Source organism: Phodopus roborovskii, unplaced genomic scaffold, assembly GCF_943737965.1.
Source record: "Phodopus roborovskii unplaced genomic scaffold, PHOROB, whole genome shotgun sequence".
Taxonomy (NCBI): domain Eukaryota; kingdom Metazoa; phylum Chordata; class Mammalia; order Rodentia; family Cricetidae; genus Phodopus; species Phodopus roborovskii.
The window spans coordinates 5180856-5252944 of NW_026126461.1; positions in this window are offsets into that span (position 1 = coordinate 5180856).

The window sequence follows — 72089 nt, forward strand, 5'->3', positions numbered from 1 at the left end:
GGGAGCCCTTGGCAGAACAGTGGTTCCTCAGAACTCAGAGAGCACTATGAAGGCCATATCCTGGTTTGTGAGTGGACCCAGGGTTGGGGTGGGTTCTACATGATGAGTTACTGTAGCATGAATAAAAAAAACCCAGAGACAGATGTTGGGGTTCAAGCTGAAGATCAGAAAAGCAAAGCAGCCAACCCCTAGAGAGGTCTTATCTCTACCAAGACTTGGGTGATGCTGTCCTCAGCGTGACTACAGACTGAATACTGCTGTCTCTGCCTGCCTCGTATTCCTCTCTAATGCTGGGACTAGAGGCATGTACCATCACTGTCCAGCTTCTGTGGCTGATTAGTGTGGCTGCTTGGGATTAAAGGTGTATGCCACCACTGCCTGGCCTGTATGGGCTAACTGGCATGGCTAGCTTTGTACTCTGATTTTCAGACAAGCTTTATTTGTTAGACCATAAACAAATATCACCACAGCTTACTGTGAAGCTGGACAGGAGCTCTCTGTTCTCAAGGGCCCTGTGTCTGGTCCAGGTCCAGCTGTCATCTACACCTTCATTCACATATGTTTCTAAAGCTGTTTTTCAGTGCTAGCTTGGATGGTGACTGGAGAGGCTCAGAATAAGTGGGTGCAGGAGGGTGTGAGATCAAGAAAAACTACTCCTGGGACACCAGCAGGAGGAAGACTTGGGCTGTCTGAAACCTCCAGGCACTCTGATTAAAGACTGCAGGTTCAACTCAGGTTCTGGGACCCCTGATCAGAAGCTGCCAGCACAGGTAGCTGGGGCCTCTCCCAAGTGTGGCACACTGTGGGGCATCCCACGTGTCTGGGGGCTCATCTAGCTCTTCCTGGTCAGTCCTGAGTTGAAATTGGAACAAAGCGGGGACAGCTGCCCACCGGCGAACCCACCTGACATGGCTACAGCACTTACTAGCTGTTGTCCTTTTGTTGGTGAATGCCCATGATCTGTTTGACCATGGGAAAGGCAACGTCTTCATAAAGTGAACAGGTTTGCCCATAGGAAGCGTGATGGCAGAGAGGATATACCCATGCCTCTGACTTGCCCTGCCTCCCTTCTGCCCTGCAATCCTGTGCGTGAAGCAGGGAAATGTTCCTGCCCATTCGTGGAGAGGGGCATCGAGGGACAGAGCATACCAAATGAACTGAAATGACCCAGGATTGGAGAGGCTCACAACAGGCTGCGTTTATGCTTTTCCTAGGCCCCACAAGCAGGAATTCCTGATGTTGTGGAATATTTGGGTACAGTGTAAAGATGTGTCTCTGCCTAAGGCACCTTCGATTAGTTTAATAAAGAGCTGAATGACCAATTGCTAGGCAGGAATTCCATGGAGAGAAAGGAAGAGGAGAGGAAATCTAGGTGCGCATGAGACACTGAGGAGATGTTGACCAGGTAGAATATATGTTGCAGAGTAGAGATAATGGAGCTACATGGCAGAACATAGATTAACAAATGCAGGTTAATTGAAGTTATAAGAGCTAATGAGATAGGCCTAAGCTAATGGCCAAGCTTTCATAATTAATAATAAGTCTCTGTGTTGTTATTTGCGGGCTGCTGGTCCCCATGAGAAAGTACTACACCTCCTGCTCATGTGCTTTCCAGGGAGCAGAATAATAAATCCTGCTTGGGGACAGATGGTCTGAGAGGACAGCCTGGACTGGAGTGCAGGGAAGGTTCCTTCAGAAAGTTTGAGCAGATCTTCTCAAGCATTTTTCTTGCTCCAGATGCCTGGCCTTAAGCTGTGCTTTTGTATCGGTATGATTGGCCTATGCCTCCGGAAAAGTCAGAGCAGAGCTTTCTAGTGAACCCCAGGCATGTTCTCCATGTTGAAAAGATGTTTATTTCATGGAGCAATAGTGAAAGAGAGAAAAAAGGGTTTCAAGCACATTTCCAGAAAGCTTCTTTGCCTTACTGAAGGTCTGCCCAGCTCACTCGTTTCTTAGTGTCAGCATCTGCACTGTGGTCCCAGTAGGCTCACTGGAATACTTCCTCAAATGCAAGGAAGACCATGACGACACACAGAGCATGCTCCCATACCAAACATATAGCTCTCATGGAAATGGGAAGATGTAAGGAGGCGGTGGTGGCGCAGCCTTTAATCCCAGCGCTCGGGAGGCAGGGCAGACAGGTCTCTGTCAGTTTGAGGGCAGCCACAGATACCTTGCCTCAAAAAACCCAAAAATGAATAAGAAATATGAAGATACATGTGGTTGTAGAGTCCCCAGCTCTACCCACAGATATGAGAGCAACTCACTGGGTAGGTGCATTCGCGTCACGTGCCCACACTGGCCAGATGTAACTCGCTGGGCAAGCCTAGCCCATGGTCGATGTCTATAAATTAACCTTTTTCTTTTGTCTGTGTATGTATGTGCATGGCTTATGTATGCGCGTATGTGGTGTGTGTGTACATAGGTGTCTGTGCCTATAGAGGCAGAAATGGACATACCTCATCATTTATCTCCTCTTTTTTGTCTTCATATCTTTTAAGTTTATTTTTACATATTTTCATTAATTCTTTGAGAATTTCATATTTATTTTAATCATATTCATTCTTCTCCCCCAACTCCTTCTATACCCACTCAACTTTGTGTCTTCGTTAAAACAAACAAAACCCATTGAGCCCAACTTGTGTGTCGATAAACCCTTCGCTGTGTGGCCCTGTTGCTATCAGTTATTACTCGCTCCTCAGTTAGGGGTGGGACTTTGTGTACACGGAGTTCATAATTGGTCTAAATAATAAAAACCCAGAGTCGGATACAGAGGAAAATGCTGAGAGATCAGAGAGAAGGAGCAAACCACAGCCACACCTCACCCCCTTAGTGTCTCGGCAGACAAGAGAGCCAGCCAGTTCCTGTTTCTGCTGACTTATATCTTTTCTCTGCCCAGCCACCTCACTTCCTGTCTGTCTGTACAGACCTCCAGACCTCTGTGGTTAGCTAGTGGCACGCTCCATTCTCTGATCTTCAGACAGGCTTTATTTGTACAAGCAAGGTATCACCACAGCCTTGTGCTTACCTTCCAATCTATGCCAGCATGTGCCTGGCTTCACTTTGTTCCTTTGTTCAGACCATCACAATGGCAATGAATTTCGATGTCCAGCTGCCCTTCCGTGTCTGGAAAACTCAGTTTTGATGTTGTGTGATATTTTGATTGTGTTTTGACAAATGAAGCTTGCTTGAAGTCAGAGGGCAGAACCAGCTACTAGCTGACCAAAATTAACCATAGAGGTTTGGAGGACTGTAGACAGATAGGAGACAGGAAGTAGCGGGGCGGGGCTGAGAGAAGATCTTAGCCATTTTGGAGGAAGGAAGGGAAGAAGTAGGAGGAGACTGGTGGCTGACCCCCTGCTTCTCTGATCATTCAGGTTCTTACCCTGATATTAACTCTCGATTATACAGTGTTCTGTCTGGCTGTTTGCCTGCATGCCAGAAGAGGGCACCAGATCTCATTACAGATGGTTGTGAGCCACCATGTGGTTGCTGGGAATTGAACTCAGGACCCCTGGAAGAGCAGTCAGTGCTCTTAACCACTGAGCCATCACTCCAGCCCTGACTCTTGATTTTTTATTGATAAAGAAAAATTAGATTAATGCTTCATTCAGTTATCGCCTCCTCTGGCTCATATGGTCTCTCTCTTCCTGAGCCTTGGGAGGGGGTGGTGATGTGGCTGACCTATTTTATGGCTGAACACCCCACAGTCTCTCCATCTTATTTTATGTGTCAGGCTCTTCCACTGACTCAGGAGCCTAGCTTTTTGGAGTGCTGGGGATCTGAACTCAGGTGCTCACCCTAATTCAGAAAACACTCTAATAACCAAACTGCCCCCTAGCCCATGTAAAATAGGTGTCATTAGTTCAGAGCCCCATGCATGCATTTACATACCATCTTCAGCTGATTTCTCACCAATGCAGCAGTAGTCACGAGCCACATATGAAGGTTAATTTGACATATCAGATGGACTGGGCCACAGGGTGCCCACATGGCTAGCTAGACCTTCTTTCCTATTGTCTGTGGGTGTTTCTGGAAAGCTAAGCATTTCAGTTGGCAGACATGATGGGGCATCACACCATTCTGAAAGGCTTGGAGTGAACAAAAAGCTATGGCAAGGCTGGGTGTTGTCTAACTGAACACACAGTCAGCCCAGCATTTGTGGCTCCTAGATCATCAGTCTTGGTCTGGAATTTACACTGGATCTCTGATCCTTAGGTTTATTCAACCCCACCATAGGCCTACAGATGGGGGATCATGGGACTTCTCGTCATCCATGATGGTGAGGACCAAGTCTGCCGTAGGCACACACATCCTATAACGTGCGAAGCGCTTCACAGAAATCTCTTCACTCCACACCCAGCATGCCATTGTAGTTGCTGTCAGCCAAGGAAATACAGCTGGTGATGATGAGGGTGGCAGGAACAAACTCACAGTGCAGTAGAAAACGAACACCAAGTACCAAATGGAGCTGAGCTACCTCGGAGACACTGTGCTGGGGTTTGTCCAGTTAGGTTCTGACACATGCACGTGCTGGTGATTAGAGAAGGAAGCGTTTGAAGAGGAGGCGGTTTCCATAAACAGTTGCCTTGATGAGCTGAAGTAAGCACAAACCGGGGACATCGCCCTGGAACCCTCTTTCATCTGTCTTGTGATCTCATTCCCACATGGACTGGAGACCGTGTTCATGTGACCTTAGAGAGAACTGGGCTTGGAGCCTGAAGATATCAGTTTCCATGCAGGAAACGGAAGAGCCTCGAGGCTGTAGATGAGGTCTGCTGTCCGTTCTGTACTGTAGACTCTTCCGAGAGTAGAACGCTGATGCCTTCCTGCTTCTAGAAGTGGGCACTGTGGTTCCTGGGGATAACAACTTCTGACTGCCCCATCAGAACATGGTGAAATTACAATAAGGAATCTCCAAACACAAAATTCCCCTGCCTTGACGTCATGCAGAGCTCTTGAAGAAGCAGAGCTATTTCCTATTGTCTGCCCAGTGAGTGAGTGGCTGTGGCTAACATTTGGGACTCACAGATGAAGACTTTTCTGGAAACAGCCCCCCCCCACTCCAGGGGGTAGAGGAGAGATTGACCTACAGACGGGTTGCTTGTGTTGGTGACACACAATGTCTTAGGGTCTGCTCGTGTTTAGCACAGCATCCACAGTGAATAGACTTATTTGTGAATCACTGTGGCAGATGCCTTCAGCCTGCGCAGCTTGTAAACACCATCAATTCCCACCACTGCTCTGGCCTCCAGGGCAGCTGTACTCTGGGTGGTGTGGCCATCAGTGTTGCTAATCTCATAGTCCAGAGGCCCTGGGTAACTGGAATGCAGAGGGCTCGAAAGAGACCTGTATCTTTGCTCCCATTCTGGCTTGGTGGAGATGGTAACTCCCACTCTTCAGCGTTATCTCAAGAATGAACTCCTGGCATGCTGTGGCTGCTGTGGTGGTGGGAAAATTGGCTCACACAGCCAGTCCATAAGGCATGCATACAGGACCCTGGCTGTCTCCTGAATCCTTGGCTAGCTGCTCAGTTTCCTTCAGATACAGAATCCTTGAGCCCAGGAAAGGCAACCGCTTATCATAGGCCACATTCTCTTCTTTGGCGATGTGGGCTGGGGGGGGCAGGTGATGAGCATAGTTGAGAGACTGTGGGAGGAATAATGTAGACCCCCAGAGGTATTGGATACTCATGTTGTTTCCACATGGGCTATGCCAGGCTGGATGACTGGTTAAGACCCTCCAGGGCCTGAACATATTCCCCAGTCTTTGAATTCTCTTGTGAGCTGCTGTCTAATGGTTTGGAGGTCACTCCCCTTTGGGGAACTCTTAGTGGCGTTTGTAGACATGGCTTGCATCACTGCTAGGATGCTGGTTGGTTTTTAGGCAGTAGGGGCCCTGGGACCCAACCTCAGAAGATGTCCTCAGCACTGGCCACACTGTGGACACCATGCCTTTCCATGGGGAGTGGTGGTGCCCAGGTACTGTGATGTTGATGGAGAGGCTGAGCTGACCCTCAGAGTATAGGCATGAGAGTTTGACAGGCTCCTCCAAGCCCAGCACCAATAATGGCGAGAGAGCCCTATGTGCTCAGTCAGAGAAGAGTCCCAAATGGCCAGGGCAGTGCTCCTTGATGAAGAGTGGGAATCGAGTTTCCTTAATACTTGTCATTCCAGGACCCTTTCAAACAAGGCCAGATGGAGAAGTCCTTCTTCTCACTTGTAGTGGAGACAGTGTCCCATGTGCCAGAGATTCCCAACTTCCCTGTGGGTGTACAGGGGCAAGAGTAGGGAGGGCATTGATTGTCTAGTACGTGTACTGTGTATGATGTGGTATGGTGTGTAGGGCATGTGTGGTATATGGCCACATACATGTGTGTACATGGTGTGTTTTGTGTGTATAGCCTGAGGTGTGAATGTGTAGGTTTGCAGTGTGGGTGTTGTATGCACACATGTGTGGTTTATTTGTGTCATATATAACTTGTGTGTGGTGTGTAGTATTTGTGTGGGTTTGTGGTTGACTGTGTGTAGAGTGTGCATGATTCATATGTGGTGTTGGTAGACCTTGTGTGGTGTGTAGCTTGTGCTGTGAGTGTGTGAGCTTGTGCTATGCTGTCCTGTGTATGGTATGTATGTAGGGACTGCGAGCCAATGGAACCCTGCAGCCCGGCAATAGCTGTCACTGATGTGCTTTGCTCCCAACTACTGCATTGTTTTATTCTACATAGAGGGCTTTTTCCCTGGTGTAATGCAAAGATAAGCTGCAATCTGCTTGTCCAGGGAAAAGTCTGATGTTCTAGGTCCCACCTCATGTGATGCTGACATTCTTGGCCTTTCCCAGATCACCCATTTCACCCCCTCTTAGCTTCTGTCAACACAAACTCTCCTTGTTTTTGTAAACATTTACATATATGATGGGAGATGTCATTCTGTAAATATGTTTCTCATACTGGCTAATGAATAAAGTACTGTTGGCCAATAGGAAAGGAAGATAGGAGCGACTAGGAGACAAGGAGGAAAGAGGAAGGAAGGAGGAGTCAAGATGGAAGATGGAGAGGGTAGAACGCCGGCGGCCTCTCTCTCCGGTAAGATAAGATCACGTGGTGATTAATAGAAATGGGTTAATACTTAAGACAGAGCTAGCCAATAAGAAACCAATACCTGGCCAACAGCATTATATCAAATACAGAGTCTCAGTGTGTTATTTGGGGCTGGCGCGGCGGCGGGACAAGACCAGCAGTGGGCGGAAAACCCAACTCCTTACACATATACACTATTCAAACAGTATTTCAGATATTGGCAAAGCTTACTTTCTCTCATTGTTCAGGTCTGATACTTCCCAATACTCCTGTTACCTGGTACCCTAGGGGAGTCTGTTCGTGCTCGTTTGACCCAGGGGGGGTCTCCTGGTTCCACCAGCTCTCTAATTACTCTGCCTCAGATTCCTGTGCTCCGAATTTTCACCTCTGTCCACAGAAATCACAGTGTAAAACGTAGCTACATCTTGGCCTAGGCTGCCCAGGGAAGGGTGAGCCACACCAGACTCTGCTCCAACCTTTGGCTCTGACCTGCCACTGCCCTTGGCGTCCAGGACTCCAGTGAAGTCACCACCACCGCCTCTGACCTCAGCAGATCCTGGGCTCCTCCTCTCCTTTCTCCTGTCAGTCTCCAGGCCTCGGGAGCCCACTGCCTCAGTACTGAGGCCAGTCCATCCTTTCAGATCAGCAGCCGTCGCCAGGGCTCATATCCCTTCTTGTGTGTTTTGTGGACTGGCTGACAAAGAACTCCCAAGGGCAGGCCTGAATGCCCTTGACAGGGAGACAGTTTGTAATCGTTTAACATTCACAGAGGCTCCTTAGACATCTCCTTCTGTGCAGACCTGTAACTGAAGCATCAGGGCTTGTGTCTCAGTGAAGCAGGAAAGAAACTTCGAGGGAGCAGTGGCTGTGACTACAGGTGAGGTAGCCCAGGTCAGCTCTGTGCTTAGGGTCATCTAGAGGTGAAATAGCCCAGGCTGGCTCTGTGCTGAGGGTCATCTAGAGGTGAGGTAGCCCAGGTCGGCTCTGTGCTGAGGGTCATCTAGAGGTGAGGTAGCCCTGGTTGGCTCTGTGTTGAGGGTCATCTAGAGGTGAAATAGCCCAGGCTGGCTCTGTGCTGAGGGTCATCTAGAGGTGAGGCAGCCCTGGTCGGCTCTGTGCTGAGGGTCATGTTTCTTGACATGTGCCATTTCCTTGCACCAGGGACTGTTCTGAGTGCTTTGTATCTGTTCATGCAATATAGACAGGGCATATTATAAAGATCTAACCCTACAGCAGAGATGAGTCACACAGCTGCCTTTTCATGTTGATTAATTTGGTGTGGATAGAAAACACATGCATGGAGATGGCGTGTGCTGAGAGTAAGTATGGTTGGAAGGTCTTGGGATGGGTGACTGGCCATGTACCCAGAGTCACATGGAATGGGGGTCCTGATGGGGCTAGAATCTTGGGTAATACACAGACCTGGTTCCTCCTCATGTGTAGCACTCAGGGGAACACACCTCTCGTTGGCTGCCTTCTATCCTGGGCATGCAGCTCTGTTCTTATCCTGCTGCACAGATGGTTGGGATTTTGGTCAAAGCCCCTCCCCCAGTGCTTGAACAGTGGGGTTCGCAGAATGGGATCTTTTGGAAGTGGGGCTGCTGGGGGATGCCGTTATTTACAAAACACGTCTTGTGAACTGGATGTGGGCTTGGTAGAAATTACTCTTTTTTTCTTCCACCCTCCTGGATTCCCCCAGTCATAGTTCCGACCTGGAAATCATCAGTGTAGTTCTTGGGTGTGTGTGTTGGGGGGAGGTTGTCACAAACAGAAAGCTCTGATGTAGAAATTGAAATTTCACACTCCAGAGGACCAGCCTGGCTGCAGAGGTCAGCAGGCAGCCTGCTCCTCCACCCCCTGGTGAGTCAGAGGCAACATGGCTCCTGTGTGCGTCAGAGGCCTGTATGCTAGGAAGGCGTGTTTGACATCTGTGTCTCCTGCACGCCCTGAACACACTCAAGTCTTTCAGCTGGGGGGGGGGGCATGTCCCATTCATCTGGTGAATGCATCAGCCCAATGCAATTTGCTTTCTAAACAGATGTCCTGGGGCAGGGGTGAGGGAAGCACAGCTAACAGGGCCTAGAAGTTACTGGAAGACTCTTTACGAGGCTTTTGACTGGGGGTTGGGGATGGGGGTTCACACAATTTACTTTAATTGAAACACACCTAATTTGGGTATCCAAAACGAGTTTAGTCCTCATCCAGAAAGAGGGTTTCTGTTTGCCATCTGCTTGTGGAGGTTTCTCAGTCTGCTTTTCTGAAATGACCAAGCAGAAAAGAATTGTGGCCGATGCCCACAGGCCCACAGACTCTCAGGCCCCTCTGTGGAGACAGAGCTCCACCTACACATGTGGGCCTGCCGCTGATCCTGACATGGGGGGTTTGTGTCTTGCTTGGAAGCCCACAGGTATAAATGCAGCCACAGTGTGTAGGTGGCCAAAGGTCAGCAGAAGCCTGGACATCAGTAGAGGTTGCCAATGACTCGCTTTTTAGGTCATTCATGCTCTGTGTGTGTGAATGACCTTCTGCCCCTCAGGCAAGCCACAAGGATCTCGGAGGAATGTTCAAGTTGCTATAGACTGTTCTTTCCTTCAGGAATTTCCCCCACTTGCCTTGTTCCCCGGTAAAGCAGGGCTGTGAGTCACCCCCCTCAGAGCTCTGTTACTGTTATTGTCAATATGGATGTAGCCAAAGAAGGGGCGACCTGAATGTTGCCCTTAGTAAGAGCTGTCCCTGTTTAGATCTTTCTGAATGTTGCCCTTAGTAAGAGCTGTCCCTGTTTAGATCCTTCTAGAAGAGTCACCATGTTGTGACGTGCTCCCTTGACGGTTGGGTTTGCAGACCTATGGAAGCCCAGAGACTTCATGAGGAATTCATGAGGATTACACAAAACTCAAGTCCAGATTGTACTGATGTCACATGGGGCTAAGGGGATGTATTGGGGTAAAGGGTTGTGATAGCTTATTACTCAGTGCAGGTGCTGATTTGGGAAAGGATAACCTCACTGCATGACAGTCTTTCTTGGGCCTGTAACCCCCCACCCCCAACAGAGACTGTCTCTGTGCAGGAGGACCACTCTCTTCCATTCACTGTCATATGACTCATGCCATTCATATTTCAAAGGATGTTGCCCAAGTTCCTGCCACTATGGAGATAAGGCATGGACACAAGACTCCAACCATGATGGCAGCCCAGGCCACCTCTATCAAGAGACTGAGACTGGCTATCCCAGGGTCAAGGAGTTTGGACCAAAATAGGAAGCTCACAGGGCAGTGAAGACAGCTAGTTCATTACATGGGATCTGGATGCAGAGGGCAGTCACAGGGGACCCAGGGTGCTGAAGGGCTACAATGCAGTCTGAGAGCCACATATTAACTACCAGTGGCCCAGAGGCAAACAAAGGACACTGGAAGGCTACATTCAGGGACTGTCAGAAGGTCCCTGGACAGCAAGAACCAGAATTAGGGTAAGGGGGTGGCATTACCTAGAGTGAGTGGCATTGGTAGTCAGGCCTGGCAACTGGTCAACAGAGGTTCTTTCTACCCAGTTTGGCTGGGTTGTGAAGAGGGGGGTGTTCACGTCTTACCATCTTACTGGTGACCATTGAAGAATAGAGATGTCCTTGAGGCAGGGGCCAAGGTGGGTAAGGATGACTCTGTGAAGGGCCTGTGAATGCTTGGCCACAGAAGAATCGAAGGAGACTAGGACGGAAACATGTTCCTGTTGGCATCCCTCTGGAGGCTGAGTTGCCAGAGAGCAACTTACTCTCTGCTCAGGGTCTGGAGGTGCTTGCAGGGTGGGGAAGAGAGGGGACACACTGCCCACAAACTGTGCTTTCGCTTTTATGCCCAGAGTGTTCTAGATGGACCAACACATGAATGCAGAAAGGGCCCCGTCTCAGAACTCAGCTTGACACCTCAGTCCCATGGGTCCCTGTGGGTTCCCGAGTGTCTTCTGTAGTTTTCACTCTGTGTGGCACATTATTTCTAGAGACTCTTTGATGTCCAGCCTCACCCTGCCTCACAGGTGCCCTAATAAGAGCAGGCCACCAGGCTCATTGGCTACCAGGCCAATGTTTTACTTATCTCTCGCAAAGCTTCCAAATGTGTGTAAGATGACTAACAGAAAATAAATGAAAAACTGCCCCACAGGACCTTGTGCGCAGTTTGAAACTCTCAACATCTTTTTTTTTCCCATGAGTAAACCCCCACATAGGTGATCTGTGACCGGCGAGGCAATGGGCCTGGTATCCCAGGCACAGGAATGACGAGGCTCTAGCAGGATTGGCCAGGGTGTGAGTGGTGCGAGAGGGCAGGCTGGCTCAGAACCAAGTCGGTGCTGGGGTTACGTTCTGGTGATGGTACAAGTCTGTCTGGCTGTGGGGAAATGGGTACAGAGGCCCCACGGTCTTCCAGCAAAGGCTTTGGGAACTGCTCCAAGCCATTTGTCCTGACAATTGTCATTTGCACATCCAACGGTTGCGTGTGGATGTAAATGGATATGACTCCGGCTGGCCAGCGCTTGACTGAGAGGCTGAATGGTCTGCAGCTGGTGCTGGCACAGCTGTCTTTGAAAGCTCTCCGCCTTCAGAGGGCTGACCTCCCACAGAAGAGGAGCAGCCGTGAAACTTGGGGTGACAGCACTGCCCTAGGGGCGATGGGGATGGTGCTTTTTTCCTGGAGTGGCTTGTGTGTGGTAGGCACTGCCGTGCGTCACGTCTGCTGAGCCAAGGCTGGCTCGTTAGGAATTCCCAGATCTACCAGGTGACACTTGACATATGTGGGGTCCAAGTCTTGGCAGAACGCTCTTCTTCTGGGAGTGGGGAGTGCTGTCTGGTAGGTGCAAGGCTGGAGTCAGGAGTACCTGTCCTCTGTTTTGCCTCCACTTTGGGTGGACACATAAGTATCTGAGAAACGGAGACTCCCATTAAAAGACCCAGGAGTCATCTATCAGGAGAAACTGAGGCACGGATCCATCCGTACCCGCCTCTGCAGGCTGTCCCTGGGTGGCAAAGCATGCCACCCAGCAGTGCAAGTGGACTGATTGCCACATCTGGTTTGTATCCATGTGAGGCACAGGGTCCTGTGTTTCGGAGCTGAGGAAAACATCCAACCATGCACATCACAAACAGCCCACAGACAGTTGGCTTTGGTGGCATGAGGAGCTCGGTAGACCAAGTGCCGTCTTACAGAGGGGCAAAGACAACCCCAGGAAGAGGACAAACTGCATGGCTTAGCTGTACGAGCAAGGAAAGCTACGTTCTTGGCCCCAGCAGCTGGAAGGTCTTGGGCTCTTGGGAGAGAAACCATGAGTGTGCCAGGAGTCCCGCAGCTCTCTCTCCCCTCTGAGGTTCGGATTCTCACAGTTGATCTCACTTGAAGTAGACTTTTGTTTTTTAGTCTGATGAGATGCTGTGGGCCAGAGGCCACTGAGAATGAAAATGGCCAGAAGACTCGCCCCAGCGACACCTTCCAGCTCACTATTACTCACGTTCACAGAATTCCAGCACTTGTTTTTATTGGGTTGTATGTTTTTGAGACAGAGTCTTGCTGTGCAGCGTAGGCCATTCTTGAAGTCACTATGTAGCCTAAGGTGGGCTCAAACTCTGGGCAAATCCTTCTGTCTCAGCCTACAGACTGCTCGAATTGTAGGCATGAGCTGTGACCCACAACTCTGTTCTTTTTAGAGAGAGATTTCTTGGTACACCTCCACCTCAAGGCACCTATCTGTGAAGGGTCATCTTAGCCAACAGTTTTACAAGGGACCAGAAAGCTTTTCCTATTAGATACTGAAAACCTTTGTAAAATGGGAGAGAACAGTCAGCATATTTTAATTTTTTAAATTTTTTTTTTTTGGTCGGGGATTAGTGGGGAGAAGAAAAGCATGAAGAACTAAGATTCTGGGGTTTTCATGGGAGAAATGGAAACTTTGGTGCCTGTTTTCCCCAGCTACTGTGTAGCACCTTGGAAATGTTCCTCCTCTGTTCCAGCACCCTCAGGACTCCTGACTGTCAAACCTTCAGTGAGTTTCTTTGAAAATTATAGCAGAGACGTAAACTAAAAATCTAGAATTTTAAGTGCCGTGGCAGTGGGGGAATCAGTTTCTCCTCTCACCGTGGGGGTGTAATGACTCTTTCTGTCCCACCCACCGGTTATCAAATAATGACACTGAGACTTATTAATTACGAAAGCTCGGCCTTCGCTTAGGCTCATCCCACTGGCTTTTATAACGTAAGTTAACCTGCTTTTACTAACCTTTTACACATGCCGGTTTTCTTTTAACCTTTCTTTCATCTTGCACCTCCTGTTTCACTCTGTGTCTCCTGGCATCTCTTCTGCACTTTGATTATCTCCTCCTACTTCCTCTCTCTGCCTGGAAGTCCCACCTATACCTCTTGCCTAGCTGTTGGCCGTTTAGTTCTTTATTAACCCAACCACAGCAATATACGTTCACACAGTGTACAAATGTTCCACAACACGTGGGATCTGGACTGAAACTCATATTTCCAGGCCCCTTTACCCACTAAGCTATCTTGCCATGCTTACCCTTAAATATTTAAAAAAATATTTTATGTGTGTGAGTGTTTTGCCTGCATGTATGTTTGTATGCCACATGCACGCATCGCCTGTGAAGGCCAGAGGAGGCCCTTGAAACAGGAATTACAGACATTTGCGAGCCACCGTGGATGTGCTGAAATCTACATCCAGCGCTCTTTAACTGCTGAGCCATCTCGCCAAGCCAAACTTAAATGTTTTAAATGAGAGCTAAATGAAAGCTTTATTGAGTGACTCCATATTTTCAGAAATTTCTATCAACCCATCATGCACATGCTCCCAGACATTTACTTTCTTGCATGTTTAGGTCTGGGCTATTTCTGTCTACTCATGGTCAGAGTCCACCTGTGAGACCAAGAAAGGAAGGAAAAGGGTGTGTATTGTCCTCTGTAGTCTCCAGTTATCTCAGGAAGCTTTCTCATCTCTGTTGAGCTTTACCAAACAGGTCTACCCCTGGAGAGCACTGGGATGGGTATGGAGGAAGACGACAGCTGGGCCCATGGGATCATCTTCTAGATGACCAAAATTTCCAAAGAGCCAAGAAGCAGGGCTTCTTCTAATGTCCTCTCAATGTCAACATGCCTAATCATGCTAAGCACCAAGCAGAAAGGAGAATAGTTTCCTATACATGCAACCATGCAAGGAAGTTGTGGTAATTGGACCCCATACTCTCTCATAGAGAGTGGCACTCTTAGGAGGTGTAGCTTTGTTGGAGTGGATGTGGCCTTATTAGAGGAAGTGTGTCACTGTGGGGATGGGCTTTGAGGTTTCCTATGCTCAGGACACCCCCAATGCCTCAGTCAACTTCCTGTTGCCTGCAAGATGTAGGACTCTCATCTACTTCTCCAGCACCACGTCTGCCTGCACACTGCCATGTTCCCTGCCATGATGATAAGGGACTGAACCTCTGCCTGCGTGTCACAATGCTCCCTGTCGTGATAATGAACTGAACCTTTGAAAGTGTAAGTGAAATGTTTCCCTTGTAAGCGTTGTCATGGTCATGTCCCTTCACAGCAATAGAAGCCCTAACTGAGACAGAAGTTCTCAGGAAACAAAGACACATGGGATACCTCAGTATTAATGAATTCACCTCAAATCCTTCTCCTTCAATTCCTACGCAATACTGAGGTTCACTTGGGAAAAAAGTCCAACAGGCATGTTGAAGATATCAACCAGTAGGAGACAAGTTTGGGGGAAGCTCTCAAGTAAATATCTTCAGATGTTCATGAGTTATGCGCTTGCATGAACTCAGACTTTCCAGGGTTGCAGCCTCGACTGTCTCTGCCTGTGCACATGTGATTAAGGTTTTGTTTTGTCATCTTTATTTATCCTATGAAGCTAAGATTTATACATGTCACTTGTACTTTTAGAAAAGAAAATGGGATTTAAAGATTTATAAAAAAAAGCCAGTTTCACAAAAATATGAACGCTTTGCTTTTTACTTCATAATTCTCATTATAGAAAAAAGAGCTCATAGTTATTACATTTATAGTCATCTGGAATGTTTCAAATAATTATTTATTGAGGAAAAAGAGTAAAATACAACTCTGGCATTAAAATCTGGGCCTTCTGTGAACTCACTGTAGACGTTAGGGGTTGCCAGTTTCTTCATTAGGTCTCCGGAGCCCCTGTGTATAGCTCATGCTTTGATCCAATTTGATTTTTATTATTTTCAGTAATTACTGCTATACTTGCTTAGTGGGAGAGCTAGGATAATTAATCTAAAATTGAGGCTCTCTCCTCAACTGCTGGGGCCTGGTGCCTTAAAAGGAACAGTTCATGCTGGGGGTGTGTGTGCATGGCTTGGGGGGTAGGTAATGGCACACACCTTTAATCCCAGCACTCATGAAGCAGAGGCAGGTGGGTCTCTGAGTTTGAGGCCGGCTTGGTCTACAAAGTGAGTCAGGACATCCAGGGCTACACAAAATTAATACTGCCTGGGGTGGGGTGGGGGCAACAAACCAAAAACCAAAACCCACAACAAACAAAAAACAGTACTTTACATCTTCTATTTCTTTTTCTTTTTTGCTTGAGCAGGTCTTTTGGTTCTGACTGGTCATTTTCACATATTGTACTTTTCTAGAAGAGTGCTAATTGATTTAGGCTTTTAAATGTATAAATATACACGCACATATAAGTATTCAGTACATGATACTTCTGTATTTTGCTTCTCAACAAGAACACACTTAAGCCACTTGAAGGAAAATGGAAACTACTCTGTGAGCCAGACCTAGAGAAACAAATATAATGTCACATGTGCTCCCATATGTGGAACATGTATGTGTCTGTATAGGCACTGTGGTGGTTTGAGTGGAAATGCCCTCCCATAGGTTCATATACTTGAATAATTGGTCTTCAGTTGGCAGTTGATGGGCAGGATTAGGAATGTCACTGGGGGTGGGCTTTGAGGTTTCAACTCCTGGCCTCCAGCTTGTAGATCAAGATTCGAGCCCCCAGCTGCTGTTCTAGCTGCCTCCACGATGCCTACACTCCGTCATCGTACACTCTAACCCTCTGAAACCGTAAGCTCAACTAAAACTAAACACTTTCCTCTATCAGTTGATATATATATGTCCCAGCAACAGAGAAACAACACACACACCCGTGAGTGCACATGCCCTGGATATGCACACACATTCCTGCACATCACTCCCTGAGCAGGAGAGCGTAACATCTGCCTACATACTTGCCTGGTTATAGGGGTTATGAGTCATTTAGAGATGGGCCAAATAATGCACGAAGATGTGCATAGGTCATATGAAAATATTGTGCCATGAGCATCTCAGATTTATATGCACAGAGGGCCTGCAGCCAACAGCCCATTAACAACTCACAAGCCTACTGCACAGTCTCTCTCTTCTCTCTCTCCTCTCCCCCTCTCTCTGTTTCACTCACACACACACACACACACACACACACACACACACACACACACACACGCACGCACACACATACACACACGCACTCAGCATATGAGGCTACCAGAGCCCTTCTTTCTGTAGTTGTCATGAGGCCACGGCTGACATCTGCTTTCTTTTTCACCTCTCTGTGCTCTTCATCCTGTACTAAGACCCCATCAGATGCCTCTCAATAGCAGAGAGGTATGGACCCACTTGTGGAATGTTCAAGTCTTTTCTTTAGTGACTATACTTTTTCTCTTGGCTTTTACAGCCAGGGCGGAAATACTTGGAAACACATGGTGAGTCTTGGTATTCAGACATGGTTCCTCACCCAGCAGGAGGATCTGGCTGCTCCTCCACTGACTTTGGGCCAGCACCCATGGTGAACACACAGATGTACAAGGATAGAGTCTCCAGACTTTAAATTATCCTATGCTGGGAAGCCTGGGTTCTATGCTTACATGGGGCATTGGGGTTAGGTACCAGGTGTTAAAGCCCCCCCCCAGCTGTTTCTTCCTCCTTCCTTTAAAATGTCGTAGGAATATATGAGCAGGGGAGGTCAAGGTCATGAAGGGGAATCTACAGAGACAGCTGAACCATGCTCGTGGAAACTCATGAACTCTAGACTGACAGCTGTGGAGACTCCAGGGGACTGAACTAGGCCCTCCATATGTGGGAGGCAGTTGTGAAGCTTGGACTATCTGAGGAACTCCTAGTAGTAGGACCACGATACAAGCTTGGTACATGATCTGGCTTGTTGAAACCCATTCCTTATGAGGGGATGCCATGCTTAGCTTTAATGCATGGGAGAGGGGCCTGGCCCTGCCTCAACCTATTGTGTCAGATTTTGTTGACTCCTCATGGAGGCCTTACCCATGAGGAGGTCTAGTGGGAGAGGCAAGGAGGAGCAGGAGAAATGATGGGAGGGAGATCTGTGGTTCGAATGTAAAATGGAACTTAAAAGAATAAATAAATTATATAAAAATAAAATAAAATGTCATAGACACTGAGGAGACCTGGTCACTACCTTGTTCTGGCACAGCTATTCTTTCTAGCCATGCCTCAGGTCCTACCACACACTGGGGAGTTATGTGTCTTAGGAATTCTGTTGCCCATGCCAGAGACAAGTGTCCTTCAAAGGGGACTTAGTCCTGGCCTGTGGAGGAGGATCTCATCAGCTGCCCCTTGGGGGTCTAGAACTGTGAGCTTTCTTACCCTGTTTGTGAGGTGTGTGAGGAGGCCATTGGCAAGCCTGGGGAGAGATGAGTTCAAAGCCTGTTATACCTCACAGGAAGACAGCGCTCATGCCGCGTTCCAGCTGTGTAGAGTGTGGGACTGGACTGGGTTAGGCTCTGTAGGGTTAGCAGTGTGTGGAGGTCTCCAACATGCTCCTTCCTACTGAACTGTTGCCTGAGTGCTGACCAGATCACAGGTGCAGCCCAGTCTACCTCAGTCTTTGTAAACACTCCGCTTTTAGTTTGCTTCTTTGTGCACAGACGTCCATGTATGCACGTGCGCACGTGTGTACACACACACACACACACACACACACACACACACAGAGTGAGTCATGCATGCCTTAAGCATGAGAGACTATGAACAGAAATGAAAATGAACAGTCAAAGGAGAGAAAGGGAACAGATGCCTCACAGGAGGCATGGGCCTGGTATTGTTTTAATCAAAACAAAGACAAAGGAAGAAACCCAGAAACCCAGGGGTTTAAGAGAAAATCTTCATGGCAGGCGACTCCTTGACCTCCCTAATCCTCTGGCCCTACACCAGGAAATGCTTCCCCAGAGTCCTGAGGGAGGAGCCAGAAGCTCCTGCACCCTGAGAATCAGAGGCCAAGACAGGAGTGTGATTAAGTAAGGGTGTGGCAAAGTGTTGGAGGGTCATGCTCTGGATGGTGGGAGACCATCTCTGATTGGTGAAATCACAGGCCATTTCTGTTGTCTTCGTTATCTGCATACTTTACCATATTCAAGTTTCATTCATCACTTTATTGAGCAGGAAAAAAAAAAATGACAGATTGTTTTTTTTAAAATCCACTTTTGTGGCTTCAATGAACCCAGTAAGTGGATGCCTTTGCTCCTGGCCACCCGATGGCTGAAGAGCAGGACTGGGAGGGGACGAATCTGGGGGCACCACCTTCATGCTTTGTGATGTCCCAACCTGTATGAGGCCCTCACTAGTGACCTTGCATACCAGAGGGGAGGGGACTTTGAAATGATTTGAAAAGCCATTGGTTGAGATGAGAGTCAAGCGACAGCAATAGAGTATCCCGTTCACTGAGCGAGCACCTTGATCATGCTATGGGGCTGCCTTCCACCGAGTTCAGAGCATTTCCCACCGGTCTAGAGCAAACACCCCCATCGCTCCGTTTGAATCTGCAGTAGGTCCTCTGGGCTTGTATTTTGAAAGTTCGTTCCCTGGGTGGTGGTGCTGTGTTGAGAGGCTCTCTGGGATGCCAGGCCTAGCTGGTGGAGATAAGTCACTAGGGGTGGGCTTTTCATGTCACACTGGGACTGGCTGTGTTTTCCGCCTCTGGGTATCTGTGGCAATAGTGCCTCCTCACACTTGCACAGTTATGGCCCATCCACTCCCCACCCCTTCCGTTCTAGTTCTGTCCTGTGGGTGTGAGGACCACTGTGGCCAAAAGCAACAGAGGGGACAGAAAGGTTTATTCCAGTCTGCCACTGAGGGAGTCAAGGCAGGCTTGCTTGCAGTCACAGACAGCATTGTTTCCACCAGAACCTTACTCCAAGTCAAGAAAGAACGGCAGGAACCATGGAGGAGCAAAGCTTGCTGGCCCACTCAGAGGCTCACGCTTAGCTAGCTTATAGCCCAGGACCATCTAGCTCAGGCAATGGTGCCACCCGCTGTGTGCTGGGCACTCCTGTATCATTAATCGACACAGCCCCCCTACAGACATGCCCATAGGAAAAGAGTCTCATCAGGGCAATCCCTCAATCGAGACTCCTCACTCACGTGAGTCTAGGTTGTGTCAAGTTACCAGGATAGCATCTCTGAAGCGATGGATTGAAACAGCGTGAAACTGTGAACCCAAGTCAGTCTTTTATCCATAGCGAGTGGGTGGATATCTTTTTTAGAGACACATGGGAAACAGGCTGAGATGCTGCACAATTGGTAGTGTGTTTGCTTAACATTGGTGAAGCCAGGGTTCAGTCAGTCCTGAACAAACAGGGTCTTTCTGACCCCACAGCCCCTCAGCACTGAGTGCTATCTCCAGTCTTCACAGCTCTTGGCGAAATCATATTTGGAGTTTGCTATTCTGATCACCCAACTATTTCTACAGTCAAATCCCTATGCTGTACCAAAACTACATGTCTCATTTTGGTCAATGTTTTTGTTTTCTCTGAAGTTAATCATCACCCCATGGTCTATAAAATTTGTTCATTTTTCTGTTTGTCTGTGTTAAATTCAGCCTCAGACTTTGGTAAAATCTCTAAACTCCTTCTCCCCGCTTTAATATGTTAGTCCCATTATCTGCTCCAAATCCCTATGTGACTGAACTTACCCACCGGAGCAGACTGGAACTCTAAAGACTCTCCCCACCCAGGACATAACATAGTGCATATCACAAATCTTGAAGGATCCTTGATCAGTAAATAAAATGTAAAGGAAAGGCAGGGTCGTACAGGCCAGGACTCATCAGCCACCGTCAGCACAGGTATGAGTAGACTGGTCTTGAAGACACCAGATGCTAGAGCATCAATGAGGCCAGAACCAGTCTGTGCTGGAGCCCATGAGCCCAAGTCCAGAGGTACATGAAAGCCATGGGGACCAGTATTTTAGAAAACTCAAAGAAGAGGAATTGCCACTTATCTTTGCACAGGGGAGAGGAGAGAACCTTGGCTTTGCCTCCCCCCCCACCAAAGACAGAGTTTCTCTGTGAAACAGTCCTGGCTGTCCTGGAATTCTCTCTGTATATCAGGCTTGTCTCGAACTCATAGAGATCCACCTGCCTCTGCCTCCCAGGTACTGGGATTAAAGGTGTGCACCACCATGTGGCTGGACTTTCCATTACCTAACATCAGAGCAAAGAGCTACGAAAGTGGAATTAGCTATCAGTAGCTGCAGACTTGAGATGCAGCTGGCCCTGTGGGAGTCAGGTGGTGTGTGAAATTGTGGCATGTTGGGTAGGTTTGCTTTGTTTATTTGACATAAGCTAGGATCATCTGGGAGAGGGAACCTCAATGGAAAAAAAATTGCCTCCATTGGATTGATCTGTAGGCAAGTCTGTGGGGGCATTTAAAAAAATTGTGATTGGTATGGAGACCATTCACCCATAGGCACGTGTGTGTGTGTGTGTGTGTGTGTGTGTGTGTGTGTGTGTGTGTGTGTGTTCTGGGTTGTATAAGAAAGGTAGTTGAGCAAGCCACAGGGAGCAAGCAATAAGCGGCACTCCTCCATGGCCTCTGCCAGTTCCAGGGTCTGCTGGGGCTTCCCTTCATAATGGACTGTGGTTGGGATGTGTAAGCCAAAGAAACCCTTTCCTCCCCAAGTTGCTATCAGTCACGGTGTGTTATCACAACAGTAGAATCCAGACTAAGACCTCTGGTCTAGGGAAGTTAGGCCGGGAGGGGAGATCCAAGCAGCCTGGGAGGCTGTGTGTACTCTCTGTCAGGGAGCAGATGCTTCGTGATCAGAGGCCTTTAGGTCTCTCTCTCTCTCTCTCTCTCTCATACACACACACACACACACACACACACACACACACACACACACACACACACACACACGAAGAGCAGCCTGAGGAGCGCATGTTCTCAAGTGTCATTGGATTTAATACTTCATTACCAATGGCATGTCGCTGTGCGTGGCTATGTAAGCTGCTTTCCAGCATGCTCAGGAAACAAGTCAATCTTGAACTATTTGTTGATGAGTAGATTTTATTTTTAGCCGAAGCCTTGGCCCAGAAGGAGGCCACATGGAGGAGATTAAGGTTTAACGGGAGCCATCTCAGCAGACAGCTGCGGAAAATAATTATGAATGCTGACGGGAACCCCAGGGGAGCTGGGGATGGGGCTTTCCCTGGAAAGCCTTCACTGAGGGCATAGCTCTTTGGTGGTAACAATTTGAAAGGGACAAATGTGTCCTTCTGCTTCCCCGTCCTCCAGCCGCTGCCGCAGCCTCCAGAGTCTTACCAGTCACTGGCCCTCAGAAATCTGTTTTTCAGAATTTCACTTCTGAAGAGTTTTTCCTCCGGTGGCAGACGCCCATCGCATGGGCAGAGCTCTGTCTAGGAGAGGCCCCAGCGGGAGGGCTTGGACTGTCTTCAGGGCAGAACTTGCCTTTGGTGGCCTCTCTCTGCTGCTGTCACCTCAGGCACTTGGGGGTTAGAATGTTTTCCCAGCAGCTATGGTGGGGAGGGATGCCCATAAAGTCTTAAAGTCAGAGGACAGCTAGTGGGAGTTGGTTCTCTCCTCTTGTCACCGTGGTCCATGGAGTTTGGTGGTCAGGCTGGCAGCTGGCAGCCTTTCCCCAGGCTCCATCCTGTAGAGAGGCAACCACAGGTTCCATTCCAGTCTTTATACTGATACTAGCCCTCAGATCACACTCTGTAGTTCAGAGACACAGACATGTATATAGTACACACATCTGTATATGTACATACATATATGTGGGTTTAAGAGACCTCATTAGATTAAGAGGCAGAGGGTTAATGATGATTAGGTCACATGGGCAGGAAGGATATCAAGAGCTCAGTCCTGCAGCCACCGAGAGCCAGCCCCAGATGGCAGATATATGGACATTCATTAGAATTGAAGGCTTAGGTCTTGGCAGAAAGATGGATAGATGAATGGATGGGCAGGAAGACAGTTGGAGTGGACCAGGTCAAGGAGTCGGGATTCCGCTGAAGTGAAGCTCTGGCGACAACCAGGAGTCTGTTGGCTGTAGATTGCTTAACACACACACCAGCTTGTCAGATGCACACTGGTGAGGTCATCGCCACCACAGGGTTAGGTGTCCTCTCCAGGGTTCAGGCAAAGGTGTTCCATGCTCTGCTGGTCTTGTGTGCTTGATGAAATACTTTCCCACATTTACTTTGTGTGTGTCTCTCTGTGCATGTGTGTTGGTTCACGGGTGCCATGGCACACATGTCTATGGAGGCCAGAGGACAGCTTGCAGAAATGGACTGTCTCTTTCCACCATGTGGACTCTGGCACATCCTAAAAGCCAGCCGAAACAGCGGGGCCTTGTGGACCGAACAACCAGCTACTGGATACATTGACTTTCCGTTGGTAGAGAGTCATTGTTAGATTAGCTGGACCACAGTTTGGAACGAATCCCCTTTGTCTAAATATACGGCCCTTGTGGGGGAGTAAAAGACCTTTCACCGGGGTCACATGTCAGATATCTTCCACATCAGATATTTACATCACAATTCAAGCAGTAGTAAAATTACAGTTATGAAGTAGCAACGAAAACAATGTTATGGTTGGGGTCACCACAACCTGAGGAACTGTATTAAAGGGTCTCATCATTAGGAAGGTTGAGTACCACTGCTCTAGACTCTAAGGAGTCTAGAGAAGCTTGGTTTCTGGTGGGAAGGGCAGTTAATGAACTTGTGGAGAAACAATGTCTTCCTGGTTTGGTATCTTCCAGCATGCGAGCACGCTGTGCATGGTTGTGTAAGTCCTCTCTGTGCCCTGTGGGAAGGTATACTACTCTTCTTTCTGCAGACAGAGCTCCAACCCACGTTTAGACTGGTTCCTTCTGTTTCATAACTCGTTTGAACACTGGGTGGTGAGTTTCATAGCACTGGCCTGGGGACTGCTCCTGTGGAAGAAGCTATTGAGCTGTTTTGTATTTGAAAGACTGTTTTTTTTTTTTTTTAAACCTGTGTATATTGTCATGGTATAAGCAAAAATAATTTCTTTTATAGCTTTCATGTGTCGTACTTATTTTTCTGGCTTCTTTGCATTGGCTGTAATTTTAGAACTGTTGAGTCCAGGGCAAACAGAAACTTCTCCACTTCCCTTTTTATTGTTTTAGAGACAGCAGGATCAGGGCCTGCTCATGCAGGCCTATAGTCCCAGTTACCTGGGAGGCTGAGGCAGGGGGATCTTATTCCAGGGACTTCCTGGGATACAGAGTGAGTTCAAGGCTGGTCTGGACTACATAGTCAGACCCTGTCTTTAGATAAGTAAACGGAAGACGGGGGCTAAGATTCAGCAGCGCAGTATTGCCTAGCATGCTCAAGGTCCCGAGTTCAATTCCCAGTAACAGATATGTGCAAAACCAAGATAGAAAGTCATCTCCCAGCTTTTTGGTAATGATCCTTTCCAAGTCTCCGAAAAGTTACAGAATAAACGAACACCTCTGAGCGGTTTGCCTTTCATCAGCAGTTGTTAACATCTGGCCACTTTATTCTTTATTGTTATTTCTGAGCCACTGGAGAATAACCTACAGACCTCATGATATTTTATCCTAGGTATTTCAATTATTGCAGCTTCAGAATGAGGTCATCTAGTATATAACAAAACCCAGGAAAATTAGCATTGATAACACTGTCTTCAATTATGTGACAGATACTCAGATTTTACCAACTGTTCTTCCATAAGATCCTATACTATGGGGTCTATTTTTTTTCTTGATTCAGAAACCAATCAAAAACCACACCATGGAGCTGGGGAGTTGGCTCAAGGCTAGAACATTTGTTGGCCATGTGCGAAGTCCTGGGTTCCATCTCTTGCCCCACAAGAAAGATAAAAAGTCACACGTTGCATTTAGCTGTCACTCTTCAGCCCCCATCTAATTGGGAACAGCTCCTCCTCGCCCCTTTTCTTTTGTCTTTGGAGAGCTTTTAAAGAATTGAGATGTGCCTTTCCCCCCGGGGGGCAAATGGAATTTTAGGAGAACATGTACCCCATCAGAATATCTTTTGGAGGTTTCTGTTTGCTGTCTACTAATAGAGGAAGAAACTACCCTTTATTCCCAGTTTTCAAAAAATGTCCCTTCCTCAGTAAAGGACGCTTTTGTCAGGCATTCGCTTTGTATCCGCTTAGATCATCCATGGTTTTTCTTGATACAACTGTTAGTTGCATCATAGTATCAGATTCTTTAATGTGGAGCCATTGTTGAATTCCTTGGTACATTTCCACCAGGATTTATAGTGTCCAATGAATCTTAGGATTGTATGAGCTAGTATTGTGTTTGGGATTTCGTTGCAAATTCTCCTGGGCTAATTTTTATTAGTGTGTATATACATGTGCCACGGGTGCATGTGTGGAGGTCAGAGGACAATGTGAGGGACTGGGTTCTTGCTTTTCACCCTGTGGGGCCTTCGTCCTTGTTGGGGTTGTGAGCCCACCCTTCCTTTCTCCCCCTCTCCTGTATCATTCTTAGCTGCTGTAGGGAGCTTAACGTGTGCTGGGAATTGTCTTTCATCTTTTTCTAGTCCCTGGAACAGAGCAGTTGACGTAGAAGCTTCAGGAATTGAGAGTTTTTAAAGGATGGTTGCCAACCGTATATACTATTGCAAGTATATCCGTCCTGGGTCATTCATTTAGTTTTGCTTATTGATAACTAATTTCTAATATGCTCAACAAGAAGAAAGACGTTTGTTTTTAAAGACAGTCCTTTGCAAGAAATACACTTTTGTTTTGTTTCTATATTTTAATTCTTACTTATCATTTTAATAATGCTAGCTTTTTTTATTGTATACTTACTTAGCCCTGTAACTTCCTAAACTTGTAGCTCACTGGTTTTAAATACCCTCACTTCCTAAGGCCCATGTATATTTCCTGTTAAGTTCCCTGTAAGATGCCCCGTCTGCAGCCCACGGTTGTTTTGCGCAGCTCTTTCATTGTGACTCAGTTCTCAACGTTCATAATCTCCATCACAATTTCTTCCAGACCCATGAATTATTTAACGGTGTTATTTGGTTTCCAAATGTAGGGGACATTTTAGCTGGCTTTGAACTTTTATTTCTAAATTCATTGTTGACTGCATATTTTCAAATCTTGGGATTTTTTTCCCCAAGACTTCCTTTCTGACCCATTATGTATGCGGCCATTTTTTTTTTTAAAGAATAACATATTGTATGTGTGCTTGAAAGGATGTGTATTTGCGAGATGCACAATAACACACATTGTAGGGGTTCAATGTTTTCTGTTCTAATGGGCACTTTGAAAGCTTAATTCACATGTTAGCAAGAAAAACGTAACAAAGCATCTTGCACTGATGATGCTTGCTGTCTTCTTACAGCTCTGTCAGTTTTTGAGATGTGCGTGGGCCGGGGGGGCTGTCAATCTTCCTAGAACTACTGCTTTGATCTTTTCATCTCTAACCACACTTCTTGCCCTGCAATCTGTTTGATATACTATGCATAAAGCCATCCAGGAGTCTTTTGTGGAGCAACTGAGTGCATGTTTTACCCTCTTTATCTCCAGCCCCCAACTGTGTTTAGGGTGTGTCTGTCGTAAAGAACACGGGGCCCAGTATTACATAACAAAATGTGGAGTGTTCCATGTTGGGATTAAGTGGGGCGTAATGTTTTGTTCCTTGTGTCTTTAAGTGCATTCACTGGGAGAGGCCTTTCACAGCTATGGGATTAGGCAAGGCCTTGACTCACCCCTGACTTTCACGTTACCACCTGAACTCAAGCAAATCTCAACTCAGAAGTCAGCTATGTGCAACCTAAGCTTTCACTTATCATCTTTAAAAATTACCATCCTTATCCACCTGCTGAGCCCTGTGGTGGAGAGTCACAGGCTTCCAGGTCTCCCGCTTCGTGCAGCTGCAGACAGGAGATTCTGGTCCTCAGGGATGGGAGCTGTGAAGAGAGGCCAGGATGGTGCAGGCGCATCTGGTTTGAGGGCTTCGCAGCTGTTTCCACCCTGGCATCCCGTCACTCACATTCATGCTCACTCTTGTGCTGTGCCTTAGGGGTCCGTTCCTGCCTCACCCTCTGTCTCTGTCTGGACCTCAGGGTCCACTCTGTGAGTTTTCATGTTCCAGGGACCTTTGCCTTTTCTGTCAATACTTGGGAGAACTGAGCCAAATGCATCACCATTGCCCAACCCAGGCTCCACATGTAGGTGTTCCCTCTAGTCTTTCAATTCTTGAGGTGTTCTTGAGTGTGTGCAGGCTGCACAGCTGAGCCTTGATGAACCCTGTTTCCTTTGAGAATCGGGTGCTGTGTTTAGGATTTTATACTCATTTCAATGAAAGGGAAACTTCAGTTTTAGCAGACGAAGTCGTTTAAAAACTGTCTTTAGAAATGTTAATCTAATTCATTTACATTTATTGTGGTTATTGATGCAATCGGATTTTTATCCCGTGCTTTTAAAAAACATATAACAAGGATAGGTATGATGGTGCCCACCTTTAATATCAGGACTAGGTAGAGGTAGATCAATCTCCATGAGTTCAAGGCCAGTCTGGTCTACCTAGTAAGTTTCAGGACAGCCAAAGTTGTATGATAGAGAGACCCATCTCAAAGAAACATACAAACAAGAAAAATCATGTAACATAAAAAAGGGTTCATGATGACTCTTGTACATGTATGTAATACACTTTGCTCATCCTGACCTCGGCTCCCCACACTTTTCCCCAGTCTCTGCTCCTCTCATGAATTTCATCAACATTCATGCCCTGTGTTGTTTTTGGCTATTTTGTCTTAATTTATCTATTAATTTCTTTGTTTTCTTCTTTTTAAAACTTTGCTAGACTCATCTTTATTTCCATACTCACCAGTTGGGAGTTAACGTTCTTTCAAAGGTCACCTGTAGCTTTTAAACAAATGGCCTCATATTTTTTTTTCACTTTACTCTGAGTGAAGGCAAGAATCTGGAAGCATCCGACCTTCTTGTCTTCTTCCCTCCCACATCACTACGTAGAGTACTGATACCCAACATGGTTCAAGTCATCGTTTGTTTTTAATGAAGGTCTAGCACATGCTGATTCTCTCACCATCTGAAGTTCGGTGTTTAATGAGGTCATGTAATGGCTTCCTCTGCTGGATCTTACCATACCCTGTTATTGAGCTTTATGGTGGTGGGCCCATTTTTCTTTTTGCTAAAGTTCACTCTTCAACAGTTAAGCAACCTATGCCAGGAGATGCCAAAGCTATCTTCACATTGGGATGTTGTGAAACCTGGGCTCCACCCTAGCCTGGTGAGATCACATGCTCTAGGATACAAGCAATGCTTGTCTTTCGAGACCCCACATACAGGCAAGTCTGGAAACTCCTGGCAGATGCACCGAAAGTGTCCCCAGTCTTGGTGTGCCCCACTGTGTCCACAGCAGCTTAGTCCAGCACGGAATGCCCAGTCAGCTGATGTTTTTTGTTAGCCCTTCAAAACCACAAGCGCCCTTCGCATTTAGAAGTGAACTTCTTTAACTTGTAGACTGGTTCTTCAGTTATGGGTAATTTTCTGCAGTTGTGCTGAATTGTCTTTATGCCCATTTGCTTGCTTTATCTTCTGTAACTCCGTGTGTGTGTGTGTGTGTGTGTGTGTGTGTGTGTGTGTGTGTGTGTGTATCTTGAAATGATTCAGTTGCTCCCTCATGTCTCTGAGTTTTCCATTTCTGTGTGGTGATATCCTCAGGTCTGAGTTCTAATTCATAGATTCTCTCTTTAGTCCTGTCTAGCATGCATTTTAAGTTAGCTGCTTTTTTATTTTTGGTTGTTACTTTAGTGTTGTGACTTCCAGTGGTGGGGTTCCCAGGAAGATCTTCAGTTAGCCTGATGTTTCTACTCCACTTAATGGCTGCATTCCTCTGTCACCATAAAACCCAACAGTTTAATCTTAAATTGTTCCCTTCCTCTGCATTTCATCAAGTATGAGTCCTCCTGTGGTTTGGTCCCCTTAACTGCCCTAGGGTCATGGACTTTCTCAAGACTAAAATCCTTGGGCAAATTTGTGTTTAATTGTGTACCTGAGTAAAAGGAAAGTTGTGAACAAGCCTTGACAAGACACTACTATTGTTATATTACTAAAATTTTAAAAAGATTTTTATTTGTTTGTTTATTTATTTGTCATGTGCTTTGGTGTTTTGATGGAAAGTATTTCTGTATGATGTCAAAGCCCCTGAACTGGAGTTTCAGACAGTTGTGAGTTACTATATGGGTGTTGGGAAATGAACCCAGGTTCTCTGGAAGAACATCTGGTGGTCTTAACTGCTGAACCATTTCTCCAGATCCTAAAGATTTATTTTTATTTATGTGTATATGTCTATGTGAGTGGATGTGATGTGAGTGCAGTACCCACAGAGGCCAGGAGATGGTGTCATGTGTCCTGGAGCTGTTTGACTTGGATACTGGAAAACTTAGGGTCCTCTGCAATGGCAGCAAGTAGTACTCTTCTTACCCACTGAGCAATCTGTCCTGCCCTGATACAGTATATTACTAAGAGGAGGACAACATGGGCAGTAGACAGTAGGTCCAAGGAAGTTCAAACAGAGTCACAGACAATCTACTATAGAGGGTGTTTAATTAAAACCCTGATAAGGAAGTGCAAATTAAGATGGAAAATGGTAGTATTTCTGCTCATGAAGGGTGATGGTACCTAACACAGCAAAGGTTTTATGAGCAGACATTCTTGTGCTAGTGGAGTTTAGCTTTTTAGGGAACAGGTTAATACTGCCAAGACAGCACAGCAACCAGGACCAACTTAGCATTTAATGTGCAGTGACCTATGTATGTTGCAGGCATGACGACTATCTGCAAAAACCTGAAAAACACTTTGCCTTGTGCCTTTTATACATGGATGGTTAATTCAATTATAATCCATTTTACTTCCAAAGTGTTCTCTTGATGGAGGAGGAAGCCTCAACACAGAATTTTAAAGCAAAACAAATGGACTCTTAACAAGGCAGAACTGTGCGCGGAGCATCATCTGGGCTGAAGTATGTGCATCTGTCAAGAGCAATTTCTTTGATGGTGAGACCGGGAGGCGGGTGTTTTTTATGTCTCTTTGTGCTTTTATGTGCTTTCCAAATTTTCTATAATGTGATGTTATTACCGTAATTAATGTAAAGAACCAGCACTAGGAAGCAGAGCTCTCAGGGAGAAAGCGTTGCAGGTAGGCTGCATGTTTGCACGCCCATGCCAGACTCCGTTCTCCTTTCCCTACGTAGCCTGCTACGAGCAGCCTTTTTCCATCCACAGCAGTCTGTACTGGGTGGGGGCTGACTGTGTGCCTGGATCTGTCCTTAGGCTGCTGCGCCCCTTAGGCAGCTTTGCCTTGGGGGAGAGTCTCTAATCAGAACCATAGAAATGTGCTTGGTGGTAACTGGCTGATGCCTTTTCTGGATGACTTCTTAGAGAGCAGCAGGTGCTGTGTGTTTTTCAATCTGAAATATCTGGCCAGTGTTTGATCAAGTGCTTGCTCGGGTGGTTTTGTCCCCAAGAAACACTGGGTGATGTCTGGAGATGCTAATGGTGGTTACAATGGTTGTATGTTGTTTTGTTTGTTTGGAGGCCAGGCTGACCTCGAACTCAGAGATCTGCCTGTCTCAACTGCCCAACTGCTGACATCAAAGGCATGAACCACCACATCTGGCAGAGGGTTGTGTGTTGTAGCAATGACCCTCTGCCATGTAGTGGGTGGACACCAGAGATGTTGTGACTGTCTGCAATACCCAGAATAGCCACACGACAAAGAGTTGTGTGACAGCCCCCCACCCAGTATCAATAGCACCAAGGTTGACAACCTGAGTTTAGATGTAAAACAGTTAAAAGCTCACATTTTCAAAACTCACAAGCTTTAAGGTTTTTTTCATCTTAGTACACACAAATACCCTCAGACCAATTTTTTCATATTTCCATTGATTTCTTGCAAATCATTTTCAAGTTCAAAAACTATTCAATTAACTTTATGAAACTTCACCAACTCTTTGTTAAGTGAAGAGACAGCAGATTTCAGGTCAGCAGGGACAGAAAGGCCTGCTTAGGTGGTTATGTAGGGGTCTCTCAGCTCCCCTTGGCAGTGAGAGTACTCAGCCTCTGGAATGAAGGTTCCAGAAGCTCCCCTCCCCCGCTTGTCCTGTCCCATAGAGGATCACCCAGTTGATGCTCAGCACATTCAAGCAGAAGATTCTCCCACAGGGGGCAAAGCAAAGACACATGTTCTGTCTTTGTTCAAAACAGTAACACATGAGCGTCTGCCCAATTTACGTCACTGTGCATTTCCGTTAGCAATCGCCTCTTCAGGAACCACACGTGGGCTGGACATGCTTTTCATTGGTTTCATTGGCCATGTTCCAGGGGCCAAGGGGGAGCCCCTGGGGATCCAGAGACCCCATGCAAGCCATTATGTAGTCATGCATCGTTGATAACGATACCCCCTCATGCCCTGGCTTAGTTTATCTGTCAAACAGGGAGTTTAGGCAGAGCCGCTTTTGTTCTGTATGCCTCCAGAATGCCAGGGTTTCAGAGTGTTGTCTGCAAATGGGCAAGATGGCATCATGGACCACTGAATCCGTGGCCCTCTCACTATTTCCTCTTCAGAGTTGGAAATGGATTCAATTTGCTTTCCACGGTTTTTCTTTAATGAGTGCACTGACTCACGAGTTAATAGGGGTTCGTTTGGGATGATTTTAGAAGGAAAACAAGTTCAAAGAGTCGTTTGATAGGAGACAAAACCAGAAGTTAGCTGCACATGGGCGCTGAAGACAAATGGCAAGGTATGACGATCTCCCTTCTACCTAGCATTCTGGGCCCTTCACATTTGGTTGCTGCATTTTTATTTAATTAATAACTGTCTTTGGCCACTTTTCATCTGGTAAAGAGCCCGGACTAGGAAACAATGAGGAAAACATTACTCGACATATTGCCAATAAATTAGAACAGAGCAACTACAGACATCTGAGCCTGGCTGGGCCTTGATCTGTTCATGGACCATTAAGAATAATTTCCACAGGGTTCTCACAGGTGGAGGAAAAAGCTGGAAACGCTAAAGACTTGAGGCAAACTGAGAAGGCAGAGCAGAGGGCTGCTTACGCTGTGGCTGAGCAAAATCTGCTTGCCCGGCTAGCACCAGGGTCACACTCACCTCGTGGAGAGCCAGGATGCTGACCTCTATGATTTCTGAGGTCCTTTTCACCCCAAGGGCATCTATAACGGTAGATGCTAAGTGTGTTTGGGGGTCAGTGTAACAGGCAGGTTTCCAAGGCAGCTCCAGGATTTGCCCTGGGCCACACAGCCAGCACATCACATGACTATCTGACCATGGTGTTGTATAAGATATTATCAAGGGATCTTGAGTCAGATCTGTGAGGCTGTGCTGCATTCAGAGACTTCACCGTGTCCCTGCTCCTTCCTTCTGTGGGCGATTTTGCCATCATGTATTCTACCTCCTCTCATTTAGAAGTTAAATATATGCATATTTAATATATATATATATTATTCCATTTGTTGCTATTGTATTGAATTTGACCTTGGTGCTAGCCAGGCAACAGGTTGCTCAACCAGTCCTCTGTTCGGCCTTCTTGGTTTGCCTCAAGTCTTTATTGTATTTTCCTATGTGTGAGGCCAAATACTGGGCAAGAAGCTACTGAAGGGAAGGTTGACTTCAGCTTACAGTTCGGGGAGGACTTAGTCCATCATGGTGGGGGAGAGCATGTCGGCAGGAGAACAAGGCAGGGGGAGTGAATGCTTGTTCTCGGCTCATCTCTTCCCTGCCATAGAATTCTTCTCTTGCTGTTACCTGTAGCCTGTGGCTTCTGCTTGCTGTTTGCCTCACATAACTTCTGAGGGTCCAGGATACAATGCAGAGCAGAAACGGGTTGTCCAAGCCCACCCTTGCTGATCTGATCTCAACTCCTTCAACCACGCACCAATTCCCTTCAACATCTTTTGCTTGAAACTGCCCTGCTACACTCTCTTTCCCTCTGCACGGCTTTGCAGGATCAGTTTTATGGTAACCAAACTCATGTTCACTACAGAATATTTGAAAAATAAATGAAAGTTTTAAAATTGTAGGAAAAGTTATCTGAACACAAGCCCAGATGTGGCATCTAATGTCTTGGCTGGCTTATTCTGGAGTTTTCTATGCTTTTAAACACCATAGGGACCACAGTGCACATGCACACTTTCCCAAGATTTCTGTTTATTGCTCTTTCTGCGAACACATGGCTTTATTTATTAGTGGTGTGGTTCTCTTTCATAATTTCTTAATTTATATTGTATATACCTTATGATTTCTTTCCATTTTTAAAATGGGAAGGCTTTATCCATTTCTGTCTTACTTGAATGTATAGATGATTTATATTTAATCATTTTATTTAAAATTAAATATCTGGGATTGACTTCTCCTAACCTTATTATATACCCTTATTAAAGTTAGAATTTATGGATGTACACTAGAGGGCGCCTGTGAGTAGCCAAGTAGTTCTATGTTTATGCCCCAAACACCCTAAACTTAACTTCTGATTTCAACTAACTTCCTTTTGTGAGCATTTGCTATACAAATAACTATGTGGGCTCAATGTTATTTTTCACAACTGTAGCGTCTCCTACAGTATGATTTGCCTTAGTTTATTCAGTCAAATTCGTGTTTCTAGCTGACATCTTGTCCTTGAAAACACACCTGCATGTAGTAAGTGTCTTTCTGATATAACGTTTACACATGGGGATGAGGGTGACTAACTTGCTAGAGTAGAATCCATGGAGTAAGGATGGGGATCCCTTAGAAATCAGAGGTGGTTGTGTATCTCAAGTCTTCAGCTCATGACAATGGCCTTCCTGCAGGTTTCTGGGTAGTGTTTTGCTTCTTCTTCTCTCTCTCTCTCTCTCTCTCTCTCTCTCTCTCTCTCTCTCTCTCTCTCTCTCGTGTGCGTGTGTGTGTGTGTGTGTGTGTGTGTGTTCATGTGGGTGCCTGTATGTATATGTGCATATGTGTAGAGGATACAGGTCCATCTTGGTGTCCCTGATGCCCAGTACCTCTCCACTTTGTTTTTGGAGAAATGGTCTCTCCCTGGCCTGAGCCCTCTGAGTGGACTAGGCTGGCCAGTGAGCTCCAGGGATCCATGGGTCTCCACCTCCCCAGCGTTCAGATAAAACTGTGTGTGGGTTCTGGGAATCAAACTCGGGTCTTCCTGCTTGTGAGGTTGGCACTGTGTCACATGAGCCTTGTCCCCAGCCCCACTGCTCACATTTCCTTTTCTTTGTGAGGGCAAACAAGGCATAGCCTTCTTTAACGACTAGTACGATTAGTGTTCTTCTAGTTCACACAGCATGGATAGTTGTGGCCTTTATCTTACTACCTACTGAAGCCTTTTAAATGCTGTATACTGACATGACTCCATACTGTACCAGCATTGTGCCCATCCTGGCTGCATTTTCTGTGCCCATCTTGGTGTTTCCCTTTTTTATCTAGTTGCCTATAAAGCAGTTTTGTAAGTTTTCTCTCTTTACATAGTTTTTTTTTTCCATTAAGCCCACTCAGGAAATTATTTACCCATCTTATGGTTGCGAATGTATTTAACTGACATTTCCTTTTAGGACTCTTATAATTTTATTTCGATCTAATGCTTACCATTTTAACCACAGCTGAAATGATTTCAGCTCAAGACAGAGAGCAGAGATTTACTTCATGAATGTGTGCATGTTAGCTACTAAACACATGTGGGAAGTAACTGTGTGTTTCCTGTGGGCCTGAAATGCCACCGTGACTATGTGCTTAATGCATATTCACACAGATGTGCCATTCAAAACCCAAAAGATTAAAGACCATATCAGGAGTCTAGCAAGTGGCTGCTAAGGTTTCACAGGCAGTGGTCACCGAGACTCAAGTTTGTGCATAACTGGCTGGCTATTATGGGCTCGTAGTCATACCACACTTGAAGCAGGCACCCTGGGCATGATTGGCGGGTACTCAGGTGATCTGGGCCTCAGCTTCGAACTGCTCTAAGTCAGCCTCTCTACTTCCCAGGTTTAGAGCTGGAGGAGAGGACCAGGTTTCCTCCCTCCTCAACCCACTGACCCAAGCACAACACATACCTTCTCTTCAGATGGGCTATCCCAAATAGCAGACTGTCTTAGTCACGGTCCTATTGCTGTGAAGAGACACCATGGCCAAGCCAACTCTTACAAAAGAATTGGAAGCTTGGTTATAGTTTATTGTCATGGTGGAGAACAGACAGATATGATGTTGGTGTAGTAGCTGAGAGCTATGTCCTGATCAGTAGGCAGGAAGAGCCCAGGCCTGACACAGGCTTTGGAAACTGCAGAGCCCATCCCCAGCGACACCTTCTCCAACAAGGCCACACCTCCTAACCCTTCTAATCCTTTCAAACTATTCCAGTCCCTGGTGACCAAACATTTAAATATATGAGCCTAGTCTTATTCAAAGCACCCATAGACCCTGAGACAAGGATCGGCACACAAATGGTTATTCCAGAATGTGCCACATGAGATGGAAAGAAAACTGATAGAAGGTTTGGCAAAGAGTTTTGTGGACAGCTGGGTCTATTCCCTCCGGGGCCGATGGCCTGCTATGGAATGTACCTTAGGATCAGCAAGGCAGAGGGAACTGTGCGATTTATCCACCAGCTTCGGCCAGTCCCTGGGAGGGCTACTCTAGCGGCCCTCACCTCCCTGATCCTCTTGCCCAATTGTAGAGAAAGTCTTAAGACAGAGCCACAGGCATTCTAGGAGGAGGCAGTGGGGGCCGGGGAAACAGACACCAGACGTCTCTGCCAAGTCACAAGGCTGAGTGTTTGTTGTCCATTAGCTGGATCATTCCACACGGACAGTTCTGTGGTCCTCCCCACAGTCCTCCCAGTGGTCCTCCCCATCTCAATCTGGAATGTTCCTCTGGGAATGCACAGCTTGTCTAGCTCTGTTGCTGAAGGAAGAAATCACACCAAACACAGTCTCTTCCACAGGAATCCCAGCATCACCCAGCCTCTGCCTCTTTGTGTAAATTGGGCACAGTACAGGGCTGCACGAAGACACCCCTTACCCTCTGTGTATCTGCTGCTGTCCTTCCTAGATCAGCTGGCTTGAGAGTTAGCTCAGAGCCCAGGGCAGGAGCGTGAGCTAGCCCAACTCAGTGCAGCCAGAACCTACCTTGTAGAGGTCAGGCAGGCGGTTGACCATGACTCATCCATGAGTCACAGAAATGTTTATTCTTACTCTTCAGAGTTTTAAGAGCCCACAAATGCTCCCTTCCCACCATCGAACAATTACCACTTTTGTTCTCGGACACTAGCTGAGCTCATCATTTTCATCTCTTACCATGTAGTGATGAAATGATCGCCTTGGTGTTGGCTTGGGTGTGTGTGTGGGGAGGGGGGTGGAGTCCCAAGACAAAAACCTGAACCCTGTCCACTTCCTCTTGTGCTCTGCAGCGAGCCCCAGATGACATGAAGGGAGGCCAGCCCAGAGAGCACCCCGTAGTGATGATCTCCAGCCAGGGCTGCTAAGGACGGAATCTATCCTCCGAGCTCACTGGCTTCTCTTCAAATATTTAGGTGGGGCATTTGCATCTCATATTTTAGTGACAGGGAGGGTGATAAATGAGATCATACACTGAACTCTGTTGTCATCGCTTTGCAAGAGTTAAATAGGATTAATCATGAAGAATCTGCCTGGGACTTCCCCTCTAGGTCAGGAGTTGAACAGGATGGCTTTTGCTGAGGCTGAGTTAGGCCAATTCATTTCTACCTGGGAGTTAGAGACCTACATGGATCCTTGAGGACAGTTATCGTCACAGACCTCGTTCCCGGGCTTTCAGTCACCCCACAGCTAGGTACTGCTACCCTGGGTAGACCTACACTTATACCCGATAGAGCAGGGCTGGACGGACAGGCGTGGTGGGGAAAGGGATCCTAGTCCCCGGAGCCTGTTGGTAAGTTTCTTGGACTGCTGGGTAGGGAAGGCACCACAAAGGCTCATCTCCACACAGTTCCTTCTAGGTAATGACAAATAAGACATGTTAAGGCTAGAGTTGTCCCTGCCCCTGCCTGACACTTGCTAAGTGAATTTGGTGATAGTGAAAATGGAAAGAGAGCCATGAGAGTAGATGCTGTGGGACTGAATGACCTTGGAAGCCACACCTTCCTCAATCCAACTCCAGCAGTGGTTTCGGCATTGTAGGGATGGGAGGAGAGCCGGAGTTTGACGGGTGTCAGAGGCCCAGAAAGGCAGGAATGGAGGCGTGGGTTCGAATCCCACTTCTGACACCAGATATTGCAGTTGAATAAGGACCAGGATAAACAGATAGGCCGAAGTGATGTTTATTCAGGGAGAAATAACTTACAACTAGACAGGTGAACACCAGCAAGTTCCACCGGATGCTCTCCTCCGCCCCACCAGCAAGAGAGCGAACCCCAGCTCCTCCTCAGACCTAGTTCCACAGGTCACTTCTGCCCCTGACTCCACCCCCCAATGGGCGTGGTCAGTGCCACAGGAGACAAAGTGAATACCCCACTACACAGGTTTCCATGGAAAGACTCAGCCTGGCTCAGCATCCTTCAGACTAGAAAGCCAGAAGTGGCAGCAGGTGAGGGGCTGGGCATTATATTCAAAGGGCAAGCAGATAGCTTTGTTTGATATAATCATGAGTCTATAATGCTTCTGGCATTCCATCAAGCAAGGAATGGTTTTAAGTGAAGGTTGCTGGTAACAGTAACTGTGGTGTTCTCACTAAGAGAGGAGGAGAAGGAGAGAGGGGAGAGAGAGAGAGGAGAGAGAGAGAGGAAAGAGAGAGAGGAGAGAGAGAGAGAGGAGAGATGGAGGAGTTGGGAGATGCCATGCCTCTTTTCTGGCTTGTCCATTACATGATCAAAGGTCAAAGATGGTCTCTAGGGTCCTCCTACCCTGATGTCCAGCAGCATCTCACCTGTCAGCACTCAGGACTTCAGGCCATGCCTGGGTCCCCAAGCAAGGCCACTGCCGAGGACTCCAAGTGGGGCTGCCTCCCCAGAAGTCAGGTGGGCTGGCCAGGTGCCTTCCCTTCCAGACAGCAGAGCATCTTGCCGGTGTTGCCAGCTCATTTCCTACCTATTCTTATGTAAAAAAGAAAAAAGTTGAAATTTTATTAACTCATAGAAATTGGAAGAGCACGTGCACTGCCACCCAGTACTGGGGACAGATATTTAATGTCAAAGCATGCATGAGACTGTCCTACAGCTTTTGAATAATTGGAAGTCAGGTGCCGCTAGCTGCCCTTGCCATCAGCAGTGTTCTGTACCCCACCTCTATTCCTGTGCCCTGCTCTTGGCACATGCTCCAGTGGCTGCTGGGTGTGCGGTCCCATCGCCCAGGATCAAATGGTCCCAGTGAGCAGGCCATGCAGCAGTGCTGTCTGGGCTCGGGCCCGGAGCGTAGATGCTCCTGTATCCTGCCCTCTGCCCTGCCTGTGCCATTCTTTCTGGTGTGATTTCCAGCTGTATCCTGGCGAGGTCTCTTCATTCCTTCCAGACTTCAGTGGGGGGGGGGGGGGAAGACACAGAGCTCACATCCAAGCATGACGCAGCCCTTTCTGGCTGTGTGAACTTGGACAAGCTACCTCCCCTCATGGGAGAAGCATCTTAGCCTTGGGCCCAGGCCTCGTTCCTTTATCTGTGCAATACATGTTGCTCAGAGTGATGTATGTTTGAGTATCTCATGGGACTCCATGAGGGATGGGTTAGATAATGCAGGCAGATGAGCGGGGGTGGTGATGGAGGCGGGACAGTGACAAAGACGTGAAGGTCCTGGTAGAAGGCCTGGCATGACACTGTGACTTGCTAGAGGCTGGTGTGGCCTGTCCCCCCAGGGCTCCTGTGGTGTGGCCTGAAGTGTGTTTCTCCGCAGAGCATGAGAGGAGGGAGTGGGACATGGAGGTCACTGAGGAGCAGCCTGAGAAGGGGCTGATGGGAGTACTTCTGGGATCCCGCTTAACCCTCACGGGAGATTGTTACAGTGAAGTAGGCCTGGTCCTTAACCTTACTGTCACATGCACCACAGTGACATCATCCCGATGTCACTTTCCAGAGCCGGGCAGGGACCAACACTGTGCCCTTTGTCCTTCAGAACTGTGGTCCAAACAAACCTGTTTTCTTTATAAAGCAGTCAGCTCAAGGGATTGCATTATAGTAACACATGGATAATACATCACTCCGCACAATTTAACAAAGCAAGCTGGAAGGTGACAGAAATCACCTTATTGATGGGATACTTCTTGTTCTACAAGTCACTTGCGAATCCAAGATTCACTTATGTCTGTGGGGTGTGGTGAGGTCCTCTGGGGCAGGTAAAGCAGGCATACAGGTTTCATTTTACACTGCAAAGGGCTCAAGGCTACAGCATAGCAGCAGGAATCCAACCCTCTCTGCACTGCCTGCCGGCACCCTCTGAACTGCTGTGGCATCGTGCCTCCTACAGGTGCTTACCCCTCTGCATCTGCTCATCAGCCAGGTCTCATCTTTGCTCAGTTCCCCAGCCCTTGGTGAGGTGCTTACCTTCAAAAGCACCAAGGCTTTTGTGCCTATCATTACCATTTCCCACGAGGCCACCCTGACACCCAGGGAGCAGTTACTTCTCTTGCTGAACATGGCATCCTTAGACAAGAGAAGGGAATAGAATCAAAGCATTTGACGGTGCTGAAATGGAGGAGGGTCCAATCTTAACCACAGGAAGACACATGAATGGGATGTTTTGAAGAAGTGTCAGTGTGAAGACACAGGTTGCATCCTCCTGCCCCCTGGCTCTGGTGAGAAATGACCTGCTAGAGTGAGGCCGATGGGATTTGCTTCAGTCTAGGGGATGTTTAGGAGCTGCCGTAGTCAGGACGCCGGAATGGGGTCAATGTGACTGGCGCCAGGAGGCCTGTGTGAAAGTTCCTGGGATGTGGTCTTCGGCAAATACAGCCTGGGGGAGTGGAGAAGACCAGTGCTGAGAAGCTGGGCGATTTCAGAAGTCAACTGGGCGAGGGAGGAGAGGGGCTTGAGTGGCCAAGTGTCCGGATGTAAGGCTGGGTACAGGGTGTGGTAGGGGCAGTGTGACCCTGTGGGGCAGCAGCTCTGGGTACCAGCCAGGATGAGATGGTGGGACAATTGCTCTGCAGAGGACACTGCTAAGTAGGGTTTTGCTCTATAATCTTAAAAACCATGGAACATTTAAGTGAAATTAGCAATGGGGGAGAAAGCAATACAGATGGGAAGGCTGGCAAGGGGCAATGGAGGTGAAGGGCTCTGGACAGGAGGGTGTGTGCCTTCGAAGGTGGAGCAGGTGCTAAACCTTAGCCTCTGCAAAGGGCCAATGAATCCTGGAAGTTCCCACGGCAAGTGCAGGGCAAGCCCAAGAGACTTCCAGGATGTGCAGGAAAGAGGCAAAACAGGAGAGATGTCAGCCAGGAGGGGGCAAGGCCCTGGGATCAGGGCCCAGTGTTGGAATGACCGGTATCTGTATCTGCAAGCCAGCCCATGCTCTTGGGAGAGGGTTTTGCTTAAACGTGTTAGAATTCCCAGGTGGGGCCTCTAATGCTCTGTGGGTAACATTTGAACTAACTTTCCAAGAGTGCACGAGGGGGACAAGACAATGCTATGCTCTCTTAGAACAGTGGTTTTCAACCTTCCTAATGCTGTGGCCCTTTCATGCAGTTTCTCATACTGTGATGACCTCAACCACAAAATTATTCCATCGCTAATTCATAATTGGAATTTTCCTACTATTATGAATCATAATATGAATATCCGGCATGCAGGTTGACTGATATTTGACGCCTATGAAAGGGTTATTTAACTCTCAAAAGGGTCATGGCTCACAGGTTGAGAACCACTGTCTTAGAAGCATGCATGCACAGGAGTAACCAGGGCTGGAGAGATAGAATGCACAACAGTTAAGAGTATGGGATGCTCTTGAGGGGACCAGAGTTCGTTCCGAGCACTCACCACATGGCTGCTCTCAACCACCTGTAACTCCAGATGCAAGGGATCGAGCACTCTCTCTTCTGGCCTCCATGGGCAACTGCATTTGTGTGTACTACCTCCCTCCACCCTATGACACAGTAACTAAACATAAACACAAATCTAAACAGAAAAAAAGGCCAGGTGGTGGCGCCGCCGCAAGCCTTTAATCCCAGCACTCATGAGGCAGAGGTAGGCGGATCTCTCTGAGTTCGAGGCCAGGTTGGTCTACGAAGTGAGTGCCAGGAGAGGCTCCAAAGCTACACAGAGAAACCCTGTCTCAGAAAAGAAAAACAAAAACAAAACAAAAAGAATAACGAAGCCTGCATCCTAGCAATTGGGAGTGACCAGGTGCCAGGTGTCACGAAGCCCTAGGATGACATCAGTGGAGGAAGAGAGGCAGCGTTCTCAGAGCAGCAGGAAGGCTATGCAGAAGTGACTCAAGGCAGTCCACGTCCATTACATGAACAGAGATGATTAAATCCGTGTGGAAAAGATGGATTGTGCAATAAATGTCACTGGCATAAGTCGTTACGGTTTTTTTAGGGGAAAAAATACCCCAATCCTAAAGTTAGTTTCTTACCTCATAGTGAAATAAACTCCAGATGGTTTAAAGAGATAAGTAGAACACAAATAAAATGGTAAAAGAATTCAAGGGACACGTTGGTGGATATTTTTTTACGCTCCTGGGGTGTAAAAGGCATTTCTAACATAGCAATGTCAGAGAACAGGATAGAAACATTATATGGCCCTATACAAAAAGTGCTTGGGACAGACAGATAGACTGCTGCCTGAAGGTTTTACTCTTTCTGCAGCCTCGCTGCTGTCCTGTTAATATATTGTCGCTGTCTTCTCCTCTTGGCATCCGGGGTGGGATCAGAGGATGTGTACAGTGCCAGGACTCTGGGCCATCTTGTCTTCCAGCTCCTTAGGTCAATTCATGGACATGTCAGCAGTTCACAGCACAAGGAAATCCAGTTTGTAAGTCCCAGGGGCACTGGGTGGGATTCCATGGTCATTGCAGACTTAAATACCAATGAGGTACAGCAATGGATTGTTAGAGAGATATGCAGACAGCGGGGTGCAAGGCCAGCCAGGGTAGGGCAGCCTGATGGCTTGGCCCGCACTGTGGTCATAATCCCCTTGGATAGTTTGTGGGTTCTTCTTTGCAATGTGCCCCGCATGTTGTTACTGTGAAGATCTTGGGGTGCTCCCGAGTCTGGTAGGAGGACAAAGGATCTATCTGAGCCAGGGTCCTTGTGAGGCTCCTCACTGGAGTGGCCAGGGCTGCCTCTGGGTGTAGTCATAAGGTGTTGAGCCAACTGTGTGAAGGTTGCAAGGTTGCATAATCCCTTGATACCCAAAGAGTGGAGTTAGGTTTCCTTGTCGCCGAACTCTGTGGTGGAGACGGGAGGAAGGAAGGAATGGAGGAGGGGGTGGGGGTGGGGGAGGAGGAAGCTGAGGCATGGGCTCCATGTGTCTGTAGATCTCAAGACTCAGAGTCGTCAGTTCTACTGGGGTCATTTGACATCTCGCCCCCACTCCAGGTGCCATTTGCTTCCGAGGTTGGCAGTGTGGGAACTTCCCGTCTCCTTAGCTCCTGCCTGGGATCATAGAACAGAAAAGAGTTCTGGGTATAGGGCGCCCCAAGAATACAAGGGGGTGGCCATCTAGGCTCCCTCCTCTCCCATCAGCTGCTCCAGTTACTTACTTCGACCAGAAAAAAAACCATCAACCCAGACTTCCCGGTTCTTCATCCCACTGATACCCATTCTTCTTACAGATGTGCGATGTGCAAGCCCGAGTGGAAGAGGCAGGGCTCCCCATCCATAAACCCACTCATCACTGGCTTTATCATCTTTTCCTCAACTCCAGACCTCTCTCCCGTGCATGGCCACGGCCTCTGCTGGTGTGGATTTAGTTAAGTGGTATGGCTAGGTCCTTGAGAGCAGAGTCAGGAAGAGGGTCCCTATGTTCTTCAGGGGATCGTCTAGGCCAGAGACAGGGAGAGGGCAAGCAGGATACAGTATGGAGACAACTGCACAGGAGGGCTGGTTCTCACAACAGGGCTGGTGCTCAGCCTCCCTGGGATCTCCCTGGAAGGGACCCACAGACGCACATGCTCTCACCCCTTTAGCATCTCCCTCTATCTCTGACTCAGGTCCCTTGAGCTAGAAGATGTTCTGATCCAAAGCAAAGGCAGGGAAGAGGGCAGGGCTTGTCTGCTGATGTGTTTCTCACACAGACAACTCAGACCTGCACTTGGGTCCAAGCCCTCTGGGCTCAGGCAACCTTTTCTATCAGGCTGAGCCATTGGCATGGGGTGGCCACATGTGAGGTGTCAGAATGTCCCTCTCAATTCCTCCTGTGGATCTTTCTGGTGAGTTTCCCAGCTTTCTCCAGCCATCTTCCTTGGAGACCTTGAGTGCTAGCAGGCTAAGGGGGCAGGAATGCATTGTTGTTATTCCACTTGTCATGTGGGATAAGGGGCTGGGGAGACCGCAGGGAGGACCAGATGGCATGAGGGTGACAAGGCATGAGGATTAGAGTCTAGATTCCTCTGTGAGGAGTCATGGTGGGACCCATGGGGCTGGGACTTAGCACGGCTTTAGGAGCATCCTCTGAGCACTGGAGGTGGCTGGGCCTGGCATGAGAAGGCTTGTACCAGGGGTTGGCCTTCCACCACTGCAGGAAACACCCAAGGCGATTTTATTTCACTCATTATATGTTTATTCCAGCTAGTGGTTCCCAAGGTCCTGAGGTGCACAGTGAAGGAGACAGGAGCATTAGAACACCTCAGCATGGTGTGGACCAAGGCCCCATCATCTCAACTGAGTACACACCGCAGTGACTTCCAAACTCCCACTAGGACCTGCCTCTTAAAGTGTCCACTACTCCCAACATCACCATCCTGGTCAGGGAACATTCATCACCCAAACTACAGACATCACAGTGGAGCAGATTGTGACAGAACCTGCCCCGGGGTCTGTGAACGACATGCTAGTTTCCTCCAGGAGTTATGGTGGAGTTTGCCTCAGAGAACAGGATGAGACCCACTTCCGGTGACTGGGATTTTGACATGAGGACATGGGCTTGAGGGTTGTGAAGGAGAGAGGAAGATGGGCACGGGGTAGAGAAGAAAGGCGTGGAGACAGAGGTGGCAGAGAGCACATGGTCCGTGTGCTTTGCTGCTCTCTCCGTTGGGCTCCTGCATTCCATCTGGTAACACTTTGCAGTGGAGCCAATTGTGGTCCTCCTCGAGCTGTGAGAGCTAGGGGGCCAGGGTCCTTCTGCATTCGTTGCTTGCAGTATGGTAGCTCTCTCCTGAAAGCCCTTGGCCCCTGGCCTTTCCAGAGAGGAAGAGTTCATTGTGTTTCAGCCTGAGGGCCAGGTGTTCTCCAGCCTGCTGTGACCACAGCCTCTGACCCCCACCCTTCCTTCACAGGGTAGCCCTTCGCTCCTGGGCGCTGGTGGCTGTGTCTAAGGCATTTTGGCCGCTGCTGAGGCCTACAGCCCAGCTTGCCTCCTTTGATGAGAGTTCATCATTGGGCCACTTCATCGCTCAGCTCAGATGCCTCCTCTGACTTACTCCTGGTTCCGCATGACTGTCTGATTGATGACCGTTCTCCTTTGTCTTTTACCCTAAGTGTCATCTTCCTCCAAGTGATGTTTGCCCCTGGAGTAGGGGAGAAGTCGCAGAAGCTGGAGCTGAACCCCACCCTGCTGTCATTTCTATCGTGACATGTCTTTCCTGCACCGGTGTCCCATTGCTGAAGTGGTCAGGTTTACTGATCGTTGGCTTCTGTGACCTTCATCCTGTAAGGGTTCAGGACTCACAGCCCCCAAAGCCCTGTGCTTGCTCACACTATGCACTGGACCAGAATGGGGCCCACAGCAGTCGCCGAGCCCCACCCACTGTTTGTTCAAAAGGGCCCCGGTGGTATTGGAATCAGTGTGGTAAATGGGAACAGGAAGACTTGAAGCTGGATCTTGGAAGCTGAATTTGCCTGGGTTGCCTTTTTAAGGCCCCGATCAAACGTTTGTGTATGAGATCAGGCCACTCATACCTGATGAAAGTGGTTATCGTTGCATGCTGGCCATGGCTCCAGAACGGACTTCTGGAGGAGAAAGATAATTCTGTTTTTGACCATTTACTACACGTTCTCCACAGTCCATTGGATCCTGACGACAACTTATCGTACACATCTTGGCTCCATTTTGCAATAAGTCTGTTTGAAGGCAATGCAGCTCGTTAGCCGCCTTACATGGCCCACAGCACTCCATGCAGCCAGCTGGCAGGGGACCCTCCATGTCAGCAGAAACGCTCGCTGTACTGCCTGGTTCTTTGAAAAGCAGATTCCTGTTAAGCTGACTTATGTGTAGGCCATGGTGGGGCAGGCCTGGTGACATCATGCATCCTTTGATGGTTGCCACCCCCTCTCCCCCAGGACGCAAACGTTCCTGGGAGGTATGTAATGGTTGGGCCTCTTTCACTGTGCAATGTGAATACTTGAGACCCAGTTAACTGGCCTCAGGTATTCAGTGCGCTGGGAAAAAAAATGCAACAAAGATTTCCCACCCCCTCAAATGTACTGTCTCAAACTTTAAGCATTTCAAAGCCAGAAAGTAAAAATTGCCTGGGCCTCATAAATAGATGGTATTTGAAATAAATTTAAGACTAGAATCCAGGCTCCTTCCTCTGTGATCAGAAGAAAGCCATATGTCCCCTCAGGCTGCTCCGGCTGTTTTCTAGAAATGAAGGCCCCCAAGTCCCTGCCCATTTTCCAGACATTGGGAGGCTGAGGCTGTAGCTGGAAGCCAACATGGGGGTGAAGCCATTCCAAGGTACCAGGGTGTTCCCCAGCTGGACTGAACCTCGGTTGCTTAGCACAGTCAAGATCTCTCAGCCAGTGCTCAAGTTTGGTGGGGCAAATGAACTTGCTTGGACATCCCCACTGAACATGAACATGAGCTTCTGTTAAGAAAGGACTCAACTGGGGTCACTCAGTCTCTTCCCAGGGTCTTGCTGTGCAGCATGGGATGAGGTGAGACATTGGTTAAGAGCCCAGGTCCTCCTTCATTCCCAAGGTCACAGCCTGGAGTGCAGAGCCTAGAGCTCATCCTTTCCCTTCTCCCTACCTAAGGACATCTTTCCAGTCCAAGCTTAAAGTGTCCCCCAAACTAAGCTTCAAGCTTCCTTCCATGTAGACCCCAGCAGATTACACTCAGCTCTGGCTGGGACGATCTTAATAACCAGTGTGTGAATGATTCCTAGATCTGAAGTGCTTATCTGTGATTTGAGTTAAATGAAATATTCTGCTGAGTTCATTTCCACTTAATCGATTTTTAAATTGTGGCCTCACTAGATGTTGCAAAAAAGAGCAGATTCAGTTCCAGAGGAGCTGTCTCAACATCCCACTGTTCTGTGTGTCTTCGGAACATGACTCAATCTAGAGGTATTCATCACCATTATGAACGGAGTTGGTGGCCAGTTGGATGCCTCACGGGGTTCCCACAGCAAAATCTTTCTGAAGGCCTTGGCCTAACACTGACATTGACATCAGCTCTCCAGGATACACATCAGAGTCTCAGTAGACCTTGCTAGAGTGTTGTAAACAGGGTTTACCCCGGGCAGTGACACACAGCAGTTTTGCAACCCACAGATCAGTGCCTGCATGTTCTCCATCATCCCCAGAGAAAAGCCATGCTGCCTGTGTGGGCGTGATGCATTTTTTTCTTCCCTCATATCTAGGTGTTGAGTGGGCTGGTGCCCACTTGGTCCGGCACCGGGAATCTAGTGAGCCTGCATTTGGGGGCCTGTGGTTGGTGGAAGGGCTATCTCTGACAGTGAAAGCCTCAGACTGTCTAGCATAATGGGGGTAGGGTGGGTAATGCTAATAGACCCAAGAGAGATGCTTCCCCTGCTTGCTCCCTGTCCTAGTTAGTGGCACGTGCCATGCTGAAGGCACTGAAGCCTGGTTAGAGGATAAAGAAGCCAGCGGATAGGCACAGCCAGGAGGGCCTCTGGGATACGGCATCCTGGCTGGTACCGGGAAGCCATCCTTAGCCCCCTCTGTGACACCTGTGTGCCTCACCTCAGCTTCCAGGCTCTGAGACAAGACAGCTCACCTCTGGGCCTTGGAGGCTTCCTCCGATCTTGCTCTCATGACTGTGGCCTCACAACTAGTCTTTACAGTGGTGCTGAATGAGTACCAACCCTGGGCACTGGGGAGAGGCTCAGGGGCAGCACCTCATTCAAACAGGACTTGCCCTCTCTGGGCATCTTCAATCCCAATGCTCTGTTATCAGCATCAGTGGGTAAAGTGCTTGGTGGCCTCGTCTAGGACCCTCCAAGTTCTTAGCAAGCAGGAAGAGGAACTTGGGCTAGCACAGAGCCTGCACTCTGAGCCACTCCCCGTGTCAGCTCAGTCGGAGCTCATTCTGAGTGCACGGGCAGCGAAGGGGTGGTCATTATGCTCCAAGGCTCCTTGGTTACCCAGAAGGGGCCCACTTCTAATGTCCAGACTATTATATGTGGGCGCCTTATCTGGGTTGGCTCTTTTCACTGCTACCTGAGAAATTTCTGGTTCAGTTTAGAGACAGTAATTGAGTGACACTCGGTCCATTTTCCCCCCACAGAGGTTCTTCCTTGCCTGAAGGGCACATGACGGTTCACCTGGGGAACAGAGTGTGCGGCAGGTCCAGGAGTGATCGGAACGGCTTGGTCAGGACAGCGGGCGATGCGCAGCGCATGCGCTGGTCCAGGCTCATTCATTCTACGGAGATCAATACCCTGGGGCTGTCCCTTCCATCCTGGGTCTCCTACCTCCTGCCTTCACTCCTGACTCCCTCTTCATCCCAGGTCCCTGCAACTTCAAACATGGCTTCTAGTGCTTTTCAAACAGATGTGTCCCGGCTGGGAAAAAAAAAAATATTACAAGTTCTTCCTGGTTTATGGTGGTGTCTGCCCTCACAAACCCATGGCCCGGGTTCTATTCCCAGCACCCCCGTGGTGGCTTACAATCATTTGTTTCTCTAGTCCAAGGGGATCTAATGCCTTCCAACCTCTGTGGGCACCAGGAATGAACACAGTGCACTTACATACATGTAGACAAAACACTCATAGACACCTAAAAAACCCCTTTGTTTCAGTGGTTATTTAAACACAGATTTTGTGGTCTGTATTTCCTGACTTTATATGATTAGATGAGCTAGTTTGTTCCCTCCTCCCTTCTTTCTCTGTCCAGACATCTAGAATCTTAGTTTATGAGTTTTTGCTGTTGTTTTGTTTTTCTAACTAATTTTGGCTTTTATCTTTACAACTTCCTTTTTGTTGTTTTCTTTTTGATTACTGTATTTCCCTCCGCTTGCTTGATAAGATTTTTAATCCTTTATTGTTTCACTTTTAGTGACTGATGCTCTGACCTGTGTCCCCTCTCTGGTCATGGTCAGCCTGCTGCTGGCACTGGGTCTTTTCCAGTCTCATTATGTTTTAGAAAATCCCCAACTGGGGTTTGATTTTTGCCTTTTGTCCTTGGAGTTTCTATCTGACTCTAATCACCCAGTAGAACAGTAGAAGGCTTTTTTTTTTTTTTTTTTTTTTTGCTATTACTTTTGTATTTTGCTTCATTATGAACAGAAACGTGTTGTTTGGGTTAATTCTGTGCTGTGAGATGGAGCGTGAAGCACAGTCACCACTGAGATGATGTGCACCACGGTTTCTGTTCCCAGTGCACTAGAGGTGGCAGCCTGCTTAGGGTCTCTGTCGCTTCATTGGCTTCTTGTTCATCCAGTCACAAGCAGGCAGACATGGGATGATGCACTGTCTGTTGGGTTTTCCCATCATCTCTGCTGAACCATTCATGTCGTGCAGTAGTTCCTACTGTTAGAAATGCTCATTGCTTTTCTTTCCTTCCGTTTCACTTGAATCCCACCCGACGGTATATCAACAGAATAAGAGTCCTCCTTAGTGTCGACCCGACACACCTCGGAAGAGGAACCTCCCCTGGGGAATTCCCTCCATCAGCTTAGTGTGTGGGCGAGACTATGGGATCATTTTCTTTGTGAATGATTGATGGGGCAGGACCCATCTCACTGTGGTTGGTGCCATCCCTAGGCTGGCGGTCCTTATTTTTGTAAGAAAGCAGGCTGAGCAAGCCATGAGGAGCAAGACAGTGAGCAGCTCCCTTCTGCTGTGACACGTTTGGCTTTTCTTTGTCACAGTTATTGACTGTCTACTTGAGTTTTAAAATTTTTACCTGGTTTATTTGTTCCTTTCGTGTTTTGGGGTGGTTTGTTCGGTGTTCATGAAATTTATATATGAAATACAATATGGAAATTGTATTTTCATATAACTTTACAGATAATTTTCCATATCATATTTAACATTTTTATTTACATATTGTCTTTCCCTGTTCCCACATCCTATCTCTTATATAGTATCCAACTATTTGCCTTCTCTTAATGACATTTTTTTGCTCTCAACTAAAGCTACATATTTGTAGTTTTACCTACATTCTAATCCATGGGTAGGTTCTTCCCACCTTAGCTAAACCTTTCTGGAAACACCCTCATAAGCACACTCAGAAGTGTGTTTCCATGCTGATTCAAGTGGACAATAGAGTTTAACTAATTAATCCCAATTAATATCATTACTTTGTCTGAGGATACAGCCACTGTGCACCATTTTCTGCTCTTATTCTCACTTCTTTGTATTGTTGCTGTCTTGAATATACAGGGCACCTGTGCATCGCGTGTGCACGTGTGTGTGTGTGTGTGTGTGTGTGTGTGTGTGTGTGTGTGTACGTATAATATGTGTGACATCTGTGTATTTTACATATTTAGGACATCAGTACTCTTGGAAGCCAAGCTGCTCTTTGATATTTACATACTGACCATCTTGAAAAACTACATCTGTCAGTGTTTTTGAACTCATGAAAATCAGTGCAAATAAACTCATCCTGCACCCCAAGGCTCATACGCTGCCCGCCTTCTCCACCAGGACCTGCTGCCTCACAGCCCTTTGCTCTGTATCCTCTCCCTAACCCTCTGTTGTTTCACTGAGTTCCTGCCTTGATACCCTTTCTTAGGTGTCCCTACTCTCTCTTCGGCTGGCTGTGTCTAATCCATCCACACACCCATGTGCTCAGCGTTTTCAACATGTCTTTTATTCATCTAAACACATTGGTGGTAATTATTTACACTTTAAATATTTGGAAGTTTATGTCTATCATAGCCTGAGGCAGCTATAGATCCTACTTCTTTTATCTGTTGTTTCCCTTGAGTTTGTTTTCTTAATCTCCCTGACTCTCTGTGTCTCTGTCTCTGTCTCTGTCTCTCTCTCTCTCTCTCTCTGTGTGTGTGTGTGTAATTTGTACATGTGTCTGTCCCCCCCCCCATATACTCCCATTGCTCTGTTTGCTAAGCAGGAACTCTATTCCTGATCAAGTCTCCAGCTTGATCATTTCTACTCTTGTTTTCCTCTAAACCCCAGGTTTTCTTGTTCCTATTAATTACCAGTTGGGATGTATGAAAACCTGGAAAGAGAACCAGGGTGTCAGATTCTCCAGAAACTTCCTCTGTGGATGACTCTGTGTGCCCTCCTGGTTCTAGAATCTAAGCTCTGCTCAACTCTTACCTGTTTCTCCTGGAATGGACACAGGACCCTGGTGCCCCCCCCCCCCCCGACTGTCTTATCTTTCCTCCATCCTGGATTCACACCTTGTAATGTTCTTCTGCCTCCCTGGCCACTTGATGACTTCTCTCAGGCTTTTCTCTGTCTTGATTTTCTACTTTTTCTTGGCTGAAGTGTTGTTGGGAATTACCTATTGTCATTTCTGGAAGTGAAACTTTTGAATAATTCCATACTAAGCATTTCCTGTTTTATTTTTCCACTATCGTGTATCTTATGATTGTGTTAAGACCCTGACAAGTAACAGGGATGACGCTGGCACCAGGGGACTTCCAGCCAGCACCTCTAGCCGCTGTGCCCTGCACTATCTCAAAGAATCAAAGCTGTGGCCACCAGGAGACTTCTGTTCTCTCTATTACTGGGCTGCCCATCAGGGTAGTGAAGGCAGTATGCCCAGGAGGTGACTAACACCAACAGATACGTGGTATTGCTCTGCCAGCTCCAAGGAGGCTCTGATGCCATGGACCTGGCTGCCTCCTGGAAGTCACCCTACAGTCTGCACACTGGGAAGAGGCATTGTGAGCACTGGAGCCACCCGATTTTTCTTTAATTTCTCTCTCTCTCTCTCTCTCTCTCTCTCTCTCTCTCTCTCTCTCTCTCTAACTTTTGGATCACTTGGAAAGCCCATATAAGTTTACAACATGAATAGCGTATAACATGGTGATATGTTGTGACTCGAAGCCAAGTTAAACATATGGCCATTTGAACGTTATTTTGTTGAAAACCTTTTTGGAAATGCCTTTTATTCACTTTTGGGCAGATCTAATTATAGATGGATTCTTTAGCTTGCACGTTGAGCACATGATTTGGTAGGTCTGAACAAACCAGAGGGGCAGGCAAATCCATGGGTTATAGAATTTTTTTAAAGCACTCAATTAATATTAGCCCTTCTCTCAGGGCTCCACACACCCCACTTACAGCACACTTCCATTACAGTAGAACTTCACCTGTGTAGTTAATTGTTCAGAATTCACCCAGCAGCTTCAGCATTCATACCTAACATTTAGGCTTCAGAGGAGACTGTCCACAGCATGCCAGCATGCCCCGCACTCTGCCTCTGTCCTGGGAATGGTCCTCAGTGACTTCCGCCTCCAGCCATGCAGTGGTGCATGTTGGTAACACGTTAGCTATGTATACTGTGCAGGGTTGAGTTCTCTGGGCAGAACGTAGTTAGAGCAGTGCTTGGCTCCTGAGTTCTTGCTGGAGGCTCAGGGTCCTGTGGTGCTTTTCAGTCTGCATGAATGACAGGAAGACAATGAGCATAGGGAGATAGACAGCAGGTCTCTGGCCGCCCTGAGCTTCGTCTATTCAGTGTGCACACTACAGAGCCACCTCGGGTGGTAAACAGGGCGAAACACAATAATGAACTTTGCTCAGCTCCAGCTCACAGCCCCTGCACCACTGGTGTGTGTGTGTGTGTGTGTGTGTGTGTGTGTGTGTGTGTATGTGTGTGTGTGTGGTTAATAAATATTAAAAGATAAAAAATCCTTCTAAATATAATGACTGATGGGTACCTGGCTTTAAAGTCTAGCAGAAAATATCAAAATATATAAGCATCCTGGGTTCTGTTCCCAGCACCCACATGAGGGTTTACTCACAAGAGTAAGACCTCTAACATAGCTGCACAACAACAACAACAACAACAACAAATAGTCCACCTGAACACAGAGCAGCAACGCTGGCCCTCTCTGCATAGTTTGCAGGCAGCTGGACAAAGAGTCCTAGAATTACTTCTCTGCAGATTAGCTGGCTAGTCTTCCCCACACAGCAGTTATTGGCTGCTTTTTATATGGCTGAGGAGAGGCTGTGAGAATCTTCAGAGATTCTCTTTTCCCAGGGACACGGGCTTTTATTATCTTCAGAGTCTCTAGAGCCTTCTACTTTGTCCTGGTGCAAACGTTTTAATTTTTGAGGAAAATGTAGTATGACACAGGGTAGGCAGGGGTAAGGCTGTAACTGCTATGGTCAGAGTCGATTTTACTGCAAATGGATGGAGAAAGGGATACCTGGGATTTGCCCATGTGGTTTCATTGGACACTTCACTTGGTCACCCTGTGTGGGGAGCTGAGGGAGCCCAGAGTGGATGCGTGATGAAGACATGAAGTCCTAAGTGAGTGTGTATTGTTTGATATGGGCATAACATGCCAAAGACCAGCATCTCAGACTAATGGCAGTGGCCAGGCCTTCCCTGGCTCAGCCTCAGAGGAATGGCAAAGCCTTCCTGTGACCTGAGTGTAAATGCCAGCAGTGTGTGCAAGTGTGAATGTTTATGAATGACGGGGCAGTGTGTGCAAAGACTAGTAACAGCTTCCTCCTCCCAGGTGTTTATAGCCCGGCAGACGCCTCCTGCTCCAACTAGCTAACCCTGGCCATCTGCTGTACTCTGGAAGGATAAACTCAGCAGGTCTCTGGGTTGACCCACAGTTGGTGACACTCCATCAGAGTGGGCCATAGACCACCCAACCCCAGCGTTTCTGTATGTCTGCCCTTTCTGCATCCTCTCACTACTTCAGTGAGGTTTTCCAGGACCAAGCCTTATGGGACATGGCACGCATGAGCGTGACTTTCTGGGAGACAGACAGCCCCAAGGCTGCAGTGTGACTGTCATTGCCATGGGCTTTTTTTCAAGTGGTTTTCTCCTTAGCTGGTTGAGATTTCCATGCTCAAAGGGTCAATGCACTTTACTTGAAGTATCTGTAGGCAATTTGCAAAAGTCTTATACACCTCTCTTTTCAAAGGTCGTTCACATTTCTCCTACTGCTATTTCTTGTGAATGTCGTAAGATGTTTCCTTTGATTTTGAGTTGGACTAAGAGATGTCTGGAGGGTGGGGCTCCCAGGGCACACCTCTGGGAGAGCCAGTGAGGTCATCCATCCCCAACTCAACTAGATCCCGAGGCCTCTCACTAATCGATGGACTAACCCCCCCCCATGGAATCATAATGCTGGCATTATTGAGAAGTGATGATGAGTAGAGATGGGACCTACCTGGAAGAGATGCATCATGGGGCACAGGTCCTCGTGAGAGAAATAAGTTAATACCAAAATTCAAGAGGCTAGTGGAAATGAAGCAACTATTCTGCAGAAAGGAAGCTAGCGTAGAGAGGAGGCAAAGGGGAGCGGCATGCTGACTTGACGAAAGACAGTGGTTTTTAACTTTTCAACTACGAGAAATCCATGTCCTCCCTTTCTTGCAGCCAAGATGTAGAGAATCACAATCTAGCACAGCCACCTCCTCAGATCCCCCATCCTAGTGGGTTAGGCTACAAAACTCTCCGAATTTATCAGTAAGTTGGGGCTTGAGGCTGCCCCATTTTCAGATCATGGGCCAGTCACTTAGCAGACTGCCCGATGAACTCTTAAGAGACCCTCGTACCGAAAATGGACCATGCCTGTTTCTTTTTTTACACTTGGGACATAGCACCCACGACTTCTTCCTGTCCTGCCCTCTGCTTTCTGGTTGCTGTGAGGTGAGCAGCACCCTCCATGACGCTGTTGTTCACACTGCTGTGGGCGTTCTGTCCGAGCTCACTGGGTCAGAGCCCTCTGGCACTGTGAACAACATACTCTCCCACCTTGCTCTGGTCAGGCCTCTCTGCCACAGGCCTGGGACGATAACCAGCAGCATGGGTTCTAAGGTGGAAGTTGGGGTCTTCGGTTTTAGCTATCTCTTCTTTGTTTAAATTCCCCCTCAAGCATTCCCTGTCACAGGATTCCATTGATCAGGCAACTAAAAGCATTTTGTAATTTCCCGTGTGATTTCTTCTTTGATCCAAAAGTTATGTAGATCCATTTTACTTCTATTTTCAAATATTTGGGGAAAAAGCAGAGGTATCTTTCTATTGTTGGTTTGCAGCTGACTTTTGTTTTAGACAGAAAACATATTCTCTAGAATTTCAGTGCTTCTAAATGTATTGAGACTTATCTGACAGCATAGATTTAATTTAGTGGGAGAGCACTTAAACATGGTGTAAATATGAGTCATATAAATGGGCTGACATTTGCCCAGGTCCTTACTGCCATCATCAATTTTCCTGTTACTGACAACGGTGTTGAAATGACCGACCAACAGTGAATTTGAATTTCTTCCTTTCTAGCTTAGTCTATCTGCTTTGCTTTAAGTATTTTAAATACTATAATCAAAGGGCTATGCGCTTCAGCTTTGCAGCAGCGTTTTTTAGTCAATAGTGGATCTGGTCTCTCACTTGACTAGTGTTTCTTTGTCTATGTTTGCTGGGAAAATATCGCATTTGGTGGTGAAAAACTCTGCAGATGGGATGTTCTCAGAAGAGGAGAAAGATTGCATAGACTGTTAGTATTCAGGCATCTGTACTCAATAGTCCTTGGGGTCCTGACAGGATCCACCCTCAGCTGCAGCCACTAAGACACCACCTGTGCACATTCACTGTGTTCCCTTTTAAAAGGGCCCTACCCACCTCCCATCCTCTCTCTCTGTCTCTCTCTCTGTCTCTCCCTTCTCTCTCTGTCTCTCCCTTCTCTCTCTGTCTCTCTCTGTCTCTCTCTGTCTCTGTCTCTCTCTGTCTCTGTCTCTGTCTCTCTCTCTGTGTCTCTCTCTCTGTGTCTCTCTCTGTGTGTCTCTCTCTGTGTCTCTCTCTGTCTCTCTCTGTCTCTCTCTGTCTCTCTCTGTGTCTCTCTGTCTCTCTCTGTCTCTCTCTCTGTCTCTCTCTCTGTCTCTCTCTGTGTCTCTCTCTGTGTCTCTCTCTGTCTCTCTGTCTCTGTCTCTCTCTGTCTCTCTGTCTCTCTCTGTCTCTCTCTCTGTCTCTCTCTCTGTCTCTCTCTGTCTCTCTCTGTCTCTCTCTGTCTCTGTCTCTCTGTCTCTGTCTCTCTCTGTCTCTGTCTCTCTGTCTCTGTCTCTCTCTCTGTCTCTCTCTGTCTCTCTCTCTGTCTCTCTCTCTGTCTCCCCCCCTTTCCTCTCTCCTGCTGGCCCTGGCCCTGGAGGCTAGTCAGGCTTATCTCCCCCTCCCCTTTCCCCCTTTTACAATCCCTTTCTTCTAATTAAAAACAATAAAAATAACCCTCTGCTTGAGCCCTGTCCCATGGCATCCTTCTCTGGAACGCTGCTTTCCTTATATTACAATAAGCGGCATTGGGTGAGAGGGGGAAATGGGGTGTGTGCCAAGCTCTGCCCTCACTTAAAACCACATTCATCTTCTCCTTTGTGTCCCTGTGCCCTGGGGCAGAGGACAGGGCAAGAAGGGCGATTTCAGCCCTTGTGTAGCATGCATTCTAGGAGGAGAGGGCCACCCACCCCCAGCCACATGTCATGCTCTGTCTAGTCAGTGCTTGTGGGATTCACCTGTGGGTTGAGACACCCTGTGGTGGGTTGCATGGTCAGATATACTGCGTGTCAGATGCTTACATTATAATTCACAAAGGTAGCAACATACAGTTATGAAGTTGCATCGGAATAATTTTATGGTGGTGGGGGTCAGCACAATATGAGGAACTGTATTGTATTAAGGGGATGCAGCATTAGGAAGGCTGAGGACCACTGCTGTAGGGCTGTGCGCACTGTTGATGCTCAGTTTTAGGGAGAACCTCATGACTTTCGGTTCGTGACCACACCCAGTCCACATGTGAGACTTCAGGAGACTGCATGGTTTACACAGTTTGCTGACATGTTCCAGCTGGGGGTGGCAAGAACCAGGGTCCCACCCAGCTATGAGGACCCCCCAACACCCCAAAAACTCAAAGATCTGCTGCTCACCTTCTCTCTCCCACCCTCACGTCCCTTCTGCTCTCACTGAAGGCAGACACACAGGTTTGAAGCCGCTGGAGGGGGCTGGCCTGCAGGGAGAACAGACGACTCGGGCCCCTGCCATCGGAGGAGGTACAGTTGGAGCCTGCTGACCACAAGGGCTGTTACGGTGTGGATGTGAAATGCTCCCCACAGGCCCATGTGTTTGAACATTTGATCTCCAGCCAGTGGCGCTGTTTCAGGAGGTTATTGAAGCGCTGGGAGACAGGGAGGGCCTGGCTAGCAGATGTAGGTCATGTGGGGCGGATCCTTCGTAGTTGAGGTAATAATACAATCCCTTTCTCTCCTGGCCTAACTCTGCCTCTCCTGCCATCAAGATGTGAGAGGACCCTGCTACAAACCCCTGCCACCCCGCATGCCACCAAATCTTCCCTGCCATGGTGGACGAAGGCTATAAGTTAAAATAAATCCTTCTGTTGAGCTTTTTCTATGGTAACAAAGGGGAGTGTAACATAAGCTGTTTCTATGGTAACAAAGGGGACTGCACTGCGGAGCAATATGGCCGGGGACCAGTGGACCTGGCCTCCTCACACCTAAGCCCTGGCTGGCCTGGGGCATTTTGGTTAGGAGAGCAGCTTGCTCAGCCAAATCCAAGAGTCAGGTTGGATGACTTGGTGGTTGTTTAGGTTTTTTTTCCCCCCTCTCTTTCTCCCCCTTCATCCCCCAAGTTCAGGGTGTTTCTGGAACACTGAAGCATACAGATAAGAAGTTGAGCTCCTCCCTAGAGGGAGGGGTGGAGATTTCTGGGCTCAGTAAAATCCCAGCAGAGGCGAGATGCTGGACCGGAGCACAGTTCTCTTTGAGGAGGAGGAGAGTGAGTTGCTTTGACCTTCGGCCTTATGGCAAAGGTTGGATGGAACCTGGAATCATTTCTGGGCAAAAAAAAAAAAAAAAAAAAAAAAAAAAAACTCATTCCCAGTCCTTATTTAGTGCTATGTGGGATGCCTCTCCCCTCTGCCTAGGCCTGACCTTCTTTCTTCTCCACAGTGTCTTAGGAAAGCAAGACTTCAAGTGTTCGGCAGATGTAAGTTTTCAATGAATGACCTAGGTCCAAGTTTGCCAGAAACGCCAGAAACACTGTGGTAAAACTTAATCCAGTCATGTTGGTTCGTCTCCAAATGCGATTTATCTTACACTCATCAGGACTTGGATGAAACGAGGAAAGCGAGCTCCTTCTTCCCTCACTGGGATTCATCCATTAGTCCAGGACCTGCATCCCATTGCACTCTGCCGCTTTTGGCCATAGCTTCCTTCACATTCTGTTTTTGTGTGATCATTAGCGTTCCTCCCTCCCCCCCCTAAACTTTTATAACATTCAAGTCAGCCTTTTATATCCTTCCCAGAGGGGCTGAGATCTCGTGAGCTCCTGCTGTAAACAGTGACCGCATGGCCTTAATGCTGAACACGTTGGAGTAGCTATAAAAAGCCAGGCTCCCCGGTGGGTGCAGCACGCAGTTTGAAGACTCAGTAGAGAGGCTAGCATGCACACAGATAACCTGGCCCTTCCCACAGCCTCAAGCCCAGCTGTTGCCTTTTGCGCCAAGGAAGCCTCCAAGACAGAATTGTCATCCTGGCATTAGCTAGGCCAGTGGATCAGAGCCTCCATGCTACCTAGCCCAGGGGTCAGAGGCAACTGGGTCTTCCGGTTTGACATCGTGACTGTGGGTGTTCTTCATGGGATGAATTTGAGAGCCGAGTGTCCAGAGGAGTGGGGAGTGCAGGCCCGTTGCATGCTCAGCTTCTGGGTCTGGGATTGGAGGTACAAAGGTGGTCCCTTCCTCTAGCCAGCAGTGCCCCGCCTAGTTTAGAGTTTTTACCAAAGCTGCGCTGTCCCTGGGACACTGACTGATGTCTAGAGAAAGTTTTGATTGCTGTGATTTGGGATATGTATATGAGGGTGGAGATACACTAGCTTTGGCTGATAGGGACCAAAGATGCTGCTGAAGACTGCAGTGTGTACAGGAGAGGCCCCCTGGCAACAAGAGTGCATCTGGATCCCAAAGGTCAGGGGAGCTGACAGGGAGTTCAAGAAGTTCATTACAGTTTTGACTTAAACAAACAACAACAAAACTAAGAACACACACCAAAAAACCAACCCTCCCAAATCTCTGAGTTGGCGCTATGAGGAAACATAGAAAAATAAATCCAATGGGTTAAAAAAGAGACCCCCCCCAAGATGATGGTACTCCATTGAAAAGGCAGTGAAATGTACCAGAAGAAAACACACACTTCATCTCCCCAGGGGTGAGGGACCAAGGATGTTGCTCAGCACTCTATGGTATGTGGGACTACACTCTAGGGTGTGTGGGACAGCACTCTATGGTGTGTTGGACAGCACCCGAAGACAAAAAGCCCACCTGGCCCCAAAGGTCAGAGCTGAGACTGAACAGCCCTGGTGTGTCTGCGAAGATGCCCAGGCTAATGTACTCTGAAATCCCCATGGGCTTTACAAATATTCCTTATTGTTGGATAAGACAGTTTAATGGTCCAGGTGCTTGTCACATGGCCATGAGGACTGAAGTTAGAGCCTGAGAACCTATGTAAAAAAGTCAAGTACGGCCTTGTCTGAGTTAGGCTTCTATTGCTATGACGAACACCATGACGAAGCAGCTTGGGGGATGACAGGGTTTATTTCACCTTACACTTCTTGATCCACGCTCATCATTGATGGAAGCCAGGGCAGGAACTCAAGGCAGGAAACTGATGCAGATGCCATGGAGGAATGTTGCTTTCTGGCTTTCCCAGCCTACTTTCTTACACACCCAGCACCACCTGCCCAAGGGTGGGCCTGCTCACACCGGATTGGGTCCTTCCAAGTCAATCATTGATCAAGAAAAAGCCACACAGACTTGTCTGCCAATCTGATGGAGGCATTTATCAGATGAAATGTCCTTTTCCCAGATGACACTGGCCTGTGTTGAGCTGACAAAAAGAAAAAGAAAAAAAAAATCAACCAACCATCATAGGCAATGTTCATTTATAATTCTAGAACGGGAGGGGCAGGAATGGCTAACACCGGGGCCTCACTGGCCAGCCAACCTAGACTACTTGATGAGGCCCAGGCCAATGAGAGACCGTGTCTTAAAATACAAGGTAACTGAGGATGACGTCTGAGGTTTATCTTTTGTGTTCTGGTACACACACACACACACACACACACACACACACACACACACACACGAGTACATGCAAATACATTTAACTTTCTCTTTGGACTTCATCTTTGGCACGTGTGTTATTTAGAAATATGTTTATCTTTCAGATATTTTGGGGATTTTCCAATGGTGTAATTTTTTTTCTAAACCTCTAGTGCAGTTCCTCCATTATGGTAAAGACCCACAGCCGAACATGATTTCCATTGTTTTGCCTTTTCTAAGGTGTGCTAATTTATATCTCAGAATGTGGTCTACTGTCATGGAGGCTCCAGGCCAGAGGCATGCGGATCTGGTGTGGTTGAGGGAGGCAGTCTATAAATGTCAGCAGGCCCAGTCGATTAATGCTCAATCCAGGAACAGTTGAATTACAGTTCAATTCCACTGTAATTTTCATGTGAGGTTTTATTTTAATCTGGCTGGAAGCTGACCCGTGTTTCATATTGCTGTAACTCGAGATGCTCCCAGCCTTGGTGCGCAGGTTCTTGTGCACATGTGTTTTCATTTTGCTTGGGTCTACACCTTGCCGTGACTCTCTGGTAGCCTGTGTGTAGTCATTGGAGGAACTACAGGCTCTTTTCCAAAGTGTGCACAGCACTTCACTTCATGACCCCACCCACCATGGTGAGGCCGAATTTGCTCTTTTATCAGTGGCTCAGGCAGTAGGATAATTTGAAGCCTATCTGTCCTGGCTAGTTTTATGTCAACTCATACAAGCTAGAGATCTGAAGGGAGGGAACCTCAACTGAGAAAATGTCTCCATGAGATCCAGCTGTAAGACATTTTCTTAAATAGTGACTGATGGAGGCGGGTTCAGCCCATTGTGGGTGGGGCCATCCCTGGACTGGTAGTCCTAGGTTCTATAAGAAAGCAGGCTGAACAAGCCATGAAGAGCTAGCTTGTAAGAAGTATCCATCTATGGCCTCTGCATCACCTCCTGCCTCCAGGTTCCTGTCCTGTTTGAGTTCCTGTCCTGACTTCCTTCAATGATGGACTATGATGTGGAAGTGTAAGCCAAATAAACCTTTTCCTCCCAGTGTTGTTTTGGTTATGGTGTTTCATCACAGCAATAGTAACCCTAATGAAGACACTATCCTTCCTTTTTTTTATAGATGGCACTTTGGTGGTATGACAGAGACTTCATGCAAATGGGCGTGGCAGCTTGGCCAGGGTTTGGATTTTCAACCCAATCACGTTGCTCCCTCCCAGGCTTTGGTTTGCCCCGTCTAACTCAGTCCCCCCCCCCCACACTGCTGGTATCTGTCACTCTACCATGATTATACCTACTGAGACTTCTCCAGCGAGGTGTCTTTCCAGGGCCTTCACATCCCCTGGCTGGAGGTGAGCCTGCAGGCCTGAGTTCCCTGGCCGTTTTCGGTTTGGTCTTTCTCTGAGCACCTCAGAATATTCTGTCCCACCACACATTTCCTCATCTTTGGAAAGCGTAACGAGACTGCAGGGTGTCTGAAGAAACAACATGTGCAGGGCAAGCTCTTTGGGGGTGGTGTGTGGCATCTTGAAGATCTGGCTTCCTTCAGCCTTCTTTCCCCCAGCCTTCTTGTCTTTGGAGTTGAGAAACAAGCAGAACTCAGTGTTGAATGTGCTCTCAGCACCATTTCCCATCCAGGATGGCTCCACCACACCCTTCCACCCCAGTGGGTCCTCCAAAAACCGGATCCTCCATCCAACATAGCTTTATCGAGTATCCAGATTTTCATCCAGATGAAAAGCCATCTATGAACAGCTGGGCCCTCACCATCCCTGCCTCATACAGAGACAAATCTGCTCAAGAGCCACTTGGGATTTGAAGTTAACTTTGACTCTGACCCTTGTTTGGAAATTTCTGTTGTTTTTGTTGGAGAGGAAGCAATAATATCAACATCTCCAAGGCCTCGGGGTGACCTTGGGCAGCTCCAGGACCTGAAAGGAGTCATTGTTGATGATTAACTGTCACTCTCTGCTGCTGATTTACCTGTTTCCGGGCTTTTCTTTGCTGGAAAACTATTACTGCTTTATTCTCACTATTGACAATACTTCTATTTAAGTTGTTAGGCCCAGTGTGTGTGTGTGTGTGTGTGTGTGTGTGTGTGTGTGTGTGTGTGTGTGTGTGGCTGGGGTGGGGTGGTTAGGCCCAGTGTGTGTGTGTGTGTGTGTGTGTGTGTGTGTGTGTGTGTGTGTGTGTGGCTGGGGTGGGGTGGGACTCCAAAATGTCAGTGCTGGTGACAACATCCTACAGAAGGATTTTGGACCAGTAAACAGAAAGATTGTTATTGGTCAACAGAGGTCTAAAGGCATGTCTCAATTTACCAGAAACAACCCTTACACCACAAGAACCTCTCTTAATCCACCCCAAAGACAGATGAAAGGGCCTGTCGTTCTCTGTCAATCTGAACAGCCTGTGTCAGCTCAAAGACCCTGACATGCTGACCATCACATAAAATCTGCCTTGCTTTTCCCACTGTTTAGCTCCTCTCTCTGCTTCCTGCACCCAGATAGCCTTGGCTATCCGATCTCCAATAAACCTTTCTTTCTACCCATGGAATGGTCCAGTTCAGTGTTTGCACCACACCCTCTCTTGAAATGTCTTGATGACTCTCAAAATGCCTTGATTCAATTTGAGTATCTGAGTATATTGTCTATGTCCACCAATTTGTCAATTTCTTTCAGAATTTCAATATTCTTAGTTTCTTAATTGTGCTTTCCAAATATCCCCAAGTGACTCCTTTGTAACTCATTGGTATCTGCTGTATTGTCCCCTCTCGACTCAAATTTTATTAAACAGGGTCATATCTTTCTTTTGGTTGGTTTAGTTAAGGGCTGACTCTCATGTGCCAGTTCATAGAACCCACTTCTAGTGATTTTTCCTCTTTCTTTCTTTAACCCCTTCCCAATCCACACTACTTGTTTCTTTATGCTGAATCTGGGCTTGGCTTGTCCTTGTTTTACAAGGCCTAGGGTATACTCTCACTTGCCAGGTCTTTCTGTCTCTAATGTAGTCATCACGACGGTCAGCTCCCCTATCAGAGACCTTTCCTGTGTCCAAGCTTATGGTCAGCTCCCCTATCAGAGACCTTTCCTGTGTCCAAGCTTATGGTCAGCTCCCCTTTTGTTTTCATTTGACTCTAGGGATCTTTAAATTCCATCCCTGACATTTTCAGTGACTCATGGGTCATCTGAGTCCATGTTGCTGAATATTGGTGTGTTTGCATAGCTTCTCCTGTTATTGATTCTTAGTTTTATTCTATTATTATCTAATAAGAATCAAGACGTTACTTTGATATTTTTGTTGTTGGTAAGACTTGCCTTATGGCCTAAAACATGATTTTTTTTTTTGTAGAAAGTTCCATGACTTCTCAGAAAGATATGTACCTCTGAGATCTTGTGTAAAATATCATATATATATATGTATGTGTGTATGTATATATATATATACATATACATACACACACATACATATATATATACATATATGTTAAGCGTATTTGATCTGTGGCACAGTTTAACTCTGAAGTTTGTCTGGATGACCTATTGATGATATTGGGGTAGTAAATCACCATTATTGAATATGAATCTCTCTGTCTCTTTATGTCTCATAATGTTCACTTTATGAAATTTAGGGTACCAATATTTGGTGAATATGTATTTACAATCATATTTCTTGACAGATTATTCCCATTATTCATGTGTGATGACCTTTTTTAAAAAAAAATCTATTCCAACTAATTAGGCATGAAGGCTTTGTCAGGCTCAAGCACGATTGCTCCTGTTGGTTTGTAGTTTATTGGCTTTCTGTTTTCAATTCTTTCACTCTCAGTCTGTCTGTTTGACTTTGCCAGTAATGTGTGTTCCTGACAGTCAGGAAATGGTGGTCCCTGTTTCGGTGAGATCATACTCCAGTTCCTCCCTCCCTACCCTCCCATGCAGATGTACTCCCTTTCTGGCTCTCATTAGAAAAGAATTGTAGTGGCCACCTTTGTAGCGCCAGTCTGTATTAACCTGTGTTCGTTCCTGAGGGGGAGTGTGGGTTGAGAATTCTGTTCAGTCTGTACCACATTTTAAAATTAGGTTATTTGTGGCCTTGATATCTAATTTTTGAGTTCTTTATATATTCTGGATATCATCCCTCTTTCAGGTGTGAAGCTGGTAAAAGTTGTTCCCACCTGCAGGCTGCTGCTTTGTCTGAAGGATGGTGTTCTTTGGCATGCAGAAGCTTCTCAGTTTCATGAGGTCCCACTTATTAATGGTTGATCTTGGTTCCTGTGCTATCAGTCTGTTCAGAAAGTCTTTTCCTGTGTCAATGTGTTCAAGGCTGTAATCCACTTTCTCTTCTATCAGGGTTAGTGTATCTGGTTCCTGCATAGGTCTTTGATCTATTTAGAGTTGAGTTTTATGCAGGGTATGGATCTGTTTGGGTTCTTCTACATGTAGCCATCCAGTTTGATCAGTACCAACTGCTGAAAATACTGTCTTTGTTTTTTTTTTTTTTTTAACAGTGTGTATTTTTGGCTTCTTTATAAAAAATCAGGCTTCCATAGGTGTGTGGATTTGGTGTGGGTCTTTAGTTGCATTCCATTGACCTGCTTTTGTACTGATACCATGCTGTTTTTATTACTACAGCTCTGTAGTACAACTTGTGGGTAGTGGTACCTCTGTACTTTTATTATTTAGGATCGTTGTAGTTATTCTGGTTTTTGTGTTTCTCTATGAAGCTGAAATTTGTCCTTTCAAGATCTGTGAAGAATTGTGTTAGAATTTTGATGGAGATTGCCTTGAATTTGTAGGTTGCTTTTAGTAGGACAGCCATTTTTTACTATGTTAATCTTACCAACCCATGAGCATGAAAAATCTTTCCATCTTCTGATATCTTCTTCAATTTCTTTCTTCACTGACTTGGAGTTTTTATTATACAAATCTTTCACTTGCTTTGTTAGAGTTATCCCAAGGTATTTTTTATTATTGAGGCTATTATGAAAGGTGCCATCACCTTGATTTCTTTTTCAGTCCATTTGTATATAGGAGGGTTACTAATTTTTGTGAGTTAATTTTGTAATCAACTATTTTCTGAGCGTGTTCATTAGCTGTAGGAGTCCTCCAGTGGTATGTTTCAGGTCACTTACATATACTATTATATCATCTGCAAATAAAGAGACTTAGACTTCTTCCTTTCCAATTTGTATCCCCCTGATCTCTTTCAGTTGTTTTATTGCTCTAGCTAAGGCTTCAAGTACTATTTTGAATAGGTATGGAAAGACTGGACAATCTGTGTTATTCCTGATTTTAGTGGAATTGCTTTGAATTTTTCCTCTATTTAAGTTGGTGTTGGATATGGGCTTTGCTGTAAGCTGCCTTTATTATGTTGAGGTATGTGCCTTGTATCCCTAATCTATCTAGGAATTTATCATGAAGGGATGTTAGATTTTTTTCAAAGAAGGCTTTTTCTGCATTGAATGAAATGATAATGTGGTTTTTGTCTTTCAGTTTGTTTACATGGTAGATAATCAATTTACATATGTTGAACAACTCTGAAATCTCTGGGATAAAGCCTAATTGATCATGTTGGATGAGTATTTTATTGAGTGTTTTTTTTTTTTTCATCCTTGTTCATAAGGGAAATTGGGCTGTAATTCTCTTTTTTTGTTGGGTCTTTGAAGGGGACCCTGCTGGCACTTACATCAGGCAGAAAAGTGAACTAAAAAGAAATGAGAATGAAAACTTGTTCAGATTGACTTCATCAGCCTGGACCAAACTTGGTGAATATCTTAGTCTGGGTTTCTGTTGCTGTAAAGAGACACGATGATCATGGTAACTCTTATAAAACAAAACAAACAAACAAAAAACATTTAATTGGGGCTGACTTACAGTTCAGAAGTTTAGTTCATTACCATCAAGACAGGAAGCATGGTAGCATGCAGGCAGACACTGTGCTGGAGAGGTCACTGAGAGTTCTATATCTGGATCAGCAGGCAATAGAGAGTGAACTGTCTACAATACTGGGCGTAGCTTGAGCATACAAGACTGCTAAGCCTGATCCCACAGTGACACACTTCCTCCAACAAGGCCACACCTCCTAATAGTGCTGCTTCTTTCTATGGGCCAAACATTCAAACACATGAGTCTATGGGGGCCTTACCTACTCAAACCACCACAGGGAATGTGATGTCATGTGGCTTATTTTCAAAAGACTTAGACATAGTATAATTTGGGGGAAAGTTTCTTGGTGAATTTCAAACTCCCATGCACAAGGAAGCATAATTACATTAAAAGTCCACTCAAGGTACATATAATTTCTTCCAAGCAGATGGTTTCTGGAAATAGGCTATCTGTACTAGTTTAAAGGTCTGAGGAAGCCTTTGGTCTGGCCTTGCTCATATGGATATTGTAGAGATCATTTGGACTACTAACCATCTCTGGCCCTGGTTATGGGAGCTAGGGAAACTAGCTAGTTAGATCACTAGCCTCCTCTGGTCCTGGTTGTATGAGTTTGATATGCACTGGCCCAACAGACAACACAGATCATCAAGCTATTAATCACTTCCAATCCCTAGCTTTCTGGACAGAAGAACAGGTTTTCCATCTTTCCCATTGGAAAGAATCCTGTGTGGTGCTTCATACTCCTGGTTTCTCTGGAGATCTGTGGGCACAAGGATACTCATACCATGCTCCCTACAGGTTTTCATGTGGTTGGGGTATCTGTAAAACAAACTGGGCATTGTTCCTTCTGTTTCTATTTTGTGGAATAATTTGCCAAGTATTGGCATTAACTCTTCTTTGAAAGTCTGGTAGAATTGTGCCTAGAACCATCTGACCCTGGACTTTTTATGTTTGGGAGATTTTTAATTACTGCTTCTAGTTCACCAGGATTCATAGTCATAGGTCTGCTTAAATTGCCTATTTGATCTTGATTTAACTTTGGTTAGTGACATGTATCAAGATAATTAACAATTTCTTTTAGATTTTTTCCAATTTGGCAGAGTACAGGTTTTTGAAGTATGTCCTTATGATTCTCTGGATTTCCTCGGTGTCTGTTATGTCCTTTCCGTTTTTGATTTTGTTAATCTGGATATCCTCTCTTCACCTTTTAGTTAATTTGGATGAGGCTTATTAATTTTATCTATTTTTCTCAAGAAACAAATCTGTTTTCAATGGTTCTTCGTATTATTTTTTGTTTTTATTTGATTAATTTTAGGCCTGAGTTTGATGATTCCTTGGCATCTACTCCTTTTGAGTGTGATTTCTTCTTGTTCTAAAGCTTTTAGGTGTACTGTTATGTTGCTAGTATAGGATCTCTCCTGTTTTTTATGTAAGTGCTTAGTGCTATGGACTTGCCTCTTAGAACTGGCTTCATTGAGTCCCATAAGTTTGGGTACTTTGTACATTCATTTTCATTCAGTTCTAGGCAACCATTAATTTCTGTCTTGATCCATTTTCAATCAGTAGGAGTTGTTCAGTTTCCATGAGTTTGTAAATTTTCTGTCTTTTTTTTTTGTTGATTTCCAGCTTTACTCCATGGTGGATACAGAGTGCTATTCAATTTTCCTGTATCTGTTGAGATTTTCTTTGTGTCCGACTATATGGTCGGTTCTGAAGAAAATTCTATGAGGCACTGAGAAGTTATATTCTTTTGTGTTTGGGTTAAATTTTCTGTAAATTTTTGCTAGACCCATTTGTTTATAACATCAGTTAACTACAGTATTTCTCAATTATTTGTCCAGATGACCTGTGTGTTGGTGAGAGTGAGGTACTGAAGTCTCACACTATCAGTGTGTGAAGGTCAACATGTAATTTAAGCTGTGTAGTGCTTCTTTTATGAACTTGGGTGTTGTTGTGTTTGGCATATGGATGATAAGATTTGAAGTATCTTCTTGGTGAGATTTTCCTTACCTTTCTCTTTTGATTAGTTTTGGTTTGAAGTCATGTTGTTAAATATTAAATTGGCTACATCCATTTCCTTGGAATATCTGTTTCCATCCTTTACCCCGAAGTGATGTTTATCCTTGATGTTAAAGTGTGTTTCTTGGATGCAATGGAGGATTGGATCCTGTTTTCACATTCATTCTGTTAGTCTGTGTCTTTTTATTGAGGGTATTGAGACCATTGATATTGAGAAATATCAATGTCTAGCAATTACTGTTCTTCTGTTTGTTGTTGTTGGTGTTTGTGTGTGTGTGTGTGTGTGTGTGTGTGTGTGTGTGTTTGTGTGTGTGTGTGCTCATGCATGTGTGAGCATGTGCCTGTGTGCATTTGTGAGTTCATGCATGTGAATGCATATGTGTTTTCTGTCTTTTCGTTTTGCTGCTGTAGCGGCTGTGGTTAGGAAGTTCTTTTGGATTCCTGATAGGTGTGGACACTGTGGATTGCAGGTAAAATGTATTGCTAGATATTGGGAGCTGACATTTAGAAATGGTGATGGCCTATGGAGGGGTGCTGAAGAAGACCTGTAGGAGGGAAGAAAGCAGGGTGTTCCACCAGGATCTGCATAGTCTCCTGGGGATGGGGTCAGAGAGTGAGAAGAGGCCACAGCAGAAGGTCTGCTATGGAGTTGTGGATGAAACTGGGGGTGTGACCTGGGGGGATGGAGGGAGAGCTGAAGATCTGCAGTTAGCATACTTACTTTCCTGCTCAGCGTGGTCCGTGGGTTCCCAGGGAGTGCACGCTGGTGTTGGGGGTCTGGATAAAGCAATGGGTGGGGAGAAGAAGTTTGGAGGGGAAGATCTAATGTGATCCCCTGGAGATGGGAGCATGGGAGGAAGGGGCTGAGACTGGGGGATTGGATTTGGAGGAGCAGAAGGGAGGTGAGGATCTGTAGTTAGCCTCCCTGCTTCCCTGGCCAGAGTCACTGCCTCAGGTATTTGGGGCCCACTTAGGAAAAGCAACCAATAATGTCATCTTTGGACAATATACATTCTGTCATCCTGGCCATGGCAAGTCGGACCAGACAGTCCATGAGGTCAGACAATTTGGACAATGGGTGGGAAGGAGCCCTGTCAAGAGGGACAAGCCACACCCACGTCTCCTGCCAGGCAGGTAGTTGTGTGGTATAAAGGGAAAGTCCAGCCTAGAGTGGGGAGACCCATGGGGTTCTAGACTCTTCCCAGCTGCTTGCATTCTCCAGGATACATGGGGATCCTTCTAATCCCACCTGACCCTGGGGACTCAGTTCTTGCGCAGACACTCTGGACCTCCTGCCAGAAGTGGCTTCCACGCTGCCAATGTAAAGGGGAACTGGAGAAAACTTTCAACAAAGCTGTTACCAAGGGGGAACAGAAACACTGGCGAAGCTTGGGTCTGCACTAAAGCGGGTGCCTTCCCTGTCTGTCACAGAGAGGGCAGAAGGGAAAGGTGGACAAGGGTGGGGGTCGCGTGCTGCAGGCTAATGTACAAAGCAGGAGCAGGAACTGGGCTGTGGGCTGGGAGGCGTTAACAGTTTCCTCAGCCGCCGCAGGGGATGGAGGAGCCTGGAGCCCAGGCCTCGACAGATAAATGGCTTGGTGTGGTGTTAAGTCCTGTATTTAACAGCTTGATTAATGGACCGGAGGAGAGCAGCTTGGCTAATGAAGTGTGCAGGTGGCTGCTAGAGAGGGTCGTGGCTGTTAAGGCAACAATGGCCATCGAGACCCACCCATGAGGGCCCCCTCCTTTGTGAGTACAGGGAAGCCTGAGAACTCACCCAGGAAGACATAAGCATGGACACAGGCTATGTGGTGCTGTAGGTGTCAGAGTTGCAGAAACCCAGTGCCCAGGGAACCCATTGCTAAATGTGCTATAAACATGCTTCGGAGTTCACAGGTGCTTGTCCAAAGATGTAGGAAAATCCTAGGGACTCAGGGTGGGAAGAGAAGCTCCTGTCAGTCAAACAACAGACTTCCGGAAGATTTGCACAGTTGAGCTAAGAGCTCCATAAGCCTCCTGCTACTTCTCTGTGCACACTCATTCATTTCACAATTCACAGGCTGTCCAGACTCTCAGGTCTAACTGGGGCATCCTGGCCTCTCTGTGCCAGGGCTCATAGCCCACAAGTTTCTGGAACATCACTGTTGTCATGTGGCCCTTCCTTCTGCCACCACAATACTTCAGACCACGGTCTCCAGTCAACTCAAAGAGAAACAGCTAGGCTCCTGGGTCCCCACCCCCACCCCAGCTTCTTATGGCCATGGCGTTGCTTCAGTCTGTACCTGGAGGCTCTCCATGGCTCCTTATGACTACCTGGCCATCATCTGCCATTGCCGGTCTGTCTCCTGATCCCATCCATCCTCCCACACAGATCCTCACACACAGCTGCCTCGGGGGCTCAGACACAGCCTCAGGGCTCCTTGATCTCTCTTCTGGTTGCTTCTGGTTCTCCTCACACACCACCTCCCCCATGATTACCCATCAGATAGGCAGGCCTGGGATGACTCTTCATTAAGTTTGGCCAAGAAAGAGACAGGGCATCATCAAGTGCTCTTGGGTAGCAGCAGCCTCGAGGTGGGGGAGCAGCATGGACACACAGCAGCTTAGCTCTTTATGCCCTAGGGATCAGACTGACTGGTCTAGTTGATGAGGGGCCCACTACTGAGCTCTCTAAAGAGTAGGAGACTACTACTGAGCTAAATATGATCCCCATATTTTAGCTGAGCTGAGGCACTGATGAAGAAGATGATGAAGTCCTAGATCCAGAGATTCTCAGAGTTGTCTTGTACCCTCACTACAGTATGCATTCCGATGGTCAGAGGACAGTCTAGTCTGAGTGGCCTGTGTCAATGCCACAGGGACCCAACAACCAGAGGTCAGAGTCATGCCCACATGGTGGCTATGTTGGGTTGCATAGAATAGGATGGGTGGAATGAGGGGCCAGACTCAGAGAAACCATGGTGGGCAGACCAATGTCTTAAAAGCTCGTCTGTAAAGTCACTCTTCTTCTTTGAGCACCTCTGAGTGGCCATGGAGACCACCAAAAGGCCAGGTGCCATCTCATGTCTGTCCATGCATTGCTCCTCACCCCATCTTCCTGTACCTTGGACTCTCCATTTATGGACAAGGAATGCTCATTGCAGGCTCTTTCTGACTCCCGATATTGCAGATCCTTCCTGTCATCTGACACTGAAGATGCTGCTGGAGCAGCATCCCCCCCCCAACCTCCCAGGATGGGGGCTCCCAGTGGCTGACAGTGGGTGTGATAACCTTGTCCCTGGAAGATAGGACCTGGGTTCTTGAGGTAAAATCCGGTGCTGGTGTGTAGCTTATCAAGCATTTATTGTACATCTTAAAGTGCAGCACGGCCTAAGGGCCAGGGCTTCTTTGTCTGCCCTCGGGTTAAAAGCAGTGGGAGGGTGCTGTAAACAATGAAGCGATCCATATGAGTGCAGAGGTGAGGCATAAGGCATCAGCTAGCAGTCTTCCACGCATGAGGTGTTTTTCCCACTTCTGGCTACAGCCCCAGGCTCTCTCCAGCAGTCTCAGGCCATGGTTCTGCTTTTACCACATGGACATCTGCCGAGAGGTAAAGCAACAGTTACCAGTCTCCCACATGTCACACCGTAAATCTACACGATGACTCTGTGAGGCACAAGAGTCCAGCAGCTTTATGAGGTGCCACCTCTGTGATTAATGGAGTCAGGAGGCTGTGCAGGCAGGAGTGGGGGAGAGACGAGAAAACATTGGCATGAGTGCATACATGCGCATGTATAAACATAGCCAGACATGCATACGCACTGACACATACACAAACACATATGCACATACACTCACATATATATGTATGTGCACACATGCATACACATGTGTATGCATAAACACTCAAACTCATACATCTACACATATACAGACATTTGCATTCTCATGCATACACATACATATAATCATATATAGTCCATCTACATGCATTCGTGTACTCAGTGTATGTAGGTGCACACGCACACACTCATATACATAAACACATAGGACCCAAGCCTTTGCAACATTATCCCAGGGACAGTCACTGCATTTCCGTTCAGAATTTACTTCATGGACTATGGCTACCCAATGACAGAATATAAAATTTTATACTTGAAAGGTGTCAGTGAAAATCCAAACGTTTGCCTTTGTCTAGATAGTATATCATAGGAAACAGTCTGTGATCTGCAGTTTCCTCTGTTGGCATTTTGTTCACAGCATTGGGTCATTGACTGAATGTGTTCGGAAAGACCTCACTAGAAACCGTGTGATAGGGACAAGCCACTGAGTGACTCGTGGGGCAGGGAGCAGCCAGAACCCCACCGCCACTGTTGTTTGACACTGTTGTCAGGTTTAATAGCCTCTCTCTGAACGGGGCATTGTTTGCCACATTTTCCAAGTGCAGAAAATGAGGTTTAAAGCGTGTCTGAATTCACAGACATGAACGGTGGCAGGGCTGGGAGCCAAACCACGCTGGCCGGTGCCAATGTCTGCTTGGTCTAATGTGTCCCACTGTGGGTAACATGCACCCGTTAAACTGACAGCGGGGCATGGCTCTGTGCCCAACAGATGCCTTAAAAAACTAAGCGGGATGTACTGAGATGCTCATCTATCGTGAGTAGGTACAGCTCTGATCGTCTTCCGTGGGTAACTTTAATTTTGCCAAGTGCAGCAGCCACTCCGTGGTGTGGGTTCAGTTCCCCAGTCCTTTCATAGTGGGAAGCAAAGAGCAGGAGCCGTTAGCCTGGGGACTTCCTCAGAGTGTCCACCAGAGACACCCGCTGGGTGCTTGTTAAAGGGATGGTGAGTCACGATTGAGCAGTGGGCACACAGCTGTCCAGCTGGAGGTTTACGTGGACTGAAGCAGTGTAGGCGCAGGTGTGAGGGCTCTCGCTTTGGCTAGCACTGAGGGAATTCCATTCAAGAGCCGGAAGGTGAGGAACGGCTCACAGTGCCTAGCAGGCCTGCAGCTGGCCAGCATCTTTCCCTGACAGGGCTCTTGCCAAGCGCAGAAGCCATGGTCCCTGAAAGCAAGGAGCGGAAGGAGGGCAGCATCTATCTGAGGGGGGTCTGCAGGAGGAGGTGTGAGGGAAGTCACCATACGCCGGTGCAGTAGTCAGTGAGGAGGCTCTGAAGACACGGGAAAAGAGATGGGTG